The 61400-nt window shown below is 51.3% G+C and overlaps 1 long non-coding RNA gene across 1 annotated transcript; it reads right to left on the minus strand.

Moving 5' to 3' along the window:
* Positions 1-3758: 3758 nt before the first annotated feature.
* Positions 3759-41395, minus strand: LOC147081780 (uncharacterized). Its single transcript, XR_015076447.1, has 2 exons — positions 40890-41395; positions 3759-4716 (listed from the first exon to the last, which is right to left on the minus strand). It is a non-coding gene; the product is annotated as an uncharacterized LOC147081780 (long non-coding RNA).
* Between the last annotated feature and the right edge of the window lie 20005 nt (positions 41396-61400).

The following is a 61400-nucleotide window of genomic DNA, read 5'->3' on the forward strand; positions in this document are numbered from 1 at the left end:
AAAACAACTCCAGCCTGTCCAGCCTCTCTTCATAGCTGAGGCGCTCCATCCCAGGTAACATCCTGGTGAATCTTCTCTGCACCCTCTCCAAAGCAATCACATCCTTCCTATAGTGAGGCGACCAGAACTGCACACAGTACTCCAGCTGTGGCCTCACCAGCGTTTTGTACAGCTCCATCATAACCTCCCTGCTCTTATATTCTATGCCTCGGCTAATGAAGGCAAGTATCCCATATGCCTTTTTAACCACCTTATCTACCTGCTCCGCTGCCTTCAGGGATCTATGTACATGTACACCAAGGTCCCTCTGACCCTCTGTACTTCCTAGGGTCCTACCACTCATTGTGTATTCCCTTGCCTTATTTGTCCGTCCAAAATGCATCACCTCGCACTTTTCAGGGTTAAATTCCATTTGCCACTTTTCCGCCCATCTGACCAACCCGTTTATATCGTCCTGTAGCCGGAGGCTTTCCTCCTCGCAATTTACCACCCCACCAATTTTCATGTCATCTGCGAACTTACTGATCATACCTTTTACATTTTCATCCAAATCATTTATGTAGATCACAAACAATAAGGGACCCAGCACCGATCCCTGAGGTACCCCACTGGACACAGGCTTCCAGTCACAAAAGCAACCTTCGACCATCACCCTCTGCCTCCTGCCACTCAGCCAGTTTAGGATCCAACGCGCCAAGGCACCCTGGATCCCATGGGCTCTTACCTTCTTGACCAGTCTCATATGCGGGACTTTGTCAAAAGCTTTACTGAAGTCCATGTAAACCACATCCACAGCATTTCCCTCATCCACCCCACTAGTCACCCCCTCGAAAAATTCGATCAGATTTGTTAGACATGATTTACCCTTGACAAAGCCATGCTGACTATCCCCGATTAATCCTTGCCTCTCCAAGTGGAGATTAATTTTGTCCCTCAGAATTTTTTCCAATAATTTCCCCACCACAGATGTTAGACTCACTGGCCTGTAATTCCCTGGTTTATCCCTGCTACCCTTCTTGAATAATGGTACTACGTTAGCTGTTCTCCAGTCCTCTGGCACCTCCCCTGTGGCCAGAGAGGTTCTGAAAATTAGTGTCAGGCTATTGCTCATGGCTAATTAAGATTCTGCTGTTTGATGGCAGAAGTATCACACAATATAATGCACATGTATTATTCTGCTGCTTAGGTGGAGCTCCGTCTCCAAGATCAAAAAGTTTACTTGTTAGGTTAACACGACCTCAGGTCATTCAGAGTTTAATTGGTGCAATGAACAAAGAGTATAATTGTTTGGTGAGGGAACTTTGCAAGGCAAGATCAATCAGAGTTTAGGTTTAGTTTCTCCAAGTCACAGACATCATGTTGACTCTGGCATTAAGATAGTATCTGCTGGTCAGAGTTTCACTGCAACATCCAACTGATGAAAAACAAATGGTGAAAGAAATTTAAATATGAGCCAACCAGCTGCAAGAGGGTTGCCTAAAGTGAATTCACCAATTGTAATTAAGAATGGTGACACGAGGGATAGGAAGTGTGTGCTCACAAACCATTTTTCCTTTATTGTTACGGAGACGTTAAGCCGAAGCGCCGTCTGCTCTCAGGTGGATGCAATGGATCCCATGGCACAACTTCAAAGAGTAGGGGAGTTCACCCCGGTGTCCTGGGCCAATATTTATCCCTCAACCAGCGTCACTAGAAAACAAATCATCTGGTCATTATCACATTGCTGTTTGTGGAATCTTGCTGTGCGCAAATTGGCTGTCTTGTTTCCCACATTACAACAGTGACTACACTTCATTGGCTGTAAAGCACTTTGGAACGTTCGGAGCTGGTAAAGGGCGCTGTATAAATGCCAGTCTTTTTCTCTTCAATTGCCGGTAATTGTTCCTCACAGGCTGTCGATGAATACAATTACTGGAAAGTGGGAGGCAGGTGAACAACGTGTTTAAGTCAGTCTGTACAGAGTTCTGCTTTCCCCGAGCAGAGAACGGAGCAAGTAGACAGTATAACTCCTCACCCTGCTAGCCTCACACCAGCACCAACAGGAAAACCAAACCGCACCATTGATGCAGGGCCAGTTTCACAACCCAACCACTCCTGGAGCCCAACAGGCCAAAGTGGGCTCCTTACTTTGACCTGTTACCCTTTACCCATGACCTCCCAGAGCACTGCACACTGTGCTGGAAATACTCTGTCACCACAGCGAGCAGAGTTTGGCTCTCCCTATTACAGGAGATCTTCTGCGCTCCATCCACAAGTGGGAGCTGCTCACAAACAGCGCCATAAACAATCCCCCCATCCCACTGATTATTGCCTTTTAAACACTCACTGGGATTTTACTGAACAATTCAATGGCACACAGGCTGTTTTCATTGGGACAGAGAATGTTTAAGGGTGATTTGACAGGTGTTTAAAATTCTGAATCGATAAGAACATAGGAATTGCTGGACAAATAAAAGACCAGAGTCCATCTCGTTCCCTTCTAGCAGCCTGGCAGTCGCAAGATATATGATAATGGAGGGATGGGGGACAGTAGATGGAGGGATGGGGGACAGTAGATGGAGGGATGGGGGACAGTAGATGGAGGGATGGGGGACAGTAGATGGAGGGATGGGGGACAGTAGATGGAGGGATGGGGGACAGTAGATGGAGGGATGGGGGACAGTAGATGGAGGGATGGGGGACAGTAGATGGAGGGATGGGGGACAGTAGATGGAGGGATGGGGGACAGTAGATGGAGGGATGGGGGACAGTAGATGGAGGGATGGGGGACAGTAGATGGAGGGATGGGGGACAGTAGATGGAGGGATGGGGGACAGTAGATGGAGGGATGGGGGACAGTAGATGGAGGGATGGGGGACAGTAGATGGAGGGATGGGGGACAGTAGATGGAGGGATGGGGGACAGTAGATGGAGGGATGGGGGACAGTAGATGGAGGGATGGGGGACAGTAGATGGAGGGATGGGGGACAGTAGATGGAGGGATGGGGGACAGTAGATGGAGGGATGGGGGACAGTAGATGGAGGGATGGGGGACAGTAGATGGAGGGATGGGGGACAGTAGATGGAGGGATGGGGGACAGTAGATGGAGGGATGGGGGACAGTAGATGGAGGGATGGGGGACAGTAGATGGAGGGATGGGGGACAGTAGATGGAGGGATGGGGGACAGTAGATGGAGGGATGGGGGACAGTAGATGGAGGGATGGGGGACAGTAGATGGAGGGATGGGGGACAGTAGATGGAGGGATGGGGGACAGTAGATGGAGGGATGGGGGACAGTAGATGGAGGGATGGGGGACAGTAGATGGAGGGATGGGGGACAGTAGATGGAGGGATGGGGGACAGTAGATGGAGGGATGGGGGACAGTAGATGGAGGGATGGGGGACAGTAGATGGAGGGATGGGGTACAGTAGATGGAGGGATGGGGGACAGTAGATGGTTCCCAGTTGTTGAGGGTTCCAGAACAAGGATACAGACAAGAGTAAATGCAAGAGATTTAGGACAGAGCAGAAGAAACTATTATTTTCATAAGAGGGTCACCAGACCGTGGAATGTGCTAGTTAGAGTCAGTGACTGAAGCATTGACCCCATCAACATTTATCAATAGGTTAGATTGGTGATTGAAGGAAACGGGGCATGAAGGGATTTGGGAATAGAACGGCCACACGGGATTGGGAAGGTAAATGCCAGCGTCCGAGGACAGTAATTTCTATGTACAAACACTCAATGGAGCTCAAAGGAGATGCTTCAACTGTGTCTTTTGAAATACAGGTAAATTTATTGGTCTATTCCCTCTGGCCCCACACTGTCCCGTGGGTCTGCAGCGGCTGAAAGCAGCGCCTGTTAGTAACAGAAGGTCACACTCCGCACGGGATCGAGCAGGCGGTTCCTCGCGGGGTCACAGCGGGGTCGAGCAGGCGGTTCCTCGCGGGGTCACAGCGGGGTCGAGCAGGCGGTTCCTCGCGGGGTCGAGCAGGCGGTTCCTCGCGGGGTCGAGCAGGCGGTTCCTCGCGGGGTCGAGCAGGCGGTTCCTCGCGGGGTCACAGCGCGAGGTCGAGCAGGCGGTTCCTCGCGGGGTCACAGCGCGGGGTCGAGCAGGCGGTTCCTCACGGGGTCACAGTGCGGGGTCGAGCAGGCGGCTCCTCGCGGGGTCGAGCAGGCGGTTCCTCGCGGGGTCACAGCGGGGTCGAGCAGGCGGTTCCTCGCGGGGTCGAGCAGGCGGTTCCTCGCGGGGTCGAGCAGGCGGTTCCTCGCGGGGTCACAGCGCGAGGTCGAGCAGGCGGTTCCTCGCGGGGTCGAGCAGGCGGTTCCTCGCGGGGTCACAGTGCGGGGTCGAGCAGGCGGCTCCTCGCGGGGTCGAGCAGGCGGTTCCTCGCGGGGTCGAGCAGGCGGTTCCTCGCGGGGTCGAGTAGGCGGTTCCTCGCGGGGTCACAGCGCGAGGTCGAGCAGGCGGTTCCTCGCGGGGTCACAGCGCGAGGTCGAGCAGGCGGTTCCTCGCGGGGTCGAGCAGGCGGTTCCTCGCGGGGTCGAGCAGGCGGCTCCTCGCGGGGTCGAGCAGGCGGTTCCTCTCTGTGCCACGCTCTGTTTCTCCGGGAGGCTCGGCCTAGCTCAGCGGATTCCTCGTCCCTCCGCTTGGTGGACGCCAGCGTTCCCTCACTGAGCTCCTTCCGCTTCCATTCCCAAGTCCTCGAGTTTTATGGGTTTGAGGCCTGGATCCTGGAGGGAGAAAGGGCAGTGAAGCAGAGCAGCCCAATCACCGCGAAAGCTGCCATGTCGGGAGCAGCCGAGGCAGAGGCCGAGATATTCAGCAACGGCACGGATTCCCAGGCCACGAGAGTAACAGCCGGGGGGAGGGAGGGCACAGGACAGCAACTACGGGGAATTTGGCAAATGGGGAGTGGGAAGGTGAGAAGAGGAAGTGCAAGTTGGCGAAGGAGGGAGTTACGAGAAAGAGGAGCAGAACCGACCAAGGCAGAAAACTTAAATCGGTGGCAAAGAACATTTTAAAAATCACAAGTTGGAGAAAGAGCAAGAAGGGCTGAAGAACTGAAGTTTGCAGATATTGTAAAATAAGAGTTTGAAGAAACACTTGCACTGGGAGTCGGCGGCTCAACAGCACCAGCTGCCGGCGTGACTGGAACCGTGACAGCGAGTTACAGATCACCGGGAACTCACACTGGGGGGGGACCTAAAGGGCTGATGGGGAATAGCGGCAGAGCACGGTTTACACGGCAACATCAGAAAGCCCCTCGGAGATAGATCGACATGGAGTACGATGGACAATGAGGCTGCAACATGTACCATCCGTACGTGCGTGCGCACACACACACCTTTCATTTAGGGATAGCGAGTCATTCTATTATTCAATGTATCCCTTCCTTGCTATAGAAATGAAATGATAAACGCACCATGACCTTCGTTGAAAATAGTGATTTTCCTGTTGATAGAGGCTCTTGCTGCCGGCAGTTAATGGGCACTCCCTGAGCTCCACCATCCAGGAGGTGCTGGGCAGCAGGTGGCAGTGAGCACTCTGGCACAGTTTCCCACTCGGTAACCCGGGGGGTGTTTGAGGTGAAGCAATGGTGCCTCCCCGCCCAGCCCAATCAGCACAGGCCTGGTGCTGGCCTGCCCGACATGGCTGAGATGGTGCCTTGACTTCTGATGTCAAAGCAAGTGTGTGGGCAGATAGGCCTTTGGATGTCCCACCACCCCAGCACAAGTAGCGGAGACCAAGGGAGCTGCCACCCCAGCCCAGCTCCTCAATGTGGGGACACTCGTGGTGGATACAGAAATGTGAGCGCGCTTTATACACAGACCATGTCCTACTGTACGTCTCCACCCCTCCCTTCCCCTTCTCCACAGAAAGCTCAGCAACTGGTGATCTGACCGCTTAACTGTGCGGAGGCAGACACTAGTCTGGACATTCGAGCACTAGGAGGGTCATTATCTTTCCCGTGGAGCAACACCTTGGGGTGTCCAGAATACCAAGATTTACGTAGAGAGCGGATGGTCACTCTGTCTACTGAGCAGCAGTGTCAGTCGGTCACCTTTCACTCAATGCTATGGGCCCAAGACCCACTCCAGGACCTGAACACAACCGAGGCCGAGACTTCAGTGCAATACCGAGGGAGCCTGTCCAATGAGACTGGAGTCACTGCATTCAGTTCTGGGCTCCGCACCTCAAGAACGATATATTGGCCTTGGATGGGGTGCAGCGCAGGTTCACCAGAATGATACCAGGGCTTAAAGGGTTAAATTATGAGGACAGCTTACATAGACTCAGCTCGTGCCCCCTTGAGAATAGAAGATGAAGGGATGATCTAATTGAGGTGCTTAAAATGATGAAAGGATGGAGAGAGAGAGAAACTATTTCCTCTGGTGGAGGAATCCAGAACAAGAGGACATCTTCAAATTAGAGCCAGATCATTCAAGAGTGAAATCAGGAAGCATTTCTTCACACACAAAGTGTAGTGCAAATCTGCAACTCTCCTCTCCCCAAAGGCTGTGGCTGCTGGGAGTCCATTGGAGCTTTCAAGGCCAAGATGGGTAGATTTTTGTTAGGTAATGGCAATCAAGGGATATGGAGCCAAGGCAGGTGGATGGAGTTAGGATACAGATCAGCCATGATCTCAATGAATGGCGGAACAGGCTAGAGGGGCCGTTGGGCCTCCTCCTGCTCCGAGGACTTGCTTACGGCGGGGCAGGATTCCCACCCACCCCAACCTCTCAACGGCCTCCTAGTGTGCTAGTTGGACACTTCCATCCTGGTCACTCAGTCACATGGCACCAGTTCACTGCCAACTGAGGGTTTTCTGGAGCTGTGGGCACACGGACCACTTTCACCAAACCAGCCTGGGTGGGGCCTGAAGCCCGGCCCTCCAAGGAATGAGCTTGTTCAGCCCTCCCCCTGATCAGTGACAATGATTTCGACAGCCCACGTGGAAAGGATCACTCAGGCCTGCGATCAGAAGAGTTTGTTTGACATTCGTGGCCACAGACTTCACACGGCCCCTCTCTCTCTCGGTTTATAGCCATTTCCCGGCTGCAGTTTAGTTGGAAACCCCCTGTTCTGACCTTGAATTACTGGTCCAGCTGCACCTCTTGGCTGACTGTTGAAAATTATAGATTAAAAAACATTTTAAACAGATGGAAAATAAATAATATTTTTTGATCTCCCCGTGACAACGGTGACCCTGTAGCCCGCAGTGTCAGTGGTCCTGGATCAACAGAGGGGGAGCCCAGAGCCACCTTTCAGAGGGAGAGTCCAGCACACACACACCCCTCAACTCGAAACAGATTCCCCAGTTGTCAGTGGTGCCAGTCACCTGTTGGAAAGCTGGCTTTACTCACACAATGTGGAGACTTGTGCAACAAGGGGAGCTTCGGATTAAGAAACAGCTGCAGCTCGCGCGACAGGTGGAAGTGCTGGTGGGACCCTATCACTACCCGACCACCAGTTAACCCCCTCGGCACCGAGCGAGCAAGGCCTGCAATACCGGACCGTTCCACCTGAGGGAGTCGTGTTTCCATAGATCAGTGACGGCCTCTAGTGGTAAAAGCACAGAACTGCACCATCACAACTCAGAACCACAAGGAGGGCCATTCGGCCCATCATTTCCGTGCCGGGTTTCTGTTAGAGCCATCCAAACTGGATCCCACTGCCTTGCGCGTTCCTTCAGCTACAAATATTTATCCATATACTGAAATCCATCACCATGTTTAAAACTCTCCAACTCAAGCTACTGAGAAATCTGCACCACCTGCAGGTCTCCTATTTGCCTGATATGGAGTGCACACTCTCTCTGCTTAAGGACACATCCCACTGACTCAAAGGCAGAGCGGGGCTGAGAGAGAGAGGGGGAGGGGCCGAGAGAGAGAGGGAGGGGGAGGGGCCGAGAGAGAGAGGGGGGGGAGGGGCCGAGAGAGAGAGGGGGGGAGGGGCCGAGAGAGGGGGAGGGGCCGAGAGAGAGGGGGAGGGGCCGAGAGGGGGGAGGGGCCGAGAGAGGGGGAGGGGCCGAGAGAGGGGGAGGGGCCGAGAGAGAGAGAGGGGGAGGGGCCGAGAGAGAGAGGGGGGGAGGGGCCGAGAGAGAGAGGGGGGGGGCTGAGAGAGAGAGGGGGGGAGGGGCCGAGAGAGAGGGGGGGAGGGGCCGAGAGAGGGGGAGGGGCCGAGAGAGGGGGAGGGGCCGAGAGAGGGGGGGAGGGGCCGAGAGGGAGGGGGAGGGGCCGAGAGGGAGGGGCCAAGAGGGAGGGGGAGGGGCCGAGAGGGAGGGGGAGGGGCCGAGAGGGAGGGGGAGGGGCCGAGGGAGGGGGAGGGGCCGAGGGAGGGGGAGGGGCCGAGGGAGGGGGAGGGGCCGAGGGAGGGGGAGGGGCCGAGAGAGAGAGAGGGGCCGAGGGGCCGAGAGAGAGGGGGAGGGGCCGAGGGGGGGAGGGGCCGAGAGAGAGGGGGGAGGGGCCGAGAGAGAGAGGGGGAGGGGCCGAGAGAGAGGGGCCGAGAGAGAGAGGGGGAGGGGCCGAGAGAGAGGGGCCGAGAGAGAGAGGGGGAGGGGCCGAGAGAGAGGGGCCGAGAGAGAGGGGGAGGGGCCGAGAGAGAGGGGGAGGGGCCGAGAGAGAGAGGGGCCGAGAGAGAGAGGGGGAGGGGCCGAGAGAGAGAGAGAGGGGGAGGGGCCGAGAGAGAGAGGGGGAGGGGCCGAGAGAGAGAGGGGGAGGGGCCGAGAGAGAGGGGGAGGGGCCGAGAGAGAGAGGGGGAGGGGCCGAGAGAGAGGGGGAGGGGCCGAGAGAGAGAGAGAGGGGGAGGAGCCGAGAGAGAGAGAGAGGGGGAGGGGCCGAGAGAGAGAGAGAGAGGGAGGGGCCGAGAGAGAGGCCGAGAGAGGGGGGGAGGGGCCGAGAGAGAGAGAGAGGGGGGGAGGGGCCGAGAGAGGGAGAGAGACCGAGAGAGAGAGAGAGAGAGAGAGAGACCGAGAGAGGCCTCACCCTATATGAATCCAAGGTTAAATTCCTCCTCTATGCAGACGACCTGGTTCTGCTGTCACCAACTAAGGAGGGTCTACAGCAGAACCTGGATCTGCTGGCGTCGTACTGCCAGACTTGGGCCCTGACAATAAATCCCAAAAAAACCAAAGTCGTTGTGTTCCAGCAAAGATCCAGACCTCAGACCCAAAATAAATTTCACAATAGGAACACCCAAAATTGAACAAACCACTAACTACACATACTTGGGCTTAAAAATCAGTTCTACGGGAAACTTCAAACTGGCTGTGAATGAACTGAAAGAGAAAGCAAGAAGGGCTTTCTATGCCATTAAAAAATCAATCCAAATAGAAATCCCAATTAGCATTTGGCTCAAAATTTTCAAATCAGTAATTGAACCAATTGCACTCTATGGCAGTGAGGTATGGGGACCGCTAACACAACAAGAATTTGCAAAATGGGACAAACACCCAATTGAGATCCTACATGCAGAATTCTGTAAAAGTATCCTCCGGACTCAAAGGAAAACAGTAAACAATGCATGCAGGGCGGAACTAGGCCAATATCCATTAATAATCACTATCCAAAAAAGAGCCACCAAATTTTGGAATCACCAACAAATGAGCAACCCCCAATGCTATCACTACGACGCCCTGAAATGCCAAGAGCTGACCATAAAGAAGAATACCCTCAGTCAACTAGTCCTGGGACTCAGTGAAGTAACTACTAACAATAACCAGCCCCAGGACAGTGACAGGGTTACACAAAGAATTCGACCCAACACAATCGTCGCTAAGCAAAAGGAAAAATATCTGTCATATTGGGCAGAAACAACAAAAACCCAAAGCAAACTCAATTGCTACTTGGCCATAAACAGACAATACAACATAGCTGATTACCTGACCATGGTAAAGGATAACAAACTGAGAAGAACCTTGACAAGGTACAGACTTAGCGAACATAGCCTAGCGATCGAAAAAGGCAGACACAGGCAGACCAGGCTGCCAAGAGAAGACAGGATATGCTCTCACTGCAGCCAGGGAGTAGTGGAGACAGAGATGCACTTCCTCACAGCCTGTGGAAAATATCAGGGCATCAGGGAGAATTTCTACCAAAAATTCTCACAAATATGCCCTGAATTCAGAAATCTGAATGACAACCAAAATCTCCCATACCTACTGGGGGAGGAGAGAAGCTGTGTAGCACTGGCGGCACACTATGTTACAGCTTGCCATGAACAGAGGGACAACCAGTAAACTAAGAAAAGAATATATATAAACAATGCGAATGTATATTTATACACTCAGGGATATACCTGTTTATACACTGTATGAATAGAACTGCGTTTATGTGTTCAACCATAAATGTATTTTGATGCTTTGGCAACATAAGATGTACCTTATCATGCCAATAAAGCAATTTGAATTTGAGCGGGGCCGAGACCGAGGGGGAGCCGAGACCGAGGGGGAGCCGAGACCGAGACCGAGAGAGAGAGAGAGACCGAGAGAGAGAGAGAGAGAGACCGAGAGAGAGAGAGAGACCGAGAGAGACCGAGAGAGAGAGACAGAGAGAGAGAGAGAGACCGAGAGAGAGAGAGAGACCGAGAGAGAGAGAGAGAGACCGAGAGACACAGAGAGAGACCGAGAGACACAGAGAGAGACCGAGAGACACAGAGAGAGACCGAGAGACACAGAGACCGAGAGACACAGAGACCGAGAGACACAGAGACCGAGAGACACAGAGACCGAGAGACACAGAGACCGAGAGACACAGAGACCGAGAGACACAGAGACCGAGAGACACAGAGACCGAGAGACACAGAGACCGAGAGACACAGAGACCGAGAGACACAGAGACCGAGAGACACAGAGACCGAGAGACACCGAGACCGAGAGGGACCGAGAGGGACCGAGAGAGACCGAGAGAGACCGAGAGAGACCGAGAGAGACCGAGAGAGACCGAGAGAGACCGAGAGACCGAGAGACACAGAGAGACACAGAGAGAGACCGAGAGACACAGAGAGAGACCGAGAGACACAGAGAGAGACCCAGAGAGAGACCGAGAGACACAGAGAGAGACCGAGAGACACAGAGAGAGACCGAGCGACACAGAGAGAGACCGAGAGACACAGAGAGAGACCGAGAGACACAGAGAGAGACCGAGAGACACAGAGAGAGACCGAGAGACACAGAGAGAGACCGAGAGACACAGAGAGAGACCGAGAGACACAGAGAGAGACCGAGAGACACAGAGAGAGACCGAGAGACACAGAGAGAGACCGAGAGACACAGAGAGAGACCGAGAGAGACCGAGAGACACAGAGAGAGACCGAGAGATACAGAGAGACCGAGAGACACAGAGAGAGACCGAGAGACACAGAGAGAGACCGAGAGACACAGAGAGAGACCGAGAGACACAGAGAGATCGCAGGTTTTTAATCCCCAAGTACAGGCTGGACACAGGAGGGCCATTGGATCTTCCAGCATTACCTACAGCTTCTGTGGAGACCCCTTCCCTCGCACAGAGAATGTCGGGATGATTTTCCGGGGGGTTGGGTGGGATTAACCAAGTAAAGTTGGCATATTTTACTTCCCCTGTGTCGAGCCAGGTTTACAAACACTCAAAAAACATACTTTGCAGCAGAGTCAGTATTTAATGAATCACTCTAATAAAACCTGTCACTTGACGGAAAATTCACAGCTTGTCCTTCTAAGGAGAACGAACCTTCTCCGAACATGGCCCGGGACCGGAGAAAACCACAGACCCTGGGATAACACAGAGCCCCGGACCCTGGGATAACACAGAGCCCCGGCACCAGAGCTGGGCGTCTCAGCAGTGCTCCCCACACAGGACTGTATGGTAAGTGTGCCTGTAGATTGTGTAGGCTGATGAGACAGGATGTCAGGCCAGTCCCTGGTAGAGAATCTCAGTCCGGTGTGTCTGTGGAGCGGGACAGTGCTCTGTGCAATGGAAGCATCTCAGAGAGCATCTCCAGTGGGCCCGGAGATGCTCTCTGAACCACCCCACCCCACCCCTCCATTTGAAACAGTAGTCCTCCAAAGAGGCCAGGTGGGTCAAACGTCACCATATGGAGAGTGAAAGTTTAAACAGCTTAATTCTTACTCCGTCTCTTCAATCCCCACCAGAAACACACCTCCTCTGTCTCAGTTCCTATTCTCCCTCCACAGCCTTGTCCTGTATCCCAATCCTGTCACGATGCCAGAAATAAGGAATTCACAGCTGAGTCGAGGAGGACTAAAAAGGAAAGGGAGCCCTTCTTGGACAGAGAGAGTCAATGGGCTACATACCGGGGGCTGGGCCCAGCATTCTTGCCAACCCTGGCACTCAGATAGCTTTCCTCGTCAGTCGGAATTAGAAAGAGCATGTGATAAGAACACATATCTGAGCAAATTAACTTTCCATTATCTCAAAACAGCCCCCCCGCACCCCCCAGCACCGAGACAGCTCTCAAAGGGGCAGCCTGGCAGTGAGCAGCCGAACTCAAAGCTTGCCAAACGTCACCATCTCACACCGGAGGGGCAGACACAAACCAGACAACTGCCTGCATTTATATAGCACCTTTAATATAGCAAAACATCCCAAGGAGCTTCACAGGAGTGTTGACACCGAGCCACATATGATGATATTCGGACAGGTTACCAAAAGTTTGGTCAAAGAGGGAGGTTTTAAGGCATGTCTTAAAAGAGGGAACATAAGAATTAAGAGTAGGCCATACAGACCTTGAGCCTGCTCTGCCATTCAGTAAGATCATGGCTAATCTTCGAACTGAACTCCACTTTCCTGCACTATCCCAAAATCCCTCGATTCCCCAAGCAACCAAAAATCTATCGATCTCAGTCTTGAATATACTCATTGACTGAGCCTCCACAGCCCTTTGGGGTAGAGAATTCCAAAGATTCACAACCCTGAGTGACGACCCCTTATCCTGAGACCATGCCTCCTAGTTCTAGACTCCCCAGCCAGGGGAAACAGTCTCTCAGCATCTACCCTGTCAATCCCCCTCAGAATTGTGTAGATCACCTCTCATTCTTCTAAACTCCAGAGAATATAGGGCCAATCTACTCAATCTCTCCTCATAGGACAGCCCTCTCATCCCAGGAATCAATCTGGTGACCCTTCATTGCACTCTCTCTAAGACAAGTATATCCTTCCTTAGGTATGGAGACCAGAATTGTGCACAGTACAGGAAACTCTTTTTTTTATCCGGCACCGACGGGACCTGCGTGGTGCCGGTTTATCAAAAAGTCCGGATTACAGAGGAGGTATAGTAAAAGGTACCAGAGCCCCGCACACGGCCACAGATCCAGGCATCCCTGTTGCTTAGCAACAGGTGCAGGAACCCCGTTACACGGCCACAGATCCAGGAACGGCCACTAATATGAAGTAAAACTTACCTGAACCTACTCCTGAATTTTGCCGGTTAACAGAGATTTCCGGTTATTTTTAGGTGCCGGTAAATCGAGAGTTTCCTGTACTTCAAAGCCCTGTACACCTGCAGCAAGACTTCCTTACTCTTGTACTCCACCCCCTTGCAATAAAGGCCAAGAGAGGTAGAGAGGCAGAGGTGTTTAGGGAGGGAATTCCAGAGCTTGGGGCCTGGAGAAGGTTAGAGAGATAAGGAGGGGTGAGGCCATGGAGGGATTTGAACACAAGAATGAGAATTTTAAAATGGAGGCAACACACACAAGGTCATGTTGTTCCAGCAAACAAGAGCTCAGCTGGTGTAAAGTTTACTGGGCATCAAGAAAGGGGTTAGAGCAGCATTTCGGGACCAGAGCCGGATTATGACCTCCTCCATTCACCCACGTCAATGAAGGTCTCTGTATACATAATGATTACAAGCAAACCTGCTTCAGTTACACAGAAATCGCTCCCTATTCTGGCTGCCGTTTTCAGCCCTTCCCTAACCCAGGAAACTGGAACCAGGCCTCGGTTCAGAGCTGGAAGATCCTAAATCATGTCTGGTCCACGCTAGTGAGTGTGGTGAATGCACCAACTCCCTTTGAGCTGATTAGAGAGAGTCAATGTGGATTTGTAAAGAGTTGGTCATGTCCAACAAACCTAATTGAATTTTTTAAGGAAGTAACTGAAGTAGTTAACAGGGTAATGTCTATGGCTGTAGTTTATATGGACTTCCAGAAGGTATTCGATAAGGTTTCACATAAGTGACTGTTAGCTAAAATTAAAGCTCATGGAATTGAATGAAAATTATTTACCTGGTTAGACGGTAGAAGACAGAGTAGGGATAATGGGTATGTACTCGAATTGCAGGTAAGTGACTCGAGCCGCAATCCAGCAACCAAACGGGAACGAGAAAACCAAGACTGTGAGTACAGGGCCCAGGGAGGGAGACTGAAGCCAGGGAAAGGTCCGAGGAGCCAGGCCGAGACAGAGGCCCAGAGACCTCTGAGGGGGAGGAGAACAGCCCGGAGGCACCGGGAAACAGCGGCTCACAGACTCAGACCTGGGAAGGGTGAACCAGGAGCCGAGGCCCAGGGACCATGGGGTCAGAGAGGGTGACAGGGAAAGGTCGCGAACAGGGAGAGGGAAACACCAAACCCGGGGCCCCAGAAAAGCTTATTCTAAGATCAACAATACTTTACCAAAAATGAGCGAATCAGAAGAGCCACAACAGCCCCCGAGGGACACACAGCAACCGCTTCCAGATTCCCCCCAACACCGCAAAAAATGCTATAAAAGCGATCAAGCATGCGCAGATGAGAGAAAAACCAGAAACTCTTTTTGCTGACTGGTACAACACCGGGACAAAAAGTAACCTCATTTTCTACTCAGATCAGCCAGCAGCTTGGATCACAGCAATAAAATCACACTATACCAGTGTTAAGCTAGAAAAAACCGCAAATGGGTCCAAAATGAAAATTAACACACCAGGAGACAGGGCAACCATGACTGTCAACGTGTACAATACCGGAACAATATTAGTGCAAGGCAAACTCGACAACTTTGTAACGGCCTTCAGGACACTGAAAGGAATAACTAAGAGGGGAAGGAACAGCCCCAGAGTGGCTAACAGGGAAAAAGCGACCCGCACTCCCCCCAACATCGACAACTTACCAGGAGGAAATCAGCCTGGTCAGGAGGTGAACGAGCCACACAGTTCAAACCAGACACTAACCCCGGGGACCCACAGCCACATGATACAACTGACAAACCCCAGCATAACTACCAGGGAGGGAGCCACACATAGTCCCCCTACCAATTCCAGCTCACCAAGAGAAGAGCAGCATAGCCAGGAAGTGAGTGAGCTTTCCAGGGCCGACCAGACACATACCCCGGGATCACACAGCCAGATACAACTAAAAGATAAATTTAATCAATTAGAGATAGAGATGGTTAAACTTAGAGAGGAGTTCCTTAAAATGATTCACGAACAAAAGCAAGAGAGGGAGAGACACAAGAGAGAGCTGAATCTACTTGAGAACCAGGTGAATCTACTTGGGAATCGGGTGAAAGAGCTGCAGGAAAAAGAAGAGAGCCATAGAGGAGAGATAACACCATTAGACCAGCACCCAGAGGCTAGAGATAAGACAAGACAGAGCCGGACAGAACGGCTGCACTCCCACACGGAACAAAAGCAGCAGACACACAATACAAGGGGTGCCACACAGACCAACCAGCATACTGAATCTCAATCTTCCCCCACCACCATGGAACCACAAGCGAGCCGCTCACAAGAGGAACGCACACACCAGACACCCCAGCCCAACACACACACACTGAGTCCAAGCGAAAGCCACCAGACAGTAAACACAAACAAGGCTGACATCGTAATACTCAGACTCAAATGGGAAATTTCTATGGGAGAAAAAGCTCTTCCCTAGAAGTAAAGTAGAAAAGATCTGGTGCCCAACAGACAGAGCCATGGGATGGCTGACCAAAGCCCGATTAGGCTCCCCCCAACACATAATACACACGGGCACAAATGACCTAAAGGCCCAACAGAAAGAGGTAGCAACATCGCTCAGAGCAGTGATTAGGAAGGCAAGCAGTACATTTCCAAACACTAGAATCACTGTTTCCACAATATTGCCGAGAATAGACTTCAACAACAACACAATTCATGAGATAAATGCCAGCATAGCAAGAGACTGCGAATCAAAACACAACGTGCACCTGGCCCAACACCCCACCCTTGATGAGGAATGTCTTTCCGACCACGTCCACATCCAAAGGAAAAGAATATCGATCTTTGCTAAAGCCCTGAAGGACGTCGCTTTTAACCGGGTCCATACCCAGACTCCAAGAGGACCGCCCCCCGACCACCAGAGATCAGCGGGGTACATATCAGGAACACTACAAAGACCACCACCACACCAACCGAGACCAGAGAGGATCCCCATGCAAAACAATAATATCAGACCTGCACCACTCCTGTCCCACAGGGGAACAGGACCGCTCCCAGCCAGACACAGGGAGAGATGCACAGGACGTACGCAATACCTCAGACAGAGACAATCCATTAAGAGACAATAAGCAGATGTGCAGCAGCATCTACTTCCGCCTTATGGATCAAGGACTAATTAATAGAAAGAACTATAACCAAATAGTATTAACTTTTATAGACAACCGAGATGATTTTTTTCCCCACACTTAGACACGACAAACACATACCACTCTTTAACCTATCATAGTAAAAGATCAAACTTAACATGAAATCCTTATATATTTCGACCTGGAACATCCAAGGTCTACGCTCTTCGGTGCTAGACGTGAAGAGTAGGACCCCAGAGTTCATAGAGGAAACTAAAGATCTAGATATTATCATTTTACAGGAAACTTGGTATACAGGAAAAGGACACACCGGCTGTCCCCAAGGGTACACCGAGCTGGTGGTCCCCTCCAATAAATTACCAAGTGTAACCCAAGGCAGAGACTCCGGAGGCATACTGATCTGGTTTAAAACAGAACTTAAGAATTACATCAAATTTATAAAAAAGGGCGAAAACCACATGTGGCTCAAAATTGAGAGGGAGATTATCTCAAACACCCAAGATGTTTACATTTGCGCACTTTATATCCCTCTAATGGATTCCCCGTACTTTAAAGAGGACACCTTCTCCAACATAGAGGGGGAAATTATCCAATACCAGGCCCAGGGGAACGTGTTGATCTGTGGGGACCTCAATTCAAGAACAGGCGAAGAACCAGACTTCACCAATAATCAGGGAAACAATTACGTATTCGGGAATAACCACTTTGACATCCCTTCCCTTCCATACAGGCATAACTGCGACAAGCAGACAAATACCAACGGAAAACAGCGACTACAGCTCTGTCGAAACCTGGGTCTGTACATTGTCAATGGTAGGTCCATAGGAGACCTCCTAGGAAGATCGACCTATTGCTCACCTCTTGGCTGCAGCACAGTAGACTATATGATTACAGATTTGGACCCATCCTCTTTCAGAGCATTCACAGTCAAACCACAAACAACACTGTCAGATCACAGTCAAATTACTATGTATCTCAAAAAGACAGAAACAAACAACATAGAAACACAACCCAGTAAACTGTACAACACCAAAAAATCGTACAGATGAGCCAAAAACGACACGGAAAAATATCAGAAAACAATTAGCAATGCATCAACTCAAGCTCTCTTGGACACCTTTCTGGATAACATATACACTCACAATAAAGAAAGCGTAAACCGGGCAGTAAATAACCTAAACAATATTTTTGATAATTTGGCAACAAGTGCAAACTTGAAAGCCCGCAAGAACAAACCCAAAACAAAAAACTATGAAAAATGGTTTGACCCAGATTGCCATAACATGAGGAAAAAACTTAGAAAAATATCAAACCAAAAACACAGACATCCAGAAAACGAGGAATTACGCCTTACTTATTGTCAGACACTAACACAATACAGAAACACACTCAGAACCAAAAAAGAATATATTAAGAATACACTCAGCTCCATGGAGGAATCCATTGATTCCAATTGTTTCTGGGACAACTTGAAAACACTACACAAAAAACAACACGACGAATTGGCCATTCAAAATGGGGTCACATGGGTAAACCACTTTGAAAAATTATACCAGAAAAACACACTAAGACCAGAGCAACACCAAATATGCAAAAAACTGGAAAAGCTAGAAATGGCCATAAAAGATAACCAAAACCCGCTGGACTCCATAATAACAGAAAAAGAACTTTTTGAAAAACTCAAGGACCTGCAACCAGGAAAAGCTTGCGGGACAGACGGCATACTAAACGAGATGATTAAACACACAGACGACAAAATGAAACTGGCTATCCTAAAACTCTTCAACTTGGTTCTGAGTGTCGGTTATTTCCCTGATATCTGGAACAAAGGACTCATAACGCCCATATACAAAAGTGGGGACAAAGTCGACCCAAACAACTATCGAGGCATCTGTGTAAACAGTAACCTGGGGAAGGTATTCTGTAGCATCATAAACAAAAGACTTATAAACTTCCTTGAGAAGCACAATGTCTTGAGTAAAAGCCAAATTGGATTCCTGCCAAACTATAGAACATCAGATCATATCTTCACCCTACAGACCCTAATTGACAAACACGTTCACAATAACAAAAGCAAAATCTACGCATGCTTTATAGATTTCCAGAAGGCTTTCGACTCCATCTGGCATGACGGTTTATTCCTAAAACTTATCGAAAGCGGGGTAGGGGGAAAAACATATGATGTAATTAAATCAATGTATACAAACAACAAATGTGCAGTTAAAATTGGAGACAAACAAACAAAATACTTCCCACAGGGGCGGGGGGTGACGCAGGGCTCGCCAATCTCACCGACACTCTAATATTTACATAAATGAATTGGCAAAACTACTTGAACAATCTACAGCACCCGGCCTCACCCTATATGAATCCAAGGTTAAATTCCTCCTCTATGCAGACGACCTGGTTCTGCTGTCACCAACTAAGGAGGGTCTACAGCAGAACCTGGACCTGCTGGAGTCGTACTGCCAGACTTGGGCCCTGACAATAAATCCCCAAAAAACCAAAGTCCTTGTGTTCCAGCAAAGATCCAAACATCAGGGACCCAAAATAAATTTCACAGTAGGAACAACCAAAATTGAACAAACCACTAACTACACATACTTGGGCTTAAAAATCAGTTCTACGGGAAACTTCAAACTGGCTGTGAATGAACTGAAAGAGAAAGCAAGAAGGGCTTTCTATGCCATTAAAAAATCAATCCAAATAGAAATCCCAATTAGCATTTGGCTAAAAATGTTCAAATCAGTAATTGAACCAATTGCACTCTATGGCAGTGAGGTGTGGGGACCGCTAACACAACAAGAATTTGCAAAATGGGACAAACACCCAATTGAGATCCTACATGCAGAATTCTGTAAAAGTATCCTCCGGACTCAAAGGAAAACAGTAAACAATGCATGCAGGGCGGAACTAGGCCAATATCCATTAATAATCACTATCCAAAAAAGAGCCACCAAATTTTGGAATCACCTACAAATGAGCAACCCCCAATGCTATCACTATGACGCCCTGAAATGCCAAGAGCTGACCATAAAGAAGAATACCCTCAGTCAACTAGTCCTGGGACTCAGTGAAGTAACTACTAACAATAACCAGCCCCAGGACAGTGACAGGGTTACACAAAGAATTCGACCCAACACAATCGTCGCTAAGCAAAAGGAAAAATATATGACATATTGGGCAGGAACAACAAAAATCCAAAGCAAACTCAATTGCTACCTGGCCCTAAACAGACAATACAACATAGCTGATTACCTGACCATGGTAAAGGATAACAAACTGAGAAGAACCTTGACAAGATACAGACTTAGCAAACATAGCCTAGTGATCGAAAAAGACAGACACAGGCAGACCAGGCTGCCAAGAGAGGACAGGATATGCTCTCACTGCAGTCAGGGAGTAGTGGAGACAGAGATGCACTTCCTCACAGCCTGTGGAAAATATCAGGGCATCAGGGAGAATTTCTACCAAAATTTCTCACATGCCCTGAATTCAGAAATCTGAATGACAACCAAAAACTCCCATACCTACTGGGGGAGGAGAGAAGTTGTATAACACTGGCGGCACACTATGTTACAGCTTGCCATGAACAGAGGGACAACCAGTAAACTAAGAAAAGAGCATATATAAATAATGCGAATGTATATTTATACACTCAGGGATATACCTGTTTATACACTGTATGAATAGAACTGCGTTTATGTGTTCAACCATAAATGTATTTTGATGCTTTGGCAACATAAGATGTACCTTATCATGCCAATAAAGCGATTTGAATTGAATTGAATTGAATAGTGGTGTCCCACAGGGATCTTTGCTGGGGCCTCAACTATTTATTGCATTATCTAAGTCATTAATAAATATAGTAGAGAGCTACATATCCAAGTTTGCCAATGACACAAAGACTGGTGGCATAGTAAGTAGTGTAGACTGGAGCACATAATTACAAAGACACCAACAGAGAGAGAGAATATGAAGAAGCAGAAAATGAGCATGTATGACAGATGTCCGGTTGCAAATACATCTGAGAATCAGGCGAAATATAGAAAGGTCAGAGGAGAAGTGAAAAAGAAAATAAGAGGGGCAAAGAGAGGGTATGAGAATAGATTGGCAGCTAACATAAAAGGGAATCCAAAAGTCTTCTATAAGCATATAAATAGTAAATTAGGGAGGGGTGGGACTGATTAGGGACCAAAAAGGAGACCTATGCATGGAGGCAGAGGGCGTGGCTGAGGCACTAAATGAGTACTTTGCATCTGTCTTCACCAAGGAAGAAGGTGCTGCCATAGACAGTGAAGGAGGTGGTAGTGGAGATACTTGATAGGATAAAAATCGAAAGGCTGGCTGTACTTAAAGTAGATAAAATCACCAGGACCGGATGGGATGCATCTTAGGATGCTGAGGGAGGTTAAGGAAGAAATTGCGGAGGTACTGGCCATAATCTTCCAATCCTCCTTGGATACAGGGCTGATGCCAGAGGACTGGAGAATTGTAAATGTTACACCCTTGTTCAAAAAAGGGTGTAAGGATAAACCCAGCAACTACAGACCGGTCAGCTTGACCTCAGTACTGGGGAAGCTTTTAGAAACAATAATCAGGGACAAAATTGTCACTTGGACAAGTGTGGATTAATTAAGGAAAGCCAGCATGGATTTGTTAAAGGCAAATCTTGTTTAACTAACTTGATTGAGTTTTTTGATGGGGTAACAGAGAGGGTTGATGAGGGCAATTCGGTTGATGTGGTGTACATGGATTTCCAAAAGGCGTTCAACAAAGTGCCACATAATAGGCTTGCCAGCAAAGTTGAAGCCCATGGAATAATAGGGAGTGGCAGCATGGATACGGAATTGACTAAGTGACAGGAAACAGAGAGTAGTGGTGAACGGTTGTTTTTCGGACTGGAGGAAGGTATACAGTGGTGTTCCCTAGGGGTCGGTTCTAGGACCACTGCTTTTCTTGATATATATTAATGACTTGGATATGGGTGTTGATGCGCTATCAATTACTCATAAAAGACTGAGAGTTAAGAGAGTAACTAAAGGCTTTTATTAACAAAAGAATGAAGGTCTGCCTCGAGTGGTCGACCGGTCCAGAAATACAAAGGGCTGGGGAGCAGTCACCTTTATACTAGGACTTGTGGGAGGAGTCAGCCGAGGCATGTACACAGTGGAATACAAACAGTGGTTTACCACAGGTGTACAGGGCACAATTTCAAAATTTGCAGATGATACATAACTTGGAAGTATAGTCAACAGTGAGGAGGGTAGTGATAGACTTCAAGAGGACATAGACAGGCTGGTGAAATGGGCGGACATGTGGCAGATGAAATTTAACGCAGAAAAGTGTGAAGTGATACATTTTGGTAGAAAGAATGAGAGGCAATATAAACTAAAGGGTACAATCCTAAAGTGGGTGCACGAACAGAGACACCTGGGGTATATGTGCACATATTGTTGAAGGTGGCAGGGTAGGTTGAGAAAGTAGTTAAAAAGGCATAGGGCATCTTGGGCTTCATAAATAGAGGTATAGAGTACAAAAGCGTGGAAATTATGAAGAACTTGTATAAAACACTGGTTCGGCCCCAACTGTGGCATTGTGTCCAATTCTGGGCACCACAGTTTAGGAAGAATGTGACGGCCTTAGAGAGGGTGCAGAAAAGATTTACGAGAATGATTCCAGGAATGAGGGACTTCAGTTACATTGATAAACTGGAGAAGCTGGGGTTCTCTTTGAAGCAGAGAAGATTGAGAGGAGATTTGATAGAGGTGTTCAAAATCATGAGGGGTCTGGACAGAGTAGATAGAGGGAAACTGTTCCCATTGGTGGAAGGGTCGATAACCAGAGGACACAGGTTTAAGGTGATTGGCAGAAGAACCAAAGGCGACACGAGGAAAAACTTTTTTACGCAGCGAGTGGTTAGGATCTGGAATGCGCTGCCTGAGAGGGTGGTGGAGGCAGACTCAATCGTGGCTTTCAAATGGGAATTGGATAAGTACCTGAAGGAAAAAAATTTGCAGGGCTATGGGGAGAGGGCGGGGAGTGGGGCTAGCTGAGATACTCTTGCAGAGAGCCAGCACGGGCTCGACAGGCTGAATAGCCTCCTTCTGAGCTGTAACCATTCTATGATTCTATGACAGATTAAGTGAGTGGACAAAACTGTGGCAGGTGGATTTTAACACAAGCGTAAGGTCATCCATTTTGGACCAAAAAACAATAGATACGAGCAATGTTCCCTGTAATATTTTTGGGGGTCACGTGACCTCTTGAACAGGCTGCGCAGCCCATTCAAAATACTGCACGTGAGTTTTTTCTATTTAAAAGCCAGCAAGGCTTTTTCGGCAGCACCTCCCAAGCTGGCGACCTCTACCACCTAGAAGGACAAGGGCAGCAGGCGCATGGGAACACCACCACCTCCAAGTTCCCCTCCAAGTCACACACCATCCTGACTTGGAAGTATACCGCCGATCCTTCATCGTCGCTGGGTCAAAATCCTGGAGCTCCCTCCCTAACAGCACTGTGGGAGTCCCTTCACCACACGGACTGCAGCGGCGGCTCACCACCACCTTCTCGAGGACAATTAGAGATGGGCAATAAATGCTGGCCTTGCCAGCGACGCCCACATCTCATGAACGAAAAAGAAAGCCGGCTGCGCGCAACCCTTGGAGTGCTGAGCAGCTTACAGGGAACATTGGATCGCAGCATTATTTAAATGGTCAAAAGCCAGCAACAGTGGAAGTCCAATGAGATTTAGGATTCATGTACACAGATCACTAAAATATAGTGGTCAGGTACAAAAAATAATCAAGAAGGCTAATGGAATGTGAGCCTTTCTATCGAGAGGTCTGGAATATAAAGGGGAGGACGTTTTGCTACAGCTGTACACAGCCCTGGTCAGACCACACCTGGAGTACTGTGTCGAGTTCTGGGCACCGCATCTTGGAAAGGATATACTGGCCTTGGAAGGAGTGCAGTGCAGATTCACCACAACGTTACCAGGGCTCCAAGGGTTAGGTTATGAGGCGAGATTACATAAACTAGGCTTGTAGTCCCTGGAATATCGAAGGTCATGGAGTGATTTGATTGATGTTTGTGGAATTTTGAAAGGAATTTATCGGGTAGATAGAGAGAGAGGCTTTTTGCACTGGTGGGGGAGTCTATCTAGGACAAGGGGGACAGAACCTTAGAATCAGAGCCAGGCCAATCAGGAGAGAAACACTTCTTCATGCAAAGGGTGGTAGAACTGTGGAACTCCCTCCCACAAGAAGATGCGAGCTCAAATAATTATAAATCGGAGATCGATAGATTCTTGCTAGCCAGGGGTATTCAGGGATACGGAGCCAAGGCAGGTAGAGGGGGTTAGGATATAGATCAGCCAGGAGCGCACTGACCAGGAGAAACAACCTCTCCGCATGGACCCCGTCACTCCCCTTCAGAATCTGGGGGGGGAGGGGGGGTCACAACACGGGGGGGGGGGGGGGGGAAGGAAGTCACAACACGGGGGGGGGGGGTCACAACACGGGGGGGGGGGGGGAGGGTCAGTCACAACACGGGGGGGGGGGAGGAGGAAGTCACAACACGGGGGGGGGGGGGGGGAGAGGAGGTCACAACACGGGGGGGTATCAATGTTTAAAAATAATGTTCTTCAAACAAGAGTTGTCCCCCCCCCCCCCGCCTCAGTGAGATATGAGGCAGTTACCAGCAGGGGTGGGCGCGGTGGAAATTAACCCATTATAGGAGGGGTGGAGCGATGGGAGAGGGAAATTAACCCATTATAGGAGGGGTGGAGCGATGGGAGGGAGAAATTAACCCATTATAGGATGGGGTGGAGCGATGGGAGGGGGAAATTAACCCATTATAGGAGGGGTGGAGCGATGGGAGGGGGTTAACCCATTATAGGAGGGGTGGAGTGATGGGAGGGGGGCATTAACCCATTATAGGTGGGGTGGAGACATAGGCAGACACCCTGGCTGGGGAGGAGGACTTTGAGGGACCTGGTTTTGCTCTCAACCCTCCCAGAAGACAGGAGAGGTCACAGGATGAGCTCCTCCCCAGCCGGAGTGAAGAGTGGGATTCCAAGAGTCAGAGCAGATTCGTCCCTAATCAACGTGTATTAGACACAAGACACCGGTCCAATGAGCTCGCTACATCACAGCCTAAAAACATCAACACTCAGTGACGTGGCCCAACAGATGCCAGAGTGTGGATCAGCATGTGACCCCCTCACACCCCAGCAATGTTCAGCTCAGGGACAGCTGCAACTTATAAGGAATAACTCGGGGGCCCTGGCAAGGACTCTGGCGAGGGAACCTGGCCATATATGGTCATGGAGGTCAACTCAAACTTTTATCAATGAGAGAGGCGCGCTCAGGAGAGGGGCGCAGAGGGGCGCAGAGGGGGAGAGAGGGGCGCAGAGGGGGAGAGAGGGGCGCAGAGGGGGAGAGAGGGGCGCAGAGGGGGAGAGAGGGGCGCAGAGGGGGAGAGAGGGGCGCAGAGGGCGAGAGGAATATGTCGAGGAACCAACTCGAGATCAGGCCATCTTAGACTGGGTATTATGTAATGAGAATGGATTAGTTAGCAATCTTGTTGTACGAGGCCCCTTGGGGAGGAGTGATCATAATATGATCGAATTCTTCATTAAAATGGAGAGTGAGGTTGTTGACTCAGAGACTAGGGTCCTGAATTTAAATAAAGGTAACTACGATGGTACGAGGCACGAGTTGGCTAGGATGGATTGGGGAATGTTACTTAGAGTTGACGGTGGATAGGCAATGGCAAACATTAAAAGATCGCATGGATGAACTACAGAATTTGTTCATCCCTGTTTGGCATAAAAATAAAAAAAGGTGACTCAACCGTGGCTAACAAGGGAAATTAGGGATAGCATAAGATCCAAGGGGAGGACATATAATTTGGCCAGAAAAAGCAGCAAACCTGAGGATTAGCAGTAGTTTAGGATTCAGCAAAGGAGGACAATGGGATTAATTAAGAGGGGGAAAATTGAATATGAGAGTAAGCTTGCAGGGAACATAAAAACTGACTGTAAAAGCTTTTATAGATATGTGAAGAGAAAAAGATTGGTGAAGTCAAGCGTAGGTCCCTTACAATCAGAATCGGGGGAATTTATAATGGGGAACAAAGAAATGGCAGACCAACTAAATACATACTTTGGTTCTGTCTTCACTCCCGTGTTTTGAACACTTGTGTTAGCAGATGGGAAGCCCCCTTTAGAACAGAAACTGTTTGAGAAAGGCAGCTTCACAGTTGCAGACTATTCAGATTGTAAGATGATGATTAAGCAATAACACACCAACATTTGTAATTATTTGGACAGGGAGCCAAGTATAAACTAGTTTGAAGAAAATGAAGACTGGACACATTGCAACAGACATTCAGGCAGGAGTTTTAGATTCATGGGTGACGAGATCGTCAGAGCAAGCAATGTCAGAGTAATCACTGGCCTGAGCACGTCCCTGTTGGACCCAGTTGATGAAACATAGAAGATAGGAGCAGGAGAAGGCCATTCGGCCCCTCGAGCCTGCTCCGCCATTCAATGAGATCATGGCTGATCATCCAAGTTCAGTACCTTGTCCCTGCCTTCTCCCCATATCCCTTGATCCCTTTAGCCTTAAGAAATAGAAATATAACTTACTCCCATTAATAGAATATTCTACTGGGAACTGTAGCATAATGGTCATGTTACTGAGCTAGCGTAATGGTCATGTTACTGAGCTTGCGTAATGGTCATGTTACTGAGCTAGCGTAATGGTCATGTTACTGAGCTAGCGTAATGGTCATGTTACTGAGCTAGCGTAATGGTCATGTTACTGAGCTAGCGTAATGGTCATGTTACTGAGCTAGCGTAATGGTCATGTTACTGAGCTAGTATAATGGTCATGTTACTGAGCTAGCATAATGGTCATGTTACTGAGCTAGCATAATGGTCATGTTACTGAGCTAGTATAATGGTCATGTTACTGAGCTAGCATAATGGTCATGTTACTGAGCTGGTATAATGGTCATGTTACTGAGCTAGTATAATGGTCATGTTACTGAGCTAGCATAATGGTCATGTTACTGAGCTAGCATAATGGTCATGTTACTGAGCTAGTATAATGGTCATGTTACTGAGCTAACATAATGGTCATGTTACTGAGCTAGCATAATGGTCATGTTACTGAGCTAACATAATGGTCATGTTACTGAGCTAACGTAATGGTCATGTTACTGAGCTAACGTAATGGTCATGTTACTGAGCTAGTATAATGGTCATGTTACTGAGCTAACATAATGGTCATGTTACTGAGCTAGCATAATGGTCATGTTACTGAGCTAACGTAATGGTCATGTTACTGAGCTAGTATAATGGTCATGTTACTGAGCTAGCATAATGGTCATGTTACTGAGCTAGTATAATGGTCATGTTACTGAGCTAGCATAATGGTCATGTTACTGAGCTAACGTAATGGTCATGTTACTGAGCTAGTATAATGGTCATGTTACTGAGCTAACGTAATGGTCATGTTACTGAGCTAGTATAATGGTCATGTTACTGAGCTAACATAATGGTCATGTTACTGAGCTAGCGTAATGGTCATGTTACTGAGCTAACGTAATGGTCATGTTACTGAGCTAGTATAATGGTCATGTTACTGAGCTAACGTAATGGTCATGTTACTGAGCTAGTATAATGGTCATGTTACTGAGCTAGTATAATGGTCATGTTACTGAGCTAGTATAATGGTCATGTTACTGAGCTAGTATAATGGTCATGTTACTGAGCTAGTATAATGGTCATGTTACTGAGCTAGTATAATGGTCATGTTACTGAGCTAGTATAATGGTCATGTTACTGAGCTAACATAATGGTCATGTTACTGAGCTAGTATAATGGTCATGTTACTGAGCTAGTATAATGGTCATGTTACTGAGCTAACGTAATGGTCATGTTACTGAGCTAGTATAATGGTCATGTTACTGAGCTAACATAATGGTCATGTTACTGAGCTAGCATAATGGTCATGTTACTGAGCTAACGTAATGGTCATGTTACTGAGCTAGTATAATGGTCATGTTACTGAGCTAGTATAATGGTCATGTTACTGAGCTAGTATAATGGTCATGTTACTGAGCTAACGTAATGGTCATGTTACTGAGCTAGTATAATGGTCATGTTACTGAGCTAGTATAATGGTCATGTTACTGAGCTAGTATAATGGTCATGTTACTGAGCTAGTATAATGGTCATGTTACTGAGCTAGTATAATGGTCATGTTACTGAGCTAGTATAATGGTCATGTTACTGAGCTAGTATAATGGTCATGTTACTGAGCTAGTATAATGGTCATGTTACTGAGCTAGTATAATGGTCATGTTACTGAGCTAACATAATGGTCATGTTACTGAGCTAGTATAATGGTCATGTTACTGAGCTAGTATAATGGTCATGTTACTGAGCTAGTATAATGGTCATGTTACTGAGCTAGTGTAATGGTCATGTTACTGAGCTAGCATAATGGTCATGTTACTGAGCTAGTATAATGGTCATGTTACTGAGCTAGTGTAATGGTCATGTTACTGAGCTAGCATAATGGTCATGTTACTGAGCTAGTATAATGGTCATGTTACTGAGCTAGCGTAATGGTCATGTTACTGAGCTAGCATAATGGTCATGTTACTGAGCTAGTATAATGGTCATGTTACTGAGCTAGTATAATGGTCATGTTACTGAGCTAGCATAATGGTCATGTTACTGAGCTAGTATAATGGTCATGTTACTGAGCTAACATAATGGTCATGTTACTGAGCTAGCATAATGGTCATGTTACTGAGCTAACATAATGGTCATGTTACTGAGCTAGTATAATGGTCATGTTACTGAGCTAGTATAATGGTCATGTTACTGAGCTAACGTAATGGTCATGTTACTGAGCTAGTATAATGGTCATGTTACTGAGCTAACATAATGGTCATGTTACTGAGCTAGCATAATGGTCATGTTACTGAGCTAGTATAATGGTCATGTTACTGAGCTAGTATAATGGTCATGTTACTGAGCTAGCATAATGGTCATGTTACTGAGCTAGTATAATGGTCATGTTACTGAGCTAACATAATGGTCATGTTACTGAGCTAGCATAATGGTCATGTTACTGAGCTAACATAATGGTCATGTTACTGAGCTAGTATAATGGTCATGTTACTGAGCTAGTATAATGGTCATGTTACTGAGCTAACGTAATGGTCATGTTACTGAGCTAGTATAATGGTCATGTTACTGAGCTAACATAATGGTCATGTTACTGAGCTAGCATAATGGTCATGTTACTGAGCTAGTATAATGGTCATGTTACTGAGCTAGTATAATGGTCATGTTACTGAGCTAGCATAATGGTCATGTTACTGAGCTAGTATAATGGTCATGTTACTGAGCTAACATAATGGTCATGTTACTGAGCTAGCATAATGGTCATGTTACTGAGCTAACATAATGGTCATGTTACTGAGCTAGTATAATGGTCATGTTACTGAGCTAGTATAATGGTCATGTTACTGAGCTAACGTAATGGTCATGTTACTGAGCTAGTATAATGGTCATGTTACTGAGCTAACATAATGGTCATGTTACTGAGCTAGCATAATGGTCATGTTACTGAGCTAACGTAATGGTCATGTTACTGAGCTAGTATAATGGTCATGTTACTGAGCTAGTATAATGGTCATGTTACTGAGCTAGTATAATGGTCATGTTACTGAGCTAGTATAATGGTCATGTTACTGAGCTAGTATAATGGTCATGTTACTGAGCTAGCGTAATGGTCATGTTACTGAGCTAGTATAATGGTCATGTTACTGAGCTAGTGTAATGGTCATGTTACTGAGCTAGCATAATGGTCATGTTACTGAGCTAGTATAATGGTCATGTTACTGAGCTAGTATAATGGTCATGTTACTGAGCTAGCATAATGGTCATGTTACTGAGCTAGTATAACGGTCATGTTACTGAGCTAGCATAATGGTCATGTTACTGAACTAGTATAATGGTCATGTTACTGAGCTAGTGTAATGGTCATGTTACTGAGCTAGCATAATGGTCATGTTACTGAGCTAGTATAATGGTCATGTTACTGAGCTAGTGTAATGGTCATGTTACTGAGCTAGCATAATGGTCATGTTACTGAGCTAGCATAATGGTCATGTTACTGAGCTAGTATAATGGTCATGTTACTGAGCTAGTATCATGGTCATGTTACTGAGCTAGTATAATGGTCATGTTACTGAGCTAGTATAATGGTCATGTTACTGAGCTAGTATAATGGTCATGTTACTGAGCTAGCATAATGGTCATGTTACTGAGCTAGTATAATGGTCATGTTACTGAGCTAGTAATCCAAAGGCCTGGACTAATAATCCAGAGCAGCGAGTTCAATTCCCACCATGGCATCTGGGGAATTTAAATTCAGTTAAATAAATAAATCTGGAATTAAAAAGCTGGCATCAGTAATGGCTGACAGTTGCAAAAACCCATCTGCCACCCTTACCTGGTCTGGCCTGTGAGACTCCAGACCCACAGCAACCATACTTAGCTCTCTTAACCGCCCTCTGAAATGGCCAAGCAAGGTCATCGTATTGTAACAAACCGCTACGAAAAACAATAACCGGATGAACCACCCGGCATTGACCTTGGCACCGGCTATGGACATGACAACGGCACACCCAGCCCAGTCGACCTTGCAAAGTCCTCCTCACGAACATTTGGGGACTTGTACCAAAATTGGGAGAGCTGTCCCACAGACTAGTCAAGCAACAGCCTGACAGTCATACTCAGAATCATACCTTTCAGCCAATGTCCCAGACTCCTCCATCACCATCCCTGGGTATGTCCTGTCCCACCGGCAGGACAGACCCACCAGGGGCGGTGGCACAGTGGTATACAGTCGGGAAGGACTGGCCCTGGGAGTCCTCAACATTGACTCCGGACCCCATGAAGTCTCATGGCTTCAGGTCAAGCATGGGCAAGGAAACCTCCTGCTGATTACCACCTACTACTCTCCCTCAGCTGATGAATCAGTACTCCTCCATGTTGAACACCACTTGGAAAAAGGACTGACAGCAGCAAGGGCACAGAATGTACTCTGGGTAGGGTAATGTCCATCACCAAGAGTGGCTCGGTAGCACCTCTACTGACCGAGCCCTGAAGGAGCTAGCTGCCAGGCTGAGCCTGCGGCAAGTGGCGAGAGAACCAACACGAGGGAAAAACCTACTTGACCTCGTCCTCACCAATCTACCTATCGCAGATGAATCTGTCCGTGACAGTATTGGTATGAGTGACCAACGCAGTTATTGTGGAGACGAAGTACCGTCTTCACACCGAGGACACCCTCCATTGTGTTGTGTGGCACTACCATACTAAATGGGATAGATGCAGAACAGATCTCGCAGCTCAAAACTGGGCATCCATGAGGCGCTTGGGCCATCAGCAGCAGCAGAATTGTATTCCACCACAATCTGTACAAAGGACTACATGCATGCTAAAAAGTGGAAGCAACATGCTATAGATAGGGCTAAGCGATTCCACAATCAAAAGATCACATCAAAGCTCTGCAGTCCTGCCACATCCAGTCGTGAATGGTGGTGGACCATTAAACAACTAATGGGAAGAGGAGGCTGCATGAATATCCCCATCCTCAATGATGGCAGAGCCCAGCACGTGAGTGCAAAAGACAAGGCTGAAGCATTTGCAACCATCTTCAGCCAGAAGTGCAGAGTGGATGATCCATATTGGCCTACTCCCGAGGTCCCCACCATCACAGAAGCCAATCTTCAGCCAATTCGATTCACTCCACGTGATATCAAGAAACGGCTGAGCGCACTGGATACAGCAAAGGCTATGGGCCCCAATAACATTAATGGGACTGAAAGTCGATAAATCCCCTGGACCTGATGGACTACATCCTAGGGTTTGGAAAGAGTTGGCTATAGAGATAGTGGTTGCATTGGTTGTCATTCTCCAAAATTCCATACATTCTAGAATGGTTCCTGTGGATTGGAAGGTACCAAATGTAACCCCACTTTTGAAGAAAGGAGGGAAGAGAGAAAACAGGGAACTACAGGCCAGTTAGCTTGACATCGGAAGTAGGGAAAAGACTAGAATCTATTATTAAGGACATGGTAACAGGGCACTTAGAAAATAATAATAGGATTTGGCAGAGTCAACACGGATTTATGAAAGGGAAATCATGTTTGACAAATCTGTTAGAGTTTTTTGAGGTTGCAACTAGCAGAATAGAAAAGGTGGAACCAGTGGATGTGGTGTATTTGGATTTTCAGAAGGCATTCGATAAGGTGCCACACAAGAGGTTATTAAACAAAATTAGGGCTCATGGGATTGGGGGTAATATACTAGCATGGATTGAGGATTGGTTAACGGACAGAAAACAAAGTAGGAATTAACGGGTCATTTTCGGGTTGGCTGGCTGTAACTACTGGGGTACCGCAAGGATCAGTGCTTGGGCCTCAGCTATTCCCAATCTATAGCAATGATTTGGATGAGGGGACCAAATGTAATATATCCAAGTTTGCTGATGATACATAGAAGATAGGAGCAGGAGTAGGCCATTCGGCTCCTCGAGCCTGCTCCGCCATTTAATGAGATCATGGCTGATCATCCAAATTCAGTACCCTGTCCCTGCTTTCTCCCCATATCCCTTTAGCCTTAAGAAATATATCTAACACCTTCTTGAATATATTTAATGAATTGGCCTCAACTGCCTTCTGTGGTAGAGAATTCCACAGGTTCACCACTCTCTGGGTGATGAAATTCCTCATCTCTGTCCTAAATGGCTTACCCCTTATCCTTAGACTGTGACCCCTGGTTCTGGACTCCCCCACCATCGGGAACATCCTTCCTGCATCTAGTCTGTCTAGTCCTGTTAGAATTTTATAAGATTCAATGAGATCCCCTCTCATTCTTCTAAACTCCAGCGAATATAAACCCAATCAACCGAATCTCTCCTCATACGTCATTTCTGCCATCCCAGGCATCAGCCTGGTGAATCTTCGCTGCACTCCCTCCATGGCAAGAACATCCATCCTCAGATAAGGCGACCAAAACTGCACACAATACTCAGGTGTGGTCTCACCAAGGCCCTGTACAACTGCAGCAAGACATCCTTGCTCCTGTACTCGAATCCACTCGCTATGAAGGCCAACATCCCATTTGCCTTCTTAACCGCCTGCTGCACCTGCATGCTTACCTTCAGCGACTGGTGCACAAAGACACCCAGGTCTCGTTGCACTTCCCCTTCTCCCAATCTATTGCCATTCAGATAATAATCTGCCTTCCTGTTTTTGCCAACAAAGTGGACAACCTCACATTTATCCACATTATACTGCATCTGCCCAATCACCCAACCTGTCCAAATCATACTGGAGTTTCTCTGCATCCTCCTCACAGCACACACGCCCACCCAGCTTTGTGTCGTCTGCAAAGTTGGAGATATTACATCTAGTTCCCTCGGCTAGATCATGAATATATATTGTGAATAGCTGGGGTCCTAGCACCGATCCCTGTGGTACCCCATTAGTCACTGCCTGCCAATCGGAAAAAGACCCGTTTATTCCAACTCTTTGCTTCCTGTCTGCCAACCAGTTCTCTATCCAAGTCAGTACCTTGCTCCCAATCCCATGTGCTTTAACTTTACAAGCTAATCTCTTATGCGGGACCTTATCGAAAGCCTTCCGAAAGTCCAAATACACCACATCCACTGGTTCTCCCTTATCTATTCTACCAGTTACATCCTCAAAAAGTGCCAGTAGATTAGTCAAGCACGATTTACCTTTTGTAAATCCATGTTGACTTTGTCCGATCCTGTCACTGTTTTCCAAGTGCTCTGCTATTACATCTTTTATAATGGACTCTAGCATTTTCCCCACTACTGACGTCAGGCTTACCGGTCTATAATTCCCCGTTTTCTCTCTACCACCTTTTTTAAATAGTGGGGTAACATTAGCTATCCTCCAATCCATGGGAACTGTTCCAGAGTCTATAGAATTTTGGAAGATGACCAGCAATGCATCTACTATTTCTAGGCCCACTTCCTTAAGTACCCTAGGATGTAGATTATCAGGCCCTGGGGATTTATCGGCCTTCAATCCCGTCAATTTCCCCAACAGCATTTCCCAACAAACACTGATTTCATTCAATTCCTCCCTCTCATTCGACCCTATGTTCCCCGACATCTCTGGGAGGTTATTTGTGTCCTCCTTTGTGAAGACAGAACCAAAGTATGTATTTAATTGGTCAGCCATTTCTTTGTTCCCATTATAAATTCCCCTGATCCTGACTGCAAGGGACCTACGCTTGACTTCACCAATCTTTTTCTCTTCACATATCTATAGAAGTTTTTACAGTCAGTTTTTATGTTCCCTGCAAGCTTACTCTCATACTCTATTTTCCCCCTCTTAATCCCTTTGTCCTCCTTTGCTGAATCCTAAACTGCTCCCAATCCTCAGGTTTACTGCTTTTTCTGGCCAATTTATATGACCTTTCCTTGGATCTTATGCTAGCCCTAATTTCCCTCGTTAGCCACGGTTGCGCCACCTTTTTTGTTTTATTTTTATGCCAGACAGGGACAACAAATTCTGTAGTTCATCCATGCGATCTTTAAATGTTTGCCATTGCCTATCCACTATCAACCCTTTAAGTAACGTTCCCCTATCCATCCTAGCCAACTCGCGCCTCATACCATCGTAGTTTCCTTTATTTAAATTCAGGACCCTAGTCTCCGAGTCAAATGTGGAGAAATGCAAAGTTATACACTTTTGGTAGGAAAAATAGAAAAGCAGAGTATTTTTTAAATGGTTAGAGAGTGGGAAATGTTGTTCAGAGGGACCTGGGTGTCCTTGTACACGAATCACAAAGTTAACATGCAGGTACAGCAAGCAATTGGTATGCTGGCCTTTATTACAAGAGGATTTGAGTCGAAGTGTAAAGACATCTTGCTGCAATTAGATCGGGCCCTGGTGAGACCACACCCGGAGTATTGTGTACAGTTTTGGCCTCCTTACCTAAGGAAGGATATACCATAGGGAGAGTGCAACAAAGGTTCATCAGACTGGTTCCTGGGAAGGGGGAATTGCCCGAGGAGGACAGTGAGTAGACTAGGCCTATATTCTCTAGAGTTTAGAAGAATGAGGTGTGATCTGATTGAAACATACAAAATTCTTACAGGGGTTGACAGGGTAGATGCAGAGAGGATGTTTCCCCTGGCCGGGGAGTCTAGAACCAGGGGTCAGTCTCAGAATAAGGGGTCGGCCATTTAGGACGGTGTCCGTTCATCCGTTGTCGCAGTGCCTTCAACATGTCATCGATGACGACGAACACCTCGCTAAGGCCATCCCTACGCCTCCACACAGCCGCCTAACCTCAAACAGACCATCGTTTGCAGCAAATTACCCAGCTTTCAGGAGAACAGCGACCACGATACCACACAACCCTGCCACGGCAACCTCTGCAAGACATGCCAGATCATCAACACAGATATCATCACACGTGAGGACACCACCCACCAGGTACATGGTACATACTCATGTGACTCGGCCAAAGTTGTCTACCTCATACGTTGCAGGAAAGGATGCCCCGGAGCATGGTACATCAGCGAGACCATGCAGACACCGACAACGGATGAACGGACACAGCGCAACAATCGCCAGGCAGGAGTGTTCCCTCCCAGTCGGGGAACACTTCAGCAGTCAAGGACATTCAGCCTCCGATCTTCGGGTAAGCATTCTCCAAGGCGGCCTTCGAGACACACGACAACGCAAAATCATAGAGCAGAAACTGATAGCCAAGTTCCGCACTCATGAGGACGGCCTCAACCGGGATCTGGGGTTCATGTCACGCTACATGTAACCCCACCTGACGTAGGGTCATCCAGACTCGAGTCGTCGTTGGCTTGTTCTCTCTACACAGATGCGGCCGGACCTGCTGTGATTTCCAGCAAAAAAAATGTTTTTTTGTCTGTTTTTTGTTTTTCATACAGACCCCAGCATCTGCAACATTTGACCCCTTGTGACCCCACCTTATTGTTCTTTGATGTAATGTTTTCCTGACTGACCTGTTTGGACACCATTCATACCTTTGATTGCTGTGATTATCTCTGCCAAGGTGTGATAAATGGCAGTTAGAAAGATTACCTGTAATCATCTGGCATTATTCTCTGACTATATAAGCTGTGTCTTTATGCATCTCTCCACTTCACCTGACGAAGGAGCAGCGCTCCGAAAGCTTGTGATTTCAAATAAAACTGTTGGACTATAACCTGGTGTTGTGTGACTTCTTACATTTGTCCACCCCAGTCCAACACCAGCATCTCCACACCTTCGAATCTGAGTGCACCAAAATATAGCGAACACAGCCCGCTGGCGAGGGTGCGGGGGGGGGCCCACAGACTGGCCCCGAGGAGGGAGGGAGGGGCCCACAGACCGGCCCCGAGGAGGGAGGGAGGGGCCCACAGACCGGCCCCCGAGGAGGGAGGGAGGGGCCCACAGACCGGCCCCGAGGAGGGAGGGAGGGAGGGAGGGGCCCACAGACCGGCCCCGAGGAGGGAGGGAGGGAGGGGCCCACAGACCGGCCGTGCTGGGGGAACGAATGACATTAAAAGGGGCCCCTATTCCCGCACCGGACTGCAGGTGACTGAAGGCTGCTTCACAGTTAGTCGTTAGGACACCGACTGGAAAGGAAATTGAAAGCTGCAAGGGCAACCACGTCACTCATAGGTCCTTCCCTATCTAAGATTCAGTAATAAATTACCTCCATATTAACCTTCCTCCCATTCACGATCACAGCACATGGCCCAGAGGATGTACTGAACAAGGTTTCTTTCAGGTGCCACGTCTAAATGATGCAACTGCCTGTTTACAGCAGCAAAAGGAGGCCCAGCTCCTACCTAAAGGGAGACTTGCATTTCTATAGTGCCATTGACAACCTCAGAACATCCCAAAGCCCATTATAGCCAATGATGTACTTCTCTAGTCACTGTTTCTTACAATATAGGAAACGCAGCAGACAATTTGCACACAGCAAGATCCCACAAACGGCATTGAATAAACAACCTATTTTAAGGTGCTGGCTGAGCGATAACCATTAGCCAGGACACCAAGAGAACTCCCCTGTTTTTCGCCAAAAGGTGCCGTGGTCTCTTTTACACCCACCGCAGAGGGCAGACGGGGCCTCGGTTTATCCACACTTGATCTCGTCACTTAAGCACTGCATGGGATGTCTGCCAAGAATCCACGCTGAGGGAAACCGACTGCCCTACTGGTGAATCACCGAATGGGGAAAATTTCTGTGGTGGGAAGTGACAAAAAGGGAGAAAGAGAAAACAACTTAAACCCCTGGTCAAGGTCAGTGAGTCCAGAATGGAGTCTGATGAGGAAATATTAAGTTAGGATAATGTGGTGTGGTTTACTATTTTTCTTATTCACCAGGGGGGGCTTCAAGTTAAGTGGTGAGTGAGTGAGTTTTGATTACTGCTGCTATATGTTCACTGGCTGTTTATAAAAATGAAGCAGTTTAAATGATTCACGTCAGCCCTTGTCGCAGGCCAGTGTTTTTCAGTCCACCCACTGCAAGGGCGGTGAGGCACACAAGGGTACTTGCGAAAGACACCATATCCAGTTCAGATTACAAGAACGTCCTACTGTTACCCCTCCACGTTATATCATCGCATAATTAGATATTGGGCAGTACGGGCACACTCCTGAACACAAGATGTGGGGACCACTTACAGGAATGATCTGAAAGGGTATCTACAGCTGACCCAAGATTTGTAACAGTCTCAACCCTACTTGGATACTCAAACACCCTCCTCCCACGATAAACAGCCAACAAGCCCCTCCCTGTCAGCTGCCTCCCAATATCAGGCACTATTTAAAAAGTTTGTACACAAAATTTATGAAACTTAGCTATATAGACAGGTAGGTCCCATGGTGGATTTCAGCTGGGACAGCAGCAAGGACTCCGCAATTGGTCTCTCGCTGTCTCTGGTCACAGAGGGGTGGGGTAAGGGGGAAGAGAAAAATAAAATCAGTCAAGGCTCTTGATCCCGCGGGAGTGTACGTGCATACAGGATGACAATCAGCTATGCGACAACCCTACCCCCTCAAGTAGTCTGAAGACACTCCCTGTCGAGGTTCCATATCAAGGATTACCACAAAGTCCCAACATGACGATGACAAAATGAAGTTTTTTTGTTGTCTGGTTTGGTTTGGTGGCTGAACCTTGAAAGCCAGTCACAGTACACAAGGAGTTTAAAAGCCAGTCCGATGTTTCAAAGTTTAAGGAAGAAACCAAACTATTTTGGAACAAATGCAGACTGATGCATGGCAGCCATTCATTTTTTTAAAATTATTTCACAGGATGTGGGAGTCGCTGGCAAAGAATGTTCTAGCACTGGAAGAGGCCATTCGGCCCATTGTGCCAGTGCCGAATTAGGCAAGACCAGCATTTATTGCCCTGGAGAAGGTGGTGGTGAAACTTGAACCGCTGCAGTCCGTGTGGTGAAGGTACTCCCACAGTGCTGTTAGGGAGGGAGTTCCAGGACTTTGACCCAGCGACGATGAAGGAACAGCGTTTCCAAGTCAGGATGGTGTGTGACTTGGAGGAGATGGTGTTCCCATGCGCCTGCTGCCCTTGTCCTTCTAGGTGGTGGAGGTGGTGGGTTTGTGATGTACAAGTGTGGTTCAACAGTTCTTCAAATTCAACAAGTCCCAGGAACTATTACTGGGGACTTTAATCAACTGCAGCAGTCCGCCCCTCCCCCCGGGACACGCCCCTCCCCCTACCCCCCGGGACACGCCGCCCCTCCCCCTCCCCCCGGGACACGCCGCCCCTCCCCCTTCCCACCCCCCTCCCCCCGGGACACGCCGCCCCTCCCCCCCCGGGACACGCCGCCCCCCCCCCCCGGGACACGCCGCCCCTCCCCCCCCGGGACACGCCGCCCCTCCCCCTCCCCCCGGGACACGCCGCCCCTCCCCCCGGGACACGCCGCCCCTCCCCCTTCCCCCCCCCCCCCCCCCGGACACGCCGCCCCTCCCCCTCCCCCCGGGACACGCCGCCCCTCCCCCTTCCCCCCCCCCCCCCCGGACACGCCGCCCCCTCCCCCCCCCCCGGGACACGCCGCCCCTACCCCTACCCCCCGGGACACGCCGCCCCTCCCCCCCCCCCCGGGACACGCCGCCCCTCCCCCCCCCCCCCCCAGGACACGCCGCCCCCCCCCCCCGGGACACGCCGCCCCTCCCCTCCCGGGACACGCCGCCCCTCCCCCTCCCCCCGGGACACGCCGCCCCTCCCCCTCCCCCCCGGGACATGCCGCCCTTCCCCCGGGACACATAATACACTCCGCACATCACCAATATAAAGGATGCTTAAACAAATCTCATACGACTATTATAAAAGGTACCAGCATCTTTTAAAAAGTGCCCACACATCCATAAATCAGTTTTACAAGGGAGGGGCACCATCATCATCAATACATGCCCCATATTACAACAATAAAGCACACCATATCTCACTGGTATTACGGATGCCCATAGCCCCGGGATAAAGAAGGCCACATTGAACCATTAATGGATACCACATCACGCTCTAATAAAGGACGCTACAACATCAACAGCAGCAGGTCTGTAGCACCTTTAGCAGACTAAACGTCCCAGTCCAATTCACAGAGACATGAATCAGATCAAAATGAGACCGAGCCAAAGGAGGAAACATTTGGTGAAGTGGGTAATAGCGGAGAAGAGGAGGTGGGTTTTAAAGACCATTTTGGCAGAGTTAAGGGAGGAAATTCCAGAGTGTGGGCTCTAGACGGTTAAAGCACCAACTTGGGACTGATATGCATCACTTTTTCCATAAGAAAGTGAACACAGTTCGATGGGGTTACATTATTTGAGTAGAGTTCCGACAGGAAGACATGGAAAGGGACCTGGGAGTAATTGCTGCTTTGTCACAGTCAGTGTGTGGATGATGTGGCCAATCGATAGGTCAGCAGAGCAGCAAGTCTGCAGAGTCTATACTGAGGCCTTAGCCGAAGTACTGTGCACAGTTGCGGTCACCACACCACAAGTAGGATGCACAGACATTGGAAAACAGCAAAAATGATTGTACAGTATGTGTAAAAGGAATGAGCCACGAGAAAAGGCGAGAGAAACTCAAACTCCACAGCCTAGATAGGTTAAAAGGAGCAGGGTTCTACAATTGATTATATAATCTGTAGTTAGGACTGTAGTTCTGGTTCATCAATTTCCACCGTCATAATTTTTGCCCACACTTTTCCATTAGCATTTACCATTGTAAATTACGATGTTACTACCAGGGTAGTAGAAGGCGAACTAGATAGACCTTCCAACATCAACATTTCCCCCATTTATTTTTGCTATGTCAACCGTCGTGATGTAGTGACATGCTCCGGCCACCAGGTGGAGCGATGGCGCACGTTTCTTTCGTCCCTCGCCAAACTCTTTCACCAATTTGTACATAGAGAAAAAAATACATTCACCACATGACTGTAGGCAATGCCACGATATTAAATAGTACAAATAAGATACCCAACATGTCACTTCAGATCAGCAGCACCAGAGAATACAAATGTAACTCGAGTGGAAAGGTCAATTTAAAAAGTGGAATATTAGCAAGAACTCTTGCTCAATGACAAACATTTGGAATAATCTGTCTGGTAGGGGAGTAGAGACATTAGGGGCCGTCCAAATGCAAGACTGGGAAAGTCTGTAATTGTGATCATTGTGTTACTCCCAGCATCTCTCCCCCTCCCCGCCCCCCACCAACCCACCCTTGATGCGGACAGCCCTGGCTCAAACACGACTGTAAGTATTAAGACGCGCGCACACACACACGCACAATATAAAAAATTCTAATAAACACACAATGAAAGTTTTGTTTAGTTGACGAATAAGATCAGTGCTCTTATCGGAGTTGTGCTAACACACGGATCAGACTGTTGCCCTATCACTAGTTTCTCTTCCTCTCCCCCTCCCCCCATATCTCGCACTCACTGACTGGACCACAAGAGTTCAGCATGTAGCCGAGATGTCAGGAAACCAGCAGGCAGTGATCAGCATCAGCCTCTTGTCTCCTTACTCACTTTCTGCAGAGCTCAGCAAGGTCCAGAGCTGCCCCCATTTCTCACAATGGTGCTCAAAAAAGGAAATTCGGACGGGGCGGGCGGGCGAGCGAGGCTGCTCCGCAGCACTGCCATCCCTACATCACCTTCTCAGCAGCCAGCTGTTACACCACAGTCACCACTCACTGCTTGGCCGCTTCATTCAATTATTTTTTTTCCTTCCTATCACACAAGGGTCTCGCTCCTTACCTTATTTTCCCCACTGCTGTCCGTCTCCGATACCTGATACGTCAGATCAGTTTCCTCAAATCCCGTGGCGCTCATCCTCTGATCCGTCGTAGGATCCGAGCGTGGCGGGGAATCAGGGGAATTTAAACAGGTCTGGATCAGCGCCTTCCCAGTCTCGCTGGTGATCATAGGCTGCAGTTTCCGGGTGGCGAATGTGTACACATGTCCCGTCTCACTAGCCACCAGCAGAAGGACTTGGGTCCCCGTCAGCGTCGAGAGCTCGTACGCCTGCACATTAAACAGAGCGCAGAGAAAAGGTTATCTTTTACCATTCAGTAACAATAATCCACTGCGGCACAAGGCTGGATAACACAGCACGGTGACAATACACACCCACACGAGGATCGAGAGCGCACCGTGCACGGGGCTGGCTAACACAGCACGGTGACAGTACACACTCACACTAGGATAGAGCGAGAGAGAGAGTGAGCACCATGCACGGGGTTGGATAACACAGCACGGTGACAGCACACACTCACACTAGGATAGAGAGAGCGCGTGCACCATGCACGGGGCTGGATAACACAGCACGGTGACAATACAGACCCGCACTATGATAGAGAGCGAGAACCATGCACAGGGTTGGATAACACAGCATGGTGACAATACACACTCATACTAGGATAGAGCGAGAAATAGCGAGAGTGAGCGAGCACTGTGCACGGGGCTGGATAACACAGCACGGTGACAATACAGACCCGCACTATGATAGAGAACGAGCGAGCACCGTGTTGGATAACACAGCATGGTGACAGTACACATTCACACTAGGATAGAGAGTGGGAGAGCGAGCACCGTGCACGGGGCTGGATACCACAGCACGGTGACAATACACACTCACACTAGGAGAGAGCGAGTCTGGCTAACACAGCACGGTGACAATACACACTCACACTATGAGAGAGAGAGAGAGAGAGCACCGTGCTGGATAACAGCAGTGACAAGACACTCACACTAGGATAGAGCGAAAGCGAGTCTGGCTAACACAGCACGGAGACAATACACACTCAATTCAATTCAATTCAAATCGCTTTATTGGCATGACAAGTTACATCTTATGTTGCCAAAGCATCGGAAAACATTCATGTTTGTTCACAAAAATACAGATCTATCCATACAGTGTATAAACAGATATATCCGAGTGTATAAATATACTTTCATATAATTTGTATATACTCTTTTCTTAGATTTAATGGTTGTCCCTCTGTTTATGGCAAGCTGTAACATAGTGTGCCGCTAGTGTTACACAATTTCTCTCTTCCCCTAGTAGGTATGGGAGTTTTTGGTCGTCATTCAAATTTCTGAATTCCTGGCATGTATTTGTGAATTTTGGGTAGAAATTCTCCCTTATGCCCTGATATTTTCTACAAGCTGTGAGGAAGTGCATCTCTGTCTCCACCACTCCCTGACTGCAGTGAGAGCATATCCTGTCCTCTCTTGGTAGCCGGGTCTGTCTGTGTCTACCTTGTTCGATCGCCAGGTTTTCACTAAGTCTGTACATTGTCAAAGTTTTTCTCAGTTTGCTATCCTTTACCATGGTCAGGTAATCAGCCATGTTGTATTGTCTGTTTAGGGCCAAGTAGCAATTGAGTTTGCTTTGGGTTTTTGTTGTTTCTGCCCAATATGAGATATTTTTCCTTTTGCTTAGCGACGTTTGTGTTGGGTCGAATTCTGTGTGTTACGCTGTCACTGTCCTGGGGCTGGTTATTGTTAGTAGTTACTTCACTGAGTCCCAGGACTAGTTGACTGAGGGTATTCTTCTTTATGGTCCTCTCTTGGCATTTCAGGGCTTCATAATGATAGCATTGGGGGTTGCTCATTTCTAGGTGTTTCCAAAATTTGGTGGCTCTTTTTTGGATAGTGATTATTAATGGATATTGGCCTAGTTCTGCCCTGCATGCATTGTTTACTGTTTTCCTTTGAGTCCGGAGGATACTTTTACAGAATTCTGCATGTAGGATCTCAATTGGGTGTTTGTCCAATTTTGCAAATTCTTGTTGTGTTAGCGGTCCCCACACCTCACTGCCATAGAGTGCAATTGGTTCAATTACTGATTTGAAAATTTTGAGCCAAATGCTAATTGGGATTTCTATTTGGATTGATTTTTTAATGGCATAGAAAGCCCTTCTTGCTTTCTCTTTCAGTTCATTCACAGCCAGTTTGAAATTTCCCGTAGAACTGATTTTTAAGCCCAAGTATGTGTAGTTAGTGGTTTGTTCAATTTTGGTTGTTCCGAGTGTGAAATTAATTTTGGGTCCCTGATGTCTGGATCTTTGCTGGAACACAAGGACTTTGGTTTTTTGGGGATTTATTGTCATTAGGAGCGAGAGAGCGAGAGAGCAAGGAGAGAGAGCACCATCCTGGATAACAGCACGGTGACAATACACACTAGGATAGAGCGAAAGCGAGCATGAACCGTGCACGGGGCTGGATAACTCAACACGGTGACAGTACAGACCCACACTACGATAGAGAGAGCGAGCGAGAGACGAGCGAGAGACGAGCGAGCGCGAGCCGGGCGAGAGACGAGCGAGCGACGAGCGACGAGCGAGAGACGAGCGACGAGCGAGCGCCAGCCGGGCGAGAGCCGAGCGAGCGCCAGCCGGGCGAGAGACGAGCGAGCGCCAGCCGGGCGAGAGACGAGCGAGCGCCAGCCGGGCGAGAGACGAGCGAGCGCCAGCCGGGCGAGAGACGAGCGAGCGCCAGCCGGGCGAGAGACGAGCGAGCGCCAGCCGGGCGAGAGACGAGCGAGCGCCAGCCGGGCGAGAGACGAGCGAGCGCCAGCCGGGCGAGAGACGAGCGAGCGCCAGCCGGGCGAGAGACGAGCGAGCGCGAGCCGGGCGAGAGACGAGCGAGCGCGAGCCGGGCGAGAGACGAGCGAGCGCGAGCCGGGCGAGAGACGAGCGAGCGCGAGCCGGGCGAGAGACGAGCGAGCGCGAGCCGGGCGAGAGACGAGCGAGCGCGAGCCGGGCGAGAGACGAGCGAGCGCGAGCCGGGCGAGAGACGAGCGAGCGCGAGCCGGGCGAGAGACGAGCGAGCGCGAGCCGGGCGAGAGACGAGCGAGCGCGAGAGACGAGCGAGCGCGAGCCGGGCGAGAGACGAGCGAGCGCGAGCCGGGCGAGAGACGAGCGAGCGCGAGCCGGGCGAGAGACGAGCGAGCGCGAGCCGGGCGAGACACGAGCGAGCGCGAGCCGGGCGAGACACGAGCGAGCGCGAGCCGGGCGAGACACGAGCGAGCGCGAGCCGGGCGAGACACGAGCGAGCGCGAGCCGGGCGAGAGACGAGCGACGAGCGAGCGCGAGCCGGGCGAGAGACGAGCGAGCGCGAGCCGGGCGAGAGACGAGCGAGCGCGAGCCGGGCGAGAGACGAGCGAGCGCGAGCCGGGCGAGAGACGAGCGAGCGCGAGCCGGGCGAGAGACGAGCGAGCGCGAGCCGGGCGAGAGACGAGCGAGCGCGAGCCGGGCGAGAGACGAGCGAGCGCGAGCCGGGCGAGAGACGAGCGAGCGCGAGCCGGGCGAGAGACGAGCGAGCGCGAGCCGGGCGAGAGACGAGCGAGCGCGAGCCGGGCGAGAGACGAGCGAGCGCGAGCCGGGCGAGAGAGAGAGCGAGCGCGGTCGGCGAGAGAGAGAGCGAGCGCGGTCGGCGAGAGAGAGAGCGAGCGCGGTCGGCGAGAGAGAGAGCGAGCGCGGTCGGCGAGAGAGAGAGCGAGCGCGGTCGGCGAGAGAGAGAGCGAGCGCGGTCGGCGAGAGAGAGAGCGAGCGCGGTCGGCGAGAGAGAGAGCGAGCGCGGTCGGCGAGAGAGAGAGCGAGCGCGGTCGGCGAGAGAGAGAGCGAGCGCGGTCGGCGAGAGAGAGAGCGAGCGCGGTCGGCGAGAGAGAGAGCGAGCGCGGTCGGCGAGAAAGAGCGAGCGCGGCGAGAGAGAGAGAGCGAGCGCGGCGAGAGAGAGCGAGAGAGAGCGCGAGCGCGGCGAGAGAGAGAGCGAGCTCGGCGAGAGAGAGAGCGAGCGAGCTCGGCGAGAGAGAGCGAGCGAGCGAGCTCAGCGAGAGAGAGAGCGGTTTACACCTGAACCAGAGGGGCACCAATATCCTTGCGGGGAGGTTTGCTAGCACTGCTGGGGGGGGTTTAAACTAACTTGGCAGGGGGATGAGGTACAGAGTGGAGCTATAGTAGGGGGTGATTTACAGCCAAATGCAGAGGGAAAAACAAGTCAGCTGGGAAGGCAGAGCAAATATGTGAAGGCAAAAGAGAATATGGCAGGGCTGGAAGGCATTTATTTTAATGCAAGGAGTCTTGCAAATAAGGTGGATGAACTGAAGTTGTTGTTGAACACATGGGAGTACGATATTGTTGCTATCACGGAGACATGGTTGAGGGAGGGTCAGGACTGGCAGCTCAATATTCCGGGGTATAGAATCTTCAGGAGAGACAGAGGGGGGTGTAAAAGGGGAGGGGGTGTTGCAATATTAATTAAGGAGTCAATTACTGCTGTAAGGAGGGATGATATATTAGCGGGTTCCTCTAATGAGGCCATATGGGTAGAACTTAAAAAAAAGGGGGCAAGCACTTTGCTGGGGGTGTACTATAGGCCCCCAAACAGTCAGGGGGAGATAGAGGAACAGATATGTAGGCAAATCTCAGAAAAGTGCGAAAATAATAGGGTAATAATAGTGGGGGATTTCAACTTCCCCAATATAAATTGGGATAGTCAGAGTGTGAAAGGCTTAGAGGGTGCAGAATTCTTAAAGTGCATCCAGGACAGCTTTTTGAGCCAACATGTAGAAAGTCCTACAAGAGAGGGGGCGGTACTGGACCTAATTCTGGGGAATGTAGCCGGGCAAGTGGTGGAAGCGTCAGTAGGAGAGCATTTTGGCGACAGTGACCATAATTCGGTGAGATTTAAGGTGGTCATGGAAAAAGACAAAGACGGCCCGGAAATAAGGGTTCTAAATTGGGGGAAGGCCGATTTTAATATAAGGCAGGATCTGGCCAAAGTGGACTGGGAGCAGCTACTTATAGGAAAATCCACATCAAAACAGTGGGAGACTTTCAGAAGGGAAAGAGAGAGAGTACAACGCCAACACGTTCCTGTAAAGGTCAAGGGTGGGACCAACAAGCAAAGGGAACCTTGGATGACAAGGGATATACAAAAATGCATTAGAAATAAAAGGGGGGCTTTTGGCAGTTACAAAAGACTAAAGACGGAAGAAGCCCTGGAGGAGTATAAAAAGTGCAGGGGCATACTTAAAAAAGAAATTAGGAGGGCGAGGAGGGGCCATGAAATAACACTGGCGAGCAAAATAAAGGAAAATCCTAAGATGTTTTATAAGTATATTAAGGGCAAGAGGATAACCAGGGAAAGGGTAGGGCCCATTTGGGACCAAAGTGGCAATCTGTGTGTAGAGCCAGATGATGTAGGCGGGGTTTTAAATTAATTTTTTGCATCGGTGTTCACTATGGAGAAAGACGATGCAGACATAGAAATCGGGCAAGGGGACTGTGACATACTTGAACATATTAGCATCGAGAGGGAGGAGGTGCTAGCGGTTTTAGCAGGCCAAAAAGTGGATAAATCCCCAGGCCCGGACGAGATGTATCCCAGGCTGCTGTGGGAGGCAAAGGAGGAGATTGCAGGGGCTCTGACACAAATTTTCAGAACCTCTCTGGCCACAGGGGATGTACCAGAGGACTGGAGAACAGCTAACGTAGTACCATTATTCAAGAAGGGTAGCAGGGATAAACCAGGGAATTACAGGCCAGTGAGCCTAACATCTGTGGTAGGGAAATTATTGGAAAAAATTCTGAAGGACAAAATTAGTCTCCACTTGGAGAGGCAAAGATTAATCGGGGATAGTCAGCATGGTAAACCACTGTTTGTATTCCTGTTTGTATTCCACTGTGTACATGCCTGGACATGCCTCGGCTGACTCCTCCCACAGGTCCTAGTATAAAGGTGACTGCTCCCCAGCCCTTTGTATCCTGGACCGGTCGACCACGCGAGGCAGACCTCCATTCTGTTGTTAATAAAAGCCTTTAGTTACTCTTCTAACTCTCAGTCTTTTATGAGTAATTGATAGCGCATCAATTTTATTAACAAAATTTTTATAATGGAGAAGATCCTCACACCAGCATGCCTGGACATCGGGAGGCGGACTCATCCACCAAGTTTATTCACTGGCTTAAGTGTTTCGAAAAATTCCTGACCGCCTCCGAAGCAATCAAATCGGACAGGACAAACTGGATGTCCTGACCTCCAAAGTGAACCACCGAGTGTACTCGGTCATCCAAGACGCGACCTCGTACGCGGACGCTATCAAGCTCCTCAAGGACCAGTACACGCGCCCAGTGAACGAAGTGTACGCCAGGCACCTCCTGGGGAGTCGTAAACAACAACCTGGGGAATCGACCGTGGAATACCTTCAGGCACTGTCTGTGCTTGGCCGGGCCTGTGGTTGTAAGGATGTAAAGGCCGCCGTGTACACAGAGGAACTTATCCGGGACGCTTTTGTAGCGGGCCACAGATCCAATTACACCCGACAGTGACTGTTGGAGCAGAGTAACCTCGACCTCAACAAGGCCTCTGAACTCGCACTATCGTTGGATGCAGCCTACCAGGGCATGGACGCCTACTCCTCTGCACCGTGGACGCCGCGGGGAATGACAGCCTGGGACACGGTAGGACCGCCTCATAGCGCCGTGCCACCCCAGCCACATCCCAACAATGGCCCAACTACCGCAGCAGTGTCCAAAGGCCAGACAGCAGTGCCCCAAGGCCAGAAATGCTACTTCTGTGGCCAGGCAAAACACCCCAGAGCGCGCTGCCCGGCGAAAAACACGATCTGCTCGGGCTGCGGGAAGAAGGGACACTACGCTAGCGTCTGCAGGGCCAAAGCCACCCCGAACCCCAGCAGCGCCGCGTGTGGGCCATGCGGGCCGCCATCTTGGACCTCCCCGGCCATGTGCGAATCACCGGTACAGCAGCCATTTTGGACGCCTCCAGCCACATGGGGATCATGGACGCCGCCATCTTGGACGACAGCCGGGACGCAGCAGGCCCCCGACACCGCCTCATCTGATACCCGCAGCGACACACCGACCCCTACGCTGGCATCCGTTACACTGGACCAAGCGAGACCGCACCAACTGGCCAGTTCCACAATGGACATTAAGGTAAATGGTCACGATACAATCTGCCTTTTTGACTCTGGGAGCACGGAGAGCTTCATCCACCCCGACACGGTGTGGCGTTGCTCTCTCCTAGTCCTGCCTGCGCAACAGCGGATTTCTATGGCCTCCGAGTCCCAGTCGGCGGACATCGGCGGCTACTGCGTGGTGACACTCGTAGTAGACGGGACCGTGTACGATCATTTTAAACTTCTGGTCCTGCCCGACCTCTGCGCTGCCGTCCTGCTGGGGTTAGATTTTCAGTGCCACCTTAAAAGTGTTACGATGGCGTACGGTGGACCCCTACCCCCACTCAGTCCGCAGCCAGCAGCTTCCAAATTGCCCGCCGCGCACCAGGTGCAACCTCTCCACACTCAGAGTCACCCCCCCACCACTGTTTGCTAACCTCACCCCCGACTGTAAGCCCATCGCCACAAAGAGCAGGCGATACAGTGCCGGGGACAGGGTTTTCATTAAAACCGAAGTGGAGCGGCTCTTGAAAGAAGGGATTATTGAGGGCAGCACCAGCCCCTGGCGAGCCCAGGTTGTGGTCGTTAAGACCGGCGAGAAGCAGCGCCTGGTCATCGACTACAGCCAGACAATAAATCGCTACACCCTGCTGGACGCTTACCCACTCCCCCGCATAGCTGATATGGTCAACCAGATCGCGCAGTACCGCGTCTTCTCGACCATTGACCTGAAATCAGCGTACCACCAGCTCCCTATCCGCCCTGAGGACCGCCAGTATACCGCCTTTGAGGCAAACGGCCGCCTCTATCACTTCCTTAGGGTTCCCTTTGGCGTCACCAACGGGGTCTCCGTCTTCCAAAGGGAGATGGACCGGATGGTAGATCAAAATGCGTTGCAGGCCACTTTCCCATATCTGGACAATGTGACCATCTGCGGCCGTGACTTGCAGGACCATGACGCAAACCTCGAAAAATTCCTCCGCACCGCCCAACTCCTAAACCTGACATATAACAAGGAGAAGTGCATATTCCGCACAAACCGCCTCGCCATCCTTGGCTGTGTTGTGGAACACGGAGTCATCGGCCCCGACCCCGACCGGATGCGTCCCCTTATGGAACTTCCACTGCCCCACTGCCTCAAGGCCCTGAAGAGGTGCCTAGGGTTTTTCTCCTATTACGCCCAGTGGGTCCCCTACTATGCGGACTAGGCCCGTCCGCTGATCAAGTCCACCTCTTTTCCCTTGACGGCAGAGGCCCGCTTAGCCTTCCACCGTATCAAGGAGGACATTGCCAAAGCCACCATGCACGCAGTGGACGAATCCATCCCCTTCCAGGTGGAAAGCGACACGTCCGACTTTGCCCTGGCCGCTACCCTCAATCAGGCGGGGAGACCCGTGGCCTTCTTTTCACGAACCCTCCAAGGCCCGGAGACCAGACACTCCGCTGTTGAGAAGGAGGCCCAGGCGATTGTGGAGGCTGTGCGTCATTGGAGGCACTACCTGGCCGGAAAACGATTTACCCTGCTCACTGACCAGCATTCAGTTGCTTTTATGTTTAACAACAAGCAGAGGGGCAAAATCAAAAATGACAAGATCTTGAGGTGGAGAATCGAACTTTCCACCTACAACTACGAGATCTTGTACCGGCCCGGGAAGCTAAATGAACCCCCGGATGCGCTATCGCGTGGCACCTGCGCCAGCGCGCAGATCGATAAGACTGCGGGCCCTCCACAATGACCTCTGCCACCCGGGGGTCACCAGGTTCTTCCACCTCATCAAGGCCCGCAACCTGCCTTACTCTATTGAGGTCAGGACCATGACCAGGAACTGCCAAGTCTGCGCTGAGTGCAAACCGCACTTTTATAGACCAGACAGGGCCCACCTGATAAAAGCCACTCGCCCCTTCGAGCGCCTGAGCGTTGATTTTAAAGGGCCTCTCCCCTCCTCCGACCGCAATGTGTACTTCCTCAATATTATTGATGAGTACTCCCGTTTCCCGTTCGCCTTCCCCTGCCCGGACATGACCAGTGCCACGGTCATTAAATGTCTGAACAACCTCTTCACCCTGTTCGGCTTCCCCAGCTATATCCATAGCGACCGGGGCTCATCGTTTATGAGCGACGAACTCCGTCAGTACCTGCTAACTAGGGGTATTGCCACAAGCAGGACCACCAGTTACAACCCCCGGGGGAACGGACAGGTGGAAAGAGAGAATGCGACAGTTTGGAAGGCCGCCCTGCTAGCCTTAAAGTCTAGGGGCCTTCCAACCTCCCGCTGGCAGGATGTGCTCCCCGATGCGCTCCACTCTATTCGGTCACTGCTCTGCACTGCCACTAACGCCACCCCTCATGAGAAAATGTTTGTCTTCCCAAGGAAGTCCACATCGGGGACATCGCTACCGCCATGGCTGACGTCCCCAGGGCCGGTCCTACTGAGAAGACACGTGAGGACCCATAAAACGGACCCCCTGGTCGAGAGGGCCAACCCCCAGTATGCTTACATCGCATACCCGGACGGGCGGGAGGACACAGTCTCCATAAGAGACCTTGCACCCTCGGGGGCCGCAGTAACCCACTACCCACTACCACCCCCCCCCCACGATCCGATATCCAGCCCCAGCAGACGGCAGGCCTGGGCCCCGCGACCCGCTCGACATCTACGAGGACGACACGCCTGTGCCACAACCTACGCTGGACTCGACGCCGGAAGCTTCACTACCCCTGCCGTCGCCACGCCGATCACAGCGGCAGACAAGACCTCCGGAGAGACTCCAATACACTAACTTTTAATACACTTCACCCCGCCGGACTCAATTTTAAACAAGGGGTGAATGTGGTAAACCACTGTTTGTATTCCTCTGTGTACATGCCTGGACATGCCTCGGCTGACTCCTCCCACAGGTCCTAGTATAAAGGTGACTGCTCCCCAGCCCTTTGTATCCTGGACCGGTCGACCACGCGAGGCAGACCTCCATTCTGTTGTTAATAAAAGCCTTTAGTTACTCTTCTAACTCTCAGTCTTTTATGAGTAATTGATAGCGCATCAGGGACAAAATTAGTCTCCACTTGGAGAGGCAAGGATTAATCGGGGATAGTCAGCATGGCTTTGTCAAGGGTAAATCAGGTCTGACAAATCTGATTGAATTTTTCGAGGGGGTGACTAGGGGGGTGGATGAGGGAAATGCTGTGGATGTGGTTTACATGGACTTCAGTAAAGCTTTTGACAAAGTCCCGCATAGGAGACTGGTCAAGAAGGTAAGAGCCCATGGGATCCAGGGTGCCTTGGCGCGTTGGATCCTAAACTGGCTGAGTGGCAGGAGGCAGAGGGTGATGGTCGAAGGTTGCTTTTGTGACTGGAAGCCTGTGTCCAGTGGGGTACCTCAGGGATCGGTGCTGGGTCCCTTGTTGTTTGTGATCTACATAAATGATTTGGATGAGAATGTAAAAGGTATGATCAGTAAGTTCGCAGATGACACGAAAATTGGTGGGGTGGTAAATTGTGAGGAGGAAAGCCTCAGGCTACAGGACGATATAAACGGGTTGGTCAGATGGGCGGAAAAGTGGCAAATAGAATTTAACCCTGAAAAGTGCGAGGTGATGCATTTTGGACGGACAAATAAGGCAAGGGAATACACAATGAGTGGTAGGACCCTAGGAAGTACAGAGGGTCAGGGGGACCTTGGTGTACATGTACATAGATCCCTGAAGGCAGCGGAACAGGTAGATAAGGTGGTTAAAAAGGCATATGGGATACTTGCCTTCATTAGCCGAGGCATAGAATATAAGAGCAGGGAGGTTATGATGGAGCTGTACAAAACGCTGGTGAGGCCACAGCTGGAGTACTGTGTGCAGTTCTGGTCGCCTCACTATAGGAAGGATGTGATTGCTTTGGAGAGGGTGCAGAGAAGATTCACCAGGATGTTACCTGGGATGGAGTGCCTCAGCTATGAAGAGAGGCTGGACAGGCTGGGGTTGTTTTCCTTGGAGCAAAGGCGGCTGAGGGGGGACCTGATTGAGGTGTACAAAATGATGAGGGGCATAAATAGGGTCGATAAAGAGGAACTTTTCCCCTTAGTAGGGGGGTCAATAACAAGGGGGCATAGATTCAGGGTAAGGGGCAGGAGATTTAGAGGGGATTGGAGGAGGAACTTTTTCACCCAGAGGGTGGTTGGAATGTGGAACTCAATGCCTGAAAGGGTGGTAGAGGCAGGAACCCTCACAACATTCAAGAAGCATTTGGATGAGCACTTGAAATGCCATTGCATACAAGGCTATGGACCAAATGCTGGAAAATGGGATTAGACTGGACAGGGACTGATGGGCGGCGCAGGCACGATGGGCCAAAGGGCCTCTTTCTGTGCTGTAAAACTCTATGACTACGAGAGCGGGCGAACCCAGCGGGAGCGAGAGCGGGCGAACCCAGCGGGAGCGAGAGCGGGCGAACCCAGCGGGAGCGAGAGCGGGCGAACCCAGCGGGAGCGAGAGCGGGCGAACCCAGCGGGAGCGAGAGCGGGCGAACCCAGCGGGAGCGAGAGCGGGCGAACCCAGCGGGAGCGAGAGCGGGCGAACCCAGCGGGAGCGAGAGCGGGCGAACCCAGCGGGAGCGAGAGCGGGCGAACCCAGCGGGAGCGAGAGCGGGCGAACCCAGCGGGAGCGAGAGCGGGCGAACCCAGCGGGAGCGAGAGCGGGCGAACCCAGCGGGAGCGAGAGCGGGCGAACCCAGCGGGAGCGAGAGCGGGCGAACCCAGCGGGAGCGAGAGCGGGCGAACCCAGCGGGAGCGAGAGCGGGCGAACCCAGCGGGAGCGAGAGCGGGCGAACCCAGCGGGAGCGAGAGCGGGCGAACCCAGCGGGAGCGGGCGAACCCAGCGGGAACGAGAGCGAGCGAGCCCAGCGGGAGCGAGAGAGAGAGCGCGAACCCAGCGGGAGCGAGAGAGCGAACCCAGCGGGAGCGAGAGAGAGAGCGAACCCAGCGGGAGAGAGAGAGAGCGAACCCAGCGGGAGAGAGAGAGAGAGAGCGAACCCAGCGGGAGAGAGAGAGAGAGAGCGAACCCAGCGGGAGAGAGAGAGAGAGAGCGAACCCAGCGGGAGAGAGAGAGAGAGAGCGAACCCAGCGGGAGAGAGAGAGCGAACCCAGCGGGAGAGAGAGAGAGCGCGAACCCAGCGGGAGAGAGAGAGAGCGCGAACCCAGCGGGAGAGAGAGAGAGAGCGAACCCAGCGGGAGAGAGAGAACCCAGCGGGAGAGAGAGAGAGCGCGAACCCAGCGGGAGAGAGAGAGAGAGAGCGAACCCAGCGAGAGAGAGAGCGAACCCAGCGGGAGAGAGAGAACCCAGCGGGAGAGAGAGAGAGCGCGAACCCAGCGGGAGAGAGAGAGAGAGAGAGAGAGAGCGAACCCAGCGGGAGAGAGAGCGAACCCAGCGGGAGAGAGAGAGAGAGAGCGAACCCAGCGAGAGAGAGAGCGAACCCAGCGAGAGAGAGAGAGAGCGAACCCAGCGAGAGAGAGAGAGAGCGAACCCAGCGAGAGAGAGAGAGAGCGAACCCAGCGAGAGAGAGAGAGAGCGAACCCAGCGAGAGAGAGAGAGAGCGAACCCAGCGAGAGAGAGAGAGCGAACCCAGCGAGAGAGAGAGAGCGAACCCAGCGAGAGAGAGCGAACCCAGCGGGAGAGAGAGAGAGAGAGCGCGAACCCAGCGGGAGAGAGCGCGAACCCAGCGGGAGAGAGAGAGCGAACCCAGCGAGAGAGAGAGAGAGAGAGAGCGAACCCAGCGGGAGAGAGAGAGAGAGCGAACCCAGCGAGAGAGAGAGAGAGCGAACCCAGCGAGAGAGAGAGAGAGAGAGAGAGCGAACCCAGCGAGAGAGAGCGAACCCAGCGAGAGAGAGAGAGCGAACCCAGCGAGAGAGAGAGAGCGAACCCAGCGAGAGAGAGAGAGCGAACCCAGCGAGAGAGAGAGAGAGCGAACCCAGCGAGAGAGAGAGAGAGCGAACCCAGCGAGAGAGAGAGAGAGCGAACCCAGCGAGAGAGAGAGAGCGAACCCAGCGAGAGAGAGAGAGCGAACCCAGCGAGAGAGAGAGAGCGAACCCAGCGAGAGAGAGAGAGCGAACCCAGCGAGAGAGAGAGAGCGAACCCAGCGAGAGAGAGAGAGCGAACCCAGCGAGAGAGAGAGAGCGAACCCAGCGAGAGAGAGAGAGCGAACCCAGCGAGAGAGAGAGAGCGAACCCAGCGAGAGAGAGAGAGCGAACCCAGCGAGAGAGAGAGCGAACCCAGCGAGAGAGAGAGCGAACCCAGCGAGAGAGAGAGAGAGCGAACCCAGCGAGAGAGAGCGAACCCAGCGAGAGAGAGCGAACCCAGCGAGAGAGAGAGAGAGCGAACCCAGCGAGAGAGAGAGAGAGCGAACCCAGCGAGAGAGAGAGAGAGCGAACCCAGCGAGAGAGAGAGAGAGCGAACCCAGCGAGAGAGAGAGAGAGAGCGAACCCAGCGAGAGAGAGCGCGAACCCAGCGAGAGAGAGAGCAAACCCAGCGAGAGAGAGAGAGAGCGAACCCAGCGAGAGAGAGAGAGCGAACCCAGCGAGAGAGAGAGAGAGCGAACCCAGCGAGAGAGAGAGAGAGCGAACCCAGCGAGAGAGAGAGAGCGAACCCAGCGAGAGAGAGAGAGCGAACCCAGCGAGAGAGAGCGAACCCAGCGAGAGAGAGCGAACCCAGCGAGAGAGAGCGAACCCAGCGAGAGAGAGAGAGAGCGAACCCAGCGGGAGAGAGAGAGAGAGAGCGCGAACCCAGCGGGAGAGAGCGCGAACCCAGCGGGAGAGAGAGAGCGAACCCAGCGAGAGAGAGAGAGAGAGAGAGAGAGCGAACCCAGCGGGAGAGAGAGAGAGAGCGCGAACCCAGCGGGAGAGAGAGAGCGAACCCAGCGAGAGAGAGAGAACCCAGCGAGAGAGAGAGAGAGAGAGAGCGAACCCAGCGAGAGAGAGAGAGCGAACCCAGCGAGAGAGAGAGCGAACCCAGCGAGAGAGAGAGAGCGAACCCAGCGAGAGAGAGAGAGAGAGAGAGAGCGAACCCAGCGAGAGAGAGAGAGCGAACCCAGCGAGAGAGAGAGAGAGAGAGCGAACCCAGCGAGAGAGAGAGAGCGAACCCAGCGAGAGAGAGAGAGCGAACCCAGCGAGAGAGAGAGAGCGAACCCAGCGAGAGAGAGAGAGAGCGAACCCAGCGAGAGAGAGAGAGAGCGAACCCAGCGAGAGAGAGAGCGAACCCAGCGAGAGAGAGAGCGAACCCAGCGAGAGAGAGAGCGAACCCAGCGAGAGAGAGCGAACCCAGCGAGAGAGAGAGCGAACCCAGCGAGAGAGAGAGAGCGAACCCAGCGAGAGAGAGAGCGAACCCAGCGAGAGAGAGCGAACCCAGCGAGAGAGAGAGCGAACCCAGCGAGAGAGAGAGAGAGCGAACCCAGCGAGAGAGAGAGAGAGCGAACCCAGCGCGAGAGAGAGAGAGCGAACCCAGCGAGAGAGAGAGCGAACCCAGCGAGAGAGAGAGAGCGCGAACCCAGCGAGAGAGAGAGAGAGCGAACCCAGCGGGAGAGAGAGAGCGCGAACCCAGCGGGAGAGAGAGCGAACCCAGCGAGAGAGAGAGAGCGCGTACCCAGCGAGAGAGAGAGCGAACCCAGCGAGAGAGAGAGAGCGAACCCAGCGAGAGAGAGAGAGAGCGAACCCAGCGAGAGAGAGAGAGAGCGAACCCAGCGAGAGAGAGCGCGAACCCAGCGAGAGAGAGAGAGAGCGAACCCAGCGAGAGAGAGAGAGAGCGAACCCAGCGGGAGAGAGAGAGCGCGAACCCAGCGGGAGAGAGAGAGCGCGAACCCAGCGGGAGAGAGAGCGAACCCAGCGAGAGAGAGAGCGAACCCAGCGAGAGAGAGAGAGCGAACCCAGCGAGAGAGAGAGCGAACCCAGCGAGAGAGAGAGAGCGAACCCAGCGAGAGAGAGAGAGAGAGCGAACCCAGCGAGAGAGAGAGAGAGAGCGAACCCAGCGAGAGAGAGAGCGAACCCAGCGAGAGAGAGAGCGAACCCAGCGAGAGAGAGCGCGAACCCAGCGAGAGAGAGAGCGAACCCAGCGAGAGAGAAAGAGAGCGAACCCAGCGAGAGAGAGAGCGAACCCAGCGAGAGAGAGAGAGAGCGAACCCAGCGAGAGAGAGAGAGAGCGAACCCAGCGAGAGAGAGAGCGAACCCAGCGAGAGAGAGAGAGAGCGAACCCAGCGAGAGAGAGAGCGAACCCAGCGAGAGAGAGAGCGAACCCAGCGAGAGAGAGAGAGAGCGAACCCAGCGAGAGAGAGAGAGCGAACCCAGCGAGAGAGAGCGAACCCAGCGAGAGAGAGCGAACCCAGCGAGAGAGAGAGCGCGAACCCAGCGAGAGAGAGAGAGAGCGAACCCAGCGAGAGAGAGAGAGAGCGAACCCAGCGAGAGAGAGAGAGCGAACCCAGCGAGAGAGAGAGAGCCCTGACCAGCCCCAGACCAACACAGCCGTCCAAACACCAATCCGAGTGAACCAAATCATTAAAAAATGCAAAGAAACCTACCTGGAACATTGGAACAAAATAACCGAAAGCCAAAGCAGATTAGAATGTTACCGGGCCCTAAAAAGAGAATATAAACTGGCAGACTACCTCACGACCATCAGAGACACAAAACAGAGACAGACCCTCACCAGGTACAGACTAAGCGACCACCAACTGGAAATTGAAAAAGGCAGATACAAGAAATCCTGGCAGCCTAGAGAGAATAGAATATGCGATCAATGTCTGGCTGGCGAGGTTGAAACAGAAATGCATTTCCTCCTAAAATGCGAAAAATTCAACACATCAAGAAACATATTATTCAACAAGCTAAGCCAAACAACCCCAGATTTCAAGGAATTGGATGATCTGTCAAAATTGAGATTAGTCCTAGGAGAAGGAGACAGACCATACCTTGGGGCTAAATATGTAACAACATGTCACAACCTGAGGACTGTTTAAAAGTAAGACTGTTTAAAATTAATATTGAACGTACCAAATGAAGTAGAAAGACTGTTTAAAATTAATATTGTTTAAAAGTAATATTGTATATACCCAACAAATGTCAAATCGATTGACACCTACAGAATGTTGGAAAACTGTACCTTTTTGCTATGTAAGCTTTGGCAATATGGTTCTCTGTAAACTTTCATGCCAATAAAGCATTTGAACTGAACTGAACTGAACTGAGAGCGAACCCAGCGAGAGAGAGAGCGAACCCAGCGAGAGAGAGCGAACCCAGCGAGAGAGAGAGAGCGAACCCAGCGAGAGAGAGAGAGCGAACCCAGCGAGAGAGAGAGAGAGAGCGAACCCAGCGAGAGAGAGAGCGAACCCAGCGAGAGCGAACCCAGCGAGAGAGAGAGCGAACCCAGCGAGAGAGAGCGAACCCAGCGAGAGAGAGAGCGAACCCAGCGAGAGAGAGAGCGAACCCAGCGAGAGAGAGCGAACCCAGCGAGAGAGAGCGAACCCAGCGAGAGAGAGAGCGAACCCAGCGAGAGAGCGAACCCAGCGAGAGAGAGAGAGCGAACCCAGCGAGAGAGAGCGAACCCAGCGAGAGAGAGAGAGCGAACCCAGCGAGAGAGAGAGAGCGAACCCAGCGAGAGAGAGCGAACCCAGCGAGAGAGAGCGAACCCAGCGAGAGAGAGAGCGAACCCAGCGAGAGAGAGCGAACCCAGAGAGAGCGAACCCAGCGAGAGAGAGAGCGAACCCAGCGAGAGAGAGAGAGAGAGCGAACCCAGCGAGAGAGAGAGAGCGAACCCAGCGAGAGAGAGAGCGAACTCAGCGAGAGAGAGAGAGAGCGAACTCAGCGAGAGAGAGAGAGAGCGAACTCAGCGAGAGAGAGAGAGCGAACTCAGCGAGAGAGAGCGAACCCAGCGGGAGAGAGAGAGCGAACCCAGCGGTGAGCGAGAGCGAGCGAACCCAGCGGGAGAGAGAGAGCGAAATCAGCGAGAGAGAGAGAGAGCGAACCCAGCGGGAGAGAGAGAGCGAACTCAGCGAGAGAGAGCGAACCCAGCGGGAGAGCGAGAGAGCGAACCCAGCGAGAGAGCGAACTCAGCGAGAGAGAGAGCGAACTCAGCGAGAGAGAGAGCGAACTCAGCGAGAGAGAGAGCGAACTCAGCGAGAGAGAGAGCGAACTCAGCGAGAGAGAGAGCGAACTCAGCGAGAGAGAGAGCGAACTCAGCGAGAGAGAGAGCGAACTCAGCGAGAGAGAGAGCGAACTCAGCGAGAGAGAGCGAACTCAGCGAGAGAGCGAACTCAGCGAGAGAGCGAACTCAGCGAGAGAGCGAACTCAGCGAGAGAGCGAACTCAGCGAGAGAGAGAGAGCGAACTCAGCGAGAGAGCGAACTCAGCGAGAGAGAGAGCGAACTCAGCGAGAGAGCGAACTCAGCGAGAGAGCGAACTCAGCGAGAGAGCGAACTCAGCGAGAGAGCGAACTCAGCGAGAGAGCGAACTCAGCGAGAGAGCGAACTCAGCGAGAGAGCGAACTCAGCGAGAGAGCGAACTCAGCGAGAGAGAGAGCGAACTCAGCGAGAGAGAGAGCGAACTCAGCGAGAGAGAGAGCGAACTCAGCGAGAGAGAGAGCGAACTCAGCGAGAGAGAGAGCGAACTCAGCGAGAGAGAGAGCGAACACAGCGAGAGAGAGAGCGAACTCAGCGAGAGAGAGCGAACTCAGCGAGAGAGAGAGCGAACTCAGCGAGAGAGCGAACTCAGCGAGAGAGCGAACTCAGCGAGAGAGCGAACTCAGCGAGAGAGCGAACTCAGCGAGAGAGCGAACTCAGCGAGAGAGCGAACTCAGCGAGAGAGCGAACTCAGCGAGAGAGCGAACTCAGCGAGAGAGCGAACTCAGCGAGAGAGCGAACTCAGCGAGAGAGCGAACTCAGCGAGAGAGCGAACTCAGCGAGAGAGCGAACTCAGCGAGAGCGAACTCAGCGAGAGAGCGAACTCAGCGAGAGAGAGCGAACACAGCGAGAGAGAGCGAACTCAGCGAGAGAGAGCGAACTCAGCGAGAGAGCGAACTCAGCGAGAGAGCGAACTCAGCGAGAGAGCGAACTCAGCGAGAGCGAACTCAGCGAGAGAGCGAACTCAGCGAGAGAGCGAACTCAGCGAGAGAGCGAACTCAGCGAGAGAGCGAACTCAGCGAGAGAGCGAACTCAGCGAGAGAGCGAACTCAGCGAGAGAGCGAACTCAGCGAGAGAGCGAACTCAGCGAGAGAGCGAACTCAGCGAGAGAGCGAACTCAGCGAGAGAGCGAACTCAGCGAGAGAGCGAACTCAGCGAGAGAGCGAACTCAGCGAGAGAGCGAACTCAGCGAGAGAGCGAACTCAGCGAGAGAGCGAACTCAGCGAGAGAGCGAACTCAGCGAGAGAGCGAACTCAGCGAGAGAGCGAACTCAGCGAGAGAGCGAACTCAGCGAGAGAGCGAACTCAGCGAGAGAGCGAACTCAGCGAGAGAGCGAACTCAGCGAGAGAGCGAACTCAGCGAGAGAGCGAACTCAGCGAGAGCGAACTCAGCGAGAGAGCGAACTCAGCGAGAGAGCGAACTCAGCGAGAGAGCGAACTCAGCGAGAGAGCGAACTCAGCGAGAGAGCGAACTCAGCGAGAGAGCGAACTCAGCGAGAGAGCGAACTCAGCGAGAGAGCGAACTCAGCGAGAGAGCGAACTCAGCGAGAGAGCGAACTCAGCGAGAGAGCGAACTCAGCGAGAGAGCGAACTCAGCGAGAGAGCGAACTCAGCGAGAGAGCGAACTCAGCGAGAGAGAGAACTCAGCGAGAGAGAGAACTCAGCGAGAGAGAACTCAGCGAGAGAGAACTCAGCGAGAGAGAACTCAGCGAGAGAGAACTCAGCGAGAGAGAACTCAGCGAGAGAGAACTCAGCGAGAGAGAACTCAGCGAGAGAGAACTCAGCGAGAGAGAACTCAGCGAGAGAGAACTCAGCGAGAGAGAACTCAGCGAGAGAGAACTCAGCGAGAGAGAGAGCGAACTCAGCGAGAGAGAGAGCGAACTCAGCGAGAGAGAGAGCGAACTCAGCGAGAGAGAGAGCGAACTCAGCGAGAGAGAGAGCGAGAGCTCAGCGAGAGAGGGAGCTCAGCGAGCGAGCTCAGCGAGAGAGGGAGCTCAGCGCGCGAGCTCAGCGAGAGAGGGAGCTCAGCGCGCGAGCTCAGCGAGAGAGGGAGCTCAGCGCGCGAGCTCAGCGAGAGAGGGAGCTCAGCGCGCGAGCTCAGCGAGAGAGGGAGCTCAGCGCGCGAGCTCAGCGAGAGAGGGAGCTCAGCGCGCGAGCTCAGCGAGAGAGGGAGCTCAGCGCGCGAGCTCAGCGAGAGAGGGAGCTCAGCGCGCGAGCTCAGCGAGAGAGGGAGCTCAGCGCGCGAGCTCAGCGAGAGAGGGAGCTCAGCGCGCGAGCTCAGCGAGAGAGGGAGCTCAGCGCGCGAGCTCAGCGAGAGAGGGAGCTCAGCGCGCGAGCTCAGCGAGAGAGGGAGCTCAGCGAGAGAGGGAGCTCAGCGCGCGAGCTCAGCGAGAGAGGGAGCTCAGCGCGCGAGCTCAGCGAGAGAGGGAGCTCAGCGCGCGAGGGAGCTCAGCGCGCGAGGGAGCTCAGCGCGCGAGGGAGCTCAGCGCGGGAGCTCAGCGCGCGAGCTCAGCGAGAGAGGGAGCTCAGCGCGCGAGCTCAGCGCGCGAGCTCAGCGAGAGAGGGAGCTCAGCGCGCGAGCTCAGCGAGAGAGGGAGCTCAGCGCGCGAGCTCAGCGAGAGAGGGAGCTCAGCGCGCGAGCTCAGCGAGAGAGGGAGCTCAGCGCGCGAGCTCAGCGAGAGAGGGAGCTCAGCGCGCGAGCTCAGCGAGAGAGGGAGCTCAGCGCGCGAGCTCAGCGAGAGAGGGAGCTCAGCGCGCGAGCTCAGCGAGAGAGGGAGCTCAGCGCGCGAGCTCAGCGAGAGAGGGAGCTCAGCGCGCGAGCTCAGCGAGAGAGGGAGCTCAGCGCGCGAGCTCAGCGAGAGAGGGAGCTCAGCGCGCGAGCTCAGCGAGAGAGGGAGCTCAGCGCGCGAGCTCAGCGAGAGAGGGAGCTCAGCGCGCGAGCTCAGCGAGAGAGGGAGCTCAGCGCGCGAGCTCAGCGAGAGAGGGAGCTCAGCGCGCGAGCTCAGCGAGAGAGGGAGCTCAGCGCGCGAGCTCAGCGAGAGAGGGAGCTCAGCGAGAGAGGGAGCTCAGCGCGCGAGCTCAGCGAGAGAGGGAGCTCAGCGCGCGAGCTCAGCGAGAGAGGGAGCTCAGCGCGCGAGCTCAGCGAGAGAGGGAGCTCAGCGCGCGAGCTCAGCGAGAGAGGGAGCTCAGCGCGCGAGCTC

This window comes from Somniosus microcephalus, unplaced genomic scaffold (genome assembly GCF_052327205.1).
Source record: "Somniosus microcephalus isolate GS21.2 unplaced genomic scaffold, FLI_Smic_1.0 scaffold390, whole genome shotgun sequence".
Taxonomy (NCBI): domain Eukaryota; kingdom Metazoa; phylum Chordata; class Chondrichthyes; order Squaliformes; family Somniosidae; genus Somniosus; species Somniosus microcephalus.